This window comes from Hibiscus syriacus, unplaced genomic scaffold (genome assembly GCF_006381635.1).
Source record: "Hibiscus syriacus cultivar Baekdansim isolate YM2019G1 unplaced genomic scaffold, ASM638163v2 tig00002511_pilon, whole genome shotgun sequence".
NCBI classification, from domain to species: Eukaryota; Viridiplantae; Streptophyta; class Magnoliopsida; order Malvales; family Malvaceae; genus Hibiscus; species Hibiscus syriacus.
This window is the reverse complement of record NW_024061932.1, coordinates 4,097,322-4,169,410: the sequence shown is the minus strand read 5'-3', so window position 1 is coordinate 4,169,410 and position 72,089 is coordinate 4,097,322. Positions and strand designations below refer to the sequence as shown.

At 34.5% G+C, this 72,089-nt stretch overlaps 4 protein-coding genes and 1 pseudogene across 4 annotated transcripts; 2 read left to right on the top strand and 3 right to left on the bottom strand.

The window, feature by feature from the left end:
• Nucleotides 1–32,310: 32,310 nt before the first annotated feature.
• Nucleotides 32,311–33,620, top strand: LOC120146819 (protein RETICULATA-RELATED 3, chloroplastic-like). The gene has a single exon (XM_039160317.1). The coding sequence runs from the start codon at nt 32,454–32,456 to the stop codon at nt 33,486–33,488; it is 1,035 nt and encodes a 344-aa protein (XP_039016248.1). The 5' UTR covers nt 32,311–32,453; the 3' UTR covers nt 33,489–33,620.
• Nucleotides 33,621–34,154: 534 nt separating this feature from the next.
• Nucleotides 34,155–36,895, bottom strand: LOC120146812 (annotated as a pseudogene).
• Nucleotides 36,896–46,315: 9,420 nt separating this feature from the next.
• Nucleotides 46,316–47,214, top strand: LOC120146791 (trafficking protein particle complex subunit 3-like). Its single transcript, XM_039160288.1, has one exon. The coding sequence runs from the start codon at nt 46,427–46,429 to the stop codon at nt 46,985–46,987; it is 561 nt and encodes a 186-aa protein (XP_039016219.1). The 5' UTR covers nt 46,316–46,426; the 3' UTR covers nt 46,988–47,214.
• A 123-nt stretch (nt 47,215–47,337) lies between these two features.
• LOC120146801 (probable LRR receptor-like serine/threonine-protein kinase At1g06840) lies at nt 47,338–47,906 on the bottom strand. Its single transcript, XM_039160298.1, has one exon. The coding sequence runs from the start codon at nt 47,822–47,824 to the stop codon at nt 47,516–47,518; it is 309 nt and encodes a 102-aa protein (XP_039016229.1). The 5' UTR covers nt 47,825–47,906; the 3' UTR covers nt 47,338–47,515.
• A 1,117-nt stretch (nt 47,907–49,023) lies between these two features.
• LOC120147527 (probable LRR receptor-like serine/threonine-protein kinase At1g06840) lies at nt 49,024–53,841 on the bottom strand. Its single transcript, XM_039160878.1, is given in 14 exon segments — nt 49,024–49,480; nt 49,585–49,743; nt 50,196–50,710; nt 50,867–50,935; nt 51,083–51,169; nt 51,279–51,350; nt 51,568–51,636; nt 51,784–51,852; nt 52,154–52,260; nt 52,317–52,347; nt 52,640–52,711; nt 52,806–52,877; nt 53,244–53,394; nt 53,584–53,841. Coding segments are annotated over 14 exon segments (1,962 nt in total). The 5' UTR covers nt 53,642–53,841; the 3' UTR covers nt 49,024–49,049.
• Nucleotides 53,842–72,089: the final 18,248 nt, after the last annotated feature.

Below are 72,089 nucleotides of genomic sequence, written 5' to 3'. Positions count from 1 at the left end.
AATGAAGGCAAAAGACTTGTCAACCTACTAGAAGATATTTGGGGTCTAGAGGATTTAGTCCGGATGTACCTTTGATTGTTTTTATGTCTCTTAAAAGATAAAACATTTTTGTTTAAATAAAGATTATTTATAATAACATACACTTTTCTGGATCAATGCCTCTAAATTACATATATCATGCATTGCATTCTTTGCATTTTATATTTCATGTTTATTTTTATTTTTTCCAATTTTTTACATTCATATTAACTAACAGAACATGTCTCAGAAGGAGAAGAAAGAGCAAACACCGAGTTTACCTAAACAAGCATTAGATACACATTATCCGCACAATAATCGAGCAAAGAAGAGACAAATGGAGGCCAAAATCGAAAAATTGAAAAATCGAGGAGAACATGGTGAAATTACAAAAAGAGATTGAAGATAAAGTTGCTCAGAACAGTCAGAGTACCCTGGATTTCATCACGAGAAGCCAGTAGTCCTTAGTCGACCAAATCGTGGCTAAGTTGTCTGGTTTATAATAGGCAAGCACGCTAGGGGTAGGTGCGTCTGAGAGGGTAGCTATACCACCGACCTCACAAGTGGTTGTCTCACCTAGGATCTTACTCGGACTGCAAGGGGACTTATCTGCGATGAAAAAAAAGCCCCATCTGCTGCAAAGATGCAAGCTTCTAAAACCAATCCTGACAACCATCTGGATGACTACAATATCCCGAATTTTGATGAGGATGATAAAGAAAAAAAAAGGGAAGAAAATATTAAGATGCTGGAAGACCAGATGAAGATGGTCAAAGGAGACCATGATTACTACGGAGTGAATGCAATAGAGCTCAGCCTGGTCCCGGATCTGGTACTTCAACCAAAATTTAAAGTCCCTGAGTTCAAGAAGTTCGACGAGAATAGTTGCCCCTTAGCCCATATTACTATGTTCTGTGAAGATGACGGGATATGGGGGAAATGACCAACTCCTGATCCACTGCTTCCAAGAGAGCCTATCCGGTTCAGCTATCTGGTGGTACAACCAGTTCATTCGAACTCATATCAAGACATGGAAAGACTTATCCAAGTCTTTCTTTGAGTAGTACAAACATATTAACGATATGAGACAAGATCGGGTTATGCTACAAAGCCTGGAGAAAAGCATAACAAAAGTTTTCGATAATACGCACAACGATGGAGGGATTTGGCTGTGCAAGTTCATCAACCCTTGGATGAAAAAGAAACTAGAAAATTATTTGTACAAACCCTGAAGGCACCTTACTTCGGGCACCTGGTGGCAATCACATTAGGAAGTTTCTCAGATCTAGTTATGGCTGGTAAGATGATCGAGATGGCCATAAAACAAGGAAAAATTGAGGGAGGAGACTCTAGTAAGAAGCCTCCCATTAAGAACAAAGAGCGAGAGAAAAACAATGTCAACACCTACAAGGCTAAAAAAGGTGTTATGATCTCAAGTTCAAAAACCACTGCAGCTGTACCAGTCGGTACTTCTAACCAAACTCAGAGAGAACCAAGGAAGGAAAGGGAAAGGGAGTAGTTTGATCCCATTTCCATGACGTATAAAGAATTGTACCAACAGCTCTTCAACACTCACACGGTGTTGCCCTACCCTATGGATCTAATAAAGCCCCTTACCCAAGATGGTTTGTCGAGAACGCTCACTGTGAATATCATGGCGGTGTATAGGGGCATTCAATCAAAAATTGTCTCGTATTCAAGAGGCGTGTACAACTAATACGGAACAAGAATTAGATCCATTTCAACTTCGGAACACCAAATGTCACACAGAATCCCTTACCTAATCATCCGGAGACTGGAATTAATGCAGTAACCATAGAGAAAGGCAAGAGAGTTAAAACTTGTATTTCGGAAGTTAAAGCTCCTTTGGCTTGGGTTTGGAGCCAAATAATAAAGGCGGTGCTTCTTACACCCCAGTCGTGTGCAGCAAGGAATGAAGACGGTAACCATTGTTGTTACCACAATGAAGAAGGGCATGAAGTGCAAGATTGCCCAGAATTCAAATCACTAGTCTAGCTCATGATGGACAGGAAGGAGTTGGAGTTTTATGAAGAAATTCAGGATTCCCTGGAAGCAGACGTTTGCGCGACCGGAGAGTCGTCAAAGAAAAAATACGACAAGGGTAATCCTTTAATAATTACCCCTAAGGCAAAGATGACAGCAACAACACAAGCCAAGCTGGTGATCATAGTACCTCGACCTTTTCAATATAAGGATAATCGACAAGTGCGATGGATGTACGAATGCCAAGTAAGTACTTCAATAGAATGTGATAGAAAAGTGGGGCAGAGACCACTTGAGCCTTTCAAAGAATATGTGTTGGCTATCAATGAACCTATAAAGGAGGAAGAAGCTAAAGAATTCCTCAAATTCTTGAAGCTAAAGAATTCCTCAAATTCTTGAAGCATAGTGAGTACAATGTTGTAGAACAACTTCACAGCTTACCAATGCGTACTTCAATGTTGGCACTTTTACTAAACTCAAAGGCATATCGGGAGGAACTATTGAAAGTCCTGAATCAAACGTTCGTACTACAAAACATACCAGTTAGCAAGATGGATTGGCTGGTAAATAATATTCAAGCTGATAATCTCATCTCATTCTCATATGATGAGATTCCATCTGGAGGGAGAGGCCGAACAAAGGCATTACACATCACTACGTATTGCAAGGGGCATGCCCTACCAAGTGTGTTGATCGACAACGGTTTCGCCCTGAACGTGATGCCTTTGGTTACATTGAAGAGGCTGCCAATAGATACCTCTCATATGAGAACCTGTCAGAATGTGGTCCGAGTATTTGAAGGGACCAAGAGAGAGGTCATTGGCAAGATCGATGTGTCGTTGACCATCGGATCTGCCACCTATAATGTCAAGTTCCTAGTGATGGATGTCATACCTTCCTATAACCGTCTTTTGGGAAGGCCTTGGATTCATCAAGCAGGTGTAGTACCGTCCACACTGCATCAAAAAGTTAAATTTCTTATTGACGGGGCCTTAGTAATCATCAATACTGAGGAAGATATCGTGGCAAGTGTGACCACGGAAGGCCCATACATCGAAGTAGGTGAGGAAGCAGTAGAATGCTCATTCCGTTTCTTTGAGTTTGGGAATGCCACATTTGTGGCAGAAGGAAGAAAGATTCCTAAACCCCAGCTTTCCAAATGTACTAGAATGGAGATCATGCAGACTTTGGGAAGAGGTGCCAATACCGAAAGGGGGTTTAGGAAGCTACTACAAGAAAAGATTAATCCAGTCCTTCTTATTTTGAAACTAGATCATATTGGGCTACGTTTTCAGCCCAGTTACCAAAAAAAGAGAAAGGAAGTCTAGAAGAATCGAGAAAGAAGAATAGCCATGTTAACTGGAAGCGGCTTTCAATGGGAATCCATGGTATTCCCACCTCTTTGCCATACGTTCACGTCACGTGGTTATGTGTTCGAGACCACCTTGTCAGATTTAGAAGAAGCTTTGGAAGATCTAAGCATTAATATCGTGACCACGGGAAATGCTGAAGATATGGATAGATCTGAAGTCTACCCTCTGCCACCCGGTTTCGTGCCTAGCAACTAGTCAGTGGAAGAACTACCTGCGGTTTACAAGAGTCTTTCAGAGTAATATTCAAACTATCTCTATTTTTTTATTTTCTTTATTCCAATACTCCATTCTATTCTCTTTCGAATTTAATCTTTGATTGTTCCATGTGGGATATTTTCCTCTCACGTATACACATTTCTCTCTTCCTTTAGGTCCCCAAATAAAAAATATATAGGCACTGATGATCATGATCCGGAGGTGGATTTTGAATCGACCATTTGTCTCGGGGGAATTGATAAATACGAAAATGAAGAGGAATACAACTTACCTACCGAATTGTTGAGAATGGTAGAAAGAGAAGATAAACAAATACTGACACATGAGGAGACGATCAAAATCTTGAATCTAGGCTCTAAAGAGGATAGAAAGGAGGTTAAAATCGGCACAACTCATTCAGCTGAAGCAAGGAAAAACTTGATAGCCTTGCTTCAAGAATACAGAGATATTTTCGTCTGGTCGTACCAAGACATGTCGGGGTTAGACATAGATATGGTAGTCCACAAACTGCCAATCAAACCAGAATGTAAACCCGTGCAGTAAAAGCTAAGGAGAATGCGACCAAAAAAGCTCCGTAAGATCAAAGAAGAGGTCAAGAAGCAATTTGATGTCGGTTTTCTTCAAGTGGCCAAGTATCTGGAGTGGGTGGCCAACATAGTGCATGTCCCGAAGAAAGACGGGAAAGTATACATGTGTGTCGATTACCGGGACCATAACAAGGTAAACCCTAAAGACAACTTTCCTCTACCTCACATTGATACCTTGGTGGATAATATAGTCGGGAACGCTTTTTTTTCATTTATAGATGGATTTTCGGGATATAATCAGATCAAGATGCATACTGAAGACATGAAGAAGACCACGTTTATCACGATGTGGGGAAATATCTGCTATAAAGTGATGCCCTTCGGATTGAAGAATACTGGGGCAACATATCAGAGAGTTATGGTGACCTTGTTCCATGACATGATGCACAAAGAAATCGAGGTTTATGTCGATGACATGATTGTCAAGGCACAAACTAAGAATGAACATGTTGAGAATCTGAGAAAGCTCTTCCAGAGATTGAGAAAGTTCCAGTTGAGATTGAACCTAAGCATGTGCACCTTCGGGGTAATATCCGGGAAACTATTAGGCTTTGTGGTCAGCAAGAAAGGCATCGAGGTTGATCCTTATAAAGTTAAGGCTATCCAGAACCTACCTTCTCCACGAAAACAAAAAGAAGTCTGAGGTTTTATAGGCAGATTGAACTACATAGCACGATTCATATCTCAGTTAACTGACAAATGTGACCTGATCTTTCATTTTCTTCGAAAGAACAGCCCTGGAGCATGGGATCAGAACTGCCAAATTGCATTCGAGAAAGTAAAAGAGTGTTTGTCTCACACTCCTATCCTGATATCCCATATCCTAGGTAAACCTCTGTTCTTGTATCTATCCATATTCGAGAACTCAATGGGGTGTGTCCTGGGTCAACATGACGAATTTGGAAGGAAAAAAAGAGCCATCTATTATTGGAGCAAGAAGTTCACCAATTGCAAGGTCAGATATCCTCCTATCAAGAAGGTTTGTTGTGCTCTAGTCTGGGCCACAAAAAGACTTAGACAATACATGATGTATCACACCACTTGGTTGATCTCCAAGTTAGACCCACTAAAGTATATGATGGGTGTTCCTGCTCTATCTGGAAGGTTAGCACGATGGAATATGCTATTGACTGAATTTGACATTGAGTATGTGAACCAGAAAGCCATAAAATGAAGTGTCATATCGGATTTCTTGGCAAGAAGAATCGATGAAAATTACGAACCTTTGGACTTTGACTTTCCATATGAAGACTTGATGGCTATCACCTTAGAAGAGACAAGTACTTCTACCGACGGTTCCTGGAGAATGTATTTCGATGGTGCATAAAATGCATTAGGACATGGAATCGAGGCTATATTGATCTCCCCAAAAGGGAATAGTATCTATTCACTAGCAGACTAAACTTCGGTTGCACCAATAATATGACAGAATATAAAGCCTATGTCTTGGGAATTCGAGCTGCGTTGGGGCAAGATATAAAGACCTTGTGGGTATACGGAGATTCAATCTTAGTAATCTATCAGCTTCATGGAGAATGGGAAACAAAGGATGCAAAGCTGGTAGAATACCGGAAACTAGTACTGGACCTGCTCGAAGAGTTCGAGGAAGTCACCTTCCACTATGTGCCAAGAGAAGAAAATCAAATGGTTGATGCTTTAGCTACCTTGGCAGCCACATTCAAAGCTGGCGAGGAGTCTGAAATGATGCCAATTAACATGCAATCGTATGAGTACCCAGTTCATTGTTACCAAATTGAAGAAGTGAAAGATAATAAGCCTTGGTACTACGACATTCTACAATATATCAAGCCTCGAAGTTATCCAGAGGAAGCCATCGAAACTGATAAAATAACCATTAGAAGGATGGCAGCTAGATACTCCTTGACGGTGAGGTCTTGTACAAGAAAAGCCATGATCAAGTCTTGTTAAGGTGTATCGATGCAGAATAATCAAAAATGATAGTGGAAGAAGTAAATGACGGAGTATGTGGAACACATGCGAATGGACATATAATGGCAAGACAAATAATGAGATGTGGATACTTTAGGTCCACACTAGAAAGTGACTGCATCAACTATGCCAGAAGATATCATAAGTGTCAAATTTACGGAGACAAAATAAATGTTCCACCCCATCCTGTTGAAAACATTTTGATGTTTCGATATAACAATAATGTTATTGGATTTCAAGATTTTCTAATCAATTTTCAAACATATATTCGATCAAACTATTCGGATATCAAAATATTACTCCAAGTTTTTCAAATGTCAAATTCAATCCTTACTCAAGTGTAAAAGTGTGTTTTAATCGTTTAAACAATTTTACAAAGTATTTCAAGCCTTAATCGAGTCAAAAATATTTTCTTAAACCGAAAAACCTAATTGTCCAGAGGGTACCGATACCCCCCAAGAGGGTACCGATACCCCCACGTAAGATTTTGCTCTGAGAAATAACAGATTGCTCGGAGGGTACCGATACCCTCTATCTCATAACGATCAAAATATTTTAATTTTACACAGCAGAGTATCGATACCCCCAAACGCTCCAAACTATTTTATTAATTGTTTTCACACAATAAAAACTCTATTGAATCAACTAATGATCCTCAACGTTCAAAAGTGATCGAAGGAGTATTTAAACAAGCTTAGAAGTCATTAATCAACAACAATTATCAAGAATCAAGATAGAATCAAAGAGAAAGCATCAAACCTCAAGTTTGAGCATTTTCAAGCCTATTTCATTCAATATTCATTTTTGCTTTCAAGAACACTTATTGTGCTCAATTGTCTTATTCTTGAGTGTTCTTTCTTTGTTCTAGAATTGTGCAAACATTCTTCCTTGTGGGGATTTTCTTGTAAGTTTGCAAAATTTGTATTGTTCTTTTTGGGAGAGTGTTATCAAGAATTTGGGGTATAATTCTTGAGGGATTTGTAAGGTTACTCTTTGTCCTCAAAAGAAAGACAAATTAGTGAATTTGTGGAAAAATCCTTAGTGTGGATAGCTAAGGTAGTGGACGTAGACTTTGGTTGAGAAAGTCGAACCACTCTAAATCGTTGTGCAAATATTTTCAATTTTCTACAAAAGCTTCCACCGAAATTTTTGTTGCATATTCACCCCCTCTTGGCCTATTCCATCGATCGATTAACTCAATAATTGGTATCAGAGCCTCACTCATTTGAAGGTTTAATAGCCTCTTGATTTGATTCGATAAGAGTTACATCGATAATCAAGTCATCAATGGCCTCCACTTCAAACTCTGACTTCGGTCTTGATTAATTGCCCGTCAACAAGGCTCTTTTCTTCAATGGATCTAATTATGCTTATTGGAAGAATATGATGATGTACTTCATTCAAGCAAGTGACATGAGAGCATGAAATATCATAGAATATGGATATATCAAACCTTCCACTCATCCAAGATTGTAGAGTGAAGGAGAGACAAGAATATTGCAGCTCAACTCCAAAGCTGTCCATATTATTTTTTGTGCTCTTAGACCGGATGTATACGAGAGAGTTTCATCTTGTACAACTACCAAGTAGATATGAGATAAACTACAAGTCACTCATGAAGGAACAAACGAGGTAAAAGAATATAAAATTAGCCTTCTAGCTCATAGCTATGAAAATTTCAGGATGAAACCGGATGAAGATATTAAAGCTATGATGTATAGATTCTCCACAATTGTCAATGGTCTCAAATCATATGAAGAAATTATTCCAAATGAAAATCTTGTGAGAAAATTAGTTTACTCTCTTCCAAAAGCTTGGCAATCAAAGAAGACAGCGATTATCGAGGCTAAGAACTTAAAATCCTTAACCCTAGATGAGCTTATTGGATCTCTCCTCACACATGAATGATGCTTAAAGAAGAGAAAGACCTCGAGGAAAGAGACGAGCCAAAGAAGGAGTCAGAAAAGAAGAAGAACGTGGGAGTTGCTCTTAAATCCACAAGAGATGAGAGTGATTCGGATGAAGATGACGATGACGATGACGAGGAAATGACATTATTTGCCAAACGGTTCAGAAAATTAATGAGGCCTAACCGAAGAAGAAAAATCAAATGAAATGAAGGCTTCAAAAATGAACCAAAATAGAAGAACCCGATCATTTACTACAAATGCAAAAAGACGGGGCATATAAAATATGATTGCCCACAATTAAAAAAGAAAGGTCAACCAAAGAATAAGCACAAGGCTCATGTGGCTACATGAAGCGATGAAGAAGGTTCCGATGAAGAGGAACAAGAAGTAGCAAACTTGTGCTTAATGGCCATCGGGGAAAACTCTCAGGTAACCTCTAACTCATTTGATTTAGATGATTTATCTTATGATGGGTTATTAGAGGATTATAATGGGTTGACCTCGGATTATAAGACTTTATTTTCAAAATATAAAAATGATATTTCAAAATTGAAAAATGAAAATAGTCTTATGTCCAAAACCAACAATGATCTTGAAAGTAAGATCAAAGAATTGCAGATCATATTAGATGAATTTGAAAAGAAAAATATTGATTTGCATAACTTACTTTCAAGAGTATATGACGATCATCAAAACAAAATTGATGATCTTAAAGCTTCTTTCAATAAGGTTGATTTAAAACGTTTTGAAAAATGAGAAAGTTCAAAAATCAACTTTGTTAGAAAAAGTTTTAAAAACTACAATCATAGAGGTCCCCGAAGAACCTCTAATGGAAAAATAATTAGAAGTATATGGGTTCCTAAAGAACTCATTACTACTAAAGATAAGGATATCCTACACAAATGGATACCCAAGGGGACTAGAATTTTGGAGACTAATGAATATGGACCCAAAAGAACTTGGGTACCAAAAATCAAAAATTAATCTATGTTTGTAGGAAAAGGAGCATTGCTGCAAGGCACGGGAAACAAATTCAAACTCATGGTACCTTTATTGTGGATGCTCAAGACACATGACAGGAGACAAAAGCCGGTTCATAGAGCTTAACACCAAAAATAGAGGAGAGGTGACTTTTGATGATAACTCAAAAGGTCACATTGAAGGTATAGGCACTATAGGTAATACATATTCCATACAAATTAAGAATGTTTTATATGTTAATGAATTAAAGCATAATCTATTGCGTATTAGTCAATTGTGTGATAAGGGATTCCATTTCATGTTTGAAACTAATGGTTGTAAAGTCATTGACATTGCATCTAATCAGATTATGCTTGTTGATCATAGAATAGAAAACATATACATAGTGCATTTAGATTCTATAGATATGTCTAACTTATGTCTACTTTCTAAGGATGAGCATGATAGTTGGTTATGGCATAGGAGACTAGGACATTCTAGTATGAGTGTTTTGAAACGGTTAATTCAAGGAGATTTAGTTCGAGGGTTACCTAAACTAAAATTTGATAATGATAAAATCTGTGATGCTTGTGCTAAAGGAAAACAAAAGCGAATTTCTTTTAAATCCATTAATGACGTATCCACTAGTAGAGTGTTACAATTGATCCATTTAGATCTTTTTGGGTCATCTAGAACCACTAGCTTGGGTGGAAAACAATATGCATTTGTATTGGTAGATGACTATTCTATATATACTTGGGTTCTATTCTTAAGTTCTAAAGATGAAGCGTTAGAAAAATTCATCACGTTTTCAAAAGTAATGCAAAATTAAAAAGGTTACTCTATAACTAGTGTTAGGAGTGATCATGGAATTGAATTTGAAAATCTTGGATTTACTGAATTTTGTAATTATAATGGTATTAGCCATAATTTTTTAGCACCTAGAACCCCTCAACAAAATGGAGTTGTTGAAAGGAAAAATCGAACTTTAGAATAAATGGCTAGAACCATGCTTTGTGAAAACAATTTGCCAAAATATTTTTGGGCTGAAGCCACAAATATCATTTGTTATGTTATTAGTCGAGTAATGATTAGACCTATTTTGAAGAAAACTCCATATGAATTTTTCAAAAATAAAAAGCCTAATATTAGTTATTTTCATCCTTTTGGATGTAAATGTTTTGTTTTAAACAACGGTAAAGAAAATCTTGGCAAATTTAATGCTAAAAGTGATGAAGGAATTTTTCTGTGTTATTCCTTAAATTCTAAAGCTTATCGAGTATTTAGTAAAAGAACTTTAGTTTTAGAAGAGTTTATACATGTTGTTTTCGATGATAATCCACTTCCAATGAAGGATTCTGGTGTGAATGATGATGTAGGTCATATAAACACAAATTATGTTACACATGACATTGGAGAACCATCATCAAATGAAGAAACGAAAGATGGGGAAACTCAAGTTCCTCTCGAGAATCCAATCATTGAAGAAAGGGAAGTCTCTTATCCAAGAGAATACAACTATGTCAAGGATGGTGAAATAATAGGTGATCCATCGAAAGGGGTAACAACTCGATCTTCTCTTAGAAATATATGTAATTTTGTTGCATTTAGTTCATGCATAGAGCCTAAGAATATTAAAAAAGCATTAAAGATTATGACTATGCAAGAAGAGTTAAATCAATTTGAGAGAAGTAGAGTATGAACATTAGTTGAAAGGCCTAATAATAAATCTACTGTGTAATATAGTGAGAAACAGGGATAGACTTGTTGCTCAAGGGTATACTCAAGAATAGGGCATAGACTATGATGAAACATACGCTCCCGTAGCTAGGATGGAAGTAATTAGAATGTTATTAGCATTTCCATATTTCAATGAATTTAAATTATATCAAATGGATGTTAAAAGTGAATTTTTAAATGGTTTTATAAAAGAAGAAGTGTATCTGGAACAACCTCCTGGTTTTGAAGATTCAAAATTTCCAAATCATGTTTTTAAATTGACAAAGTGTTTTATGGTTTAAAACAAGCTCCTAGAGCTTGGTATGAAAGATTGTCAAACTTTTTAATTGAAAAATGTTTTTCAAAAGGGAATGTTAACACTATCTTGTTTTTAAAGCATAAAGGTAAATATTTATTAGTAGTTCAAATATATTTTGAAGATATAATATTTGGTTCTACTAATGATGTTCTTTGCCAAAAAGTTTCTAAGTTAATGCAAAGTGAATTCGAGATAAGCATGATGGGAGAGCTCTCATTTTTCTTGGGACTCCAAATCAAGCAAAGGAAAGATGACATCTTCAACAATCAAGTTAAGTAAGTCAAGGATATGCTCAAGAAGTTTGGACTGGAAAATAGGAAACCTCATGCCACTCCAATGAGCTCATCAACAAAGCTTGAAAAATATGAAGAAGGTAAATGTGTGGATGTTAAATTGTATAGGTCAATGATTGGCTCTTTGCTCTATCTAACCGCAAGTAGACTGGACATTATGTTTAATGTTTGCTTATATGCTATATTTCAATCATGCCCTAAGGAATCACATTTACTAGATATTAAGAGGATCTTTAGATACCTTAAGGACACTCCTAGTTTAGGACTTTGGTATCCTAGAGACTCTAGCTTTAGCTTGCATGCCTTCTCTGATGCGGATTATGGAGGATGCAAAATAGATAGGAAAACCACCTCTGGTACTTTCCAATTCCTAAGAAATATACTGATTTCTTGGTTTTCAAAGAAACAAAATTGTGTTTCATTATCTACCACTGAAGCAGAATACATTTCAGCGGGTAGTTGTTGTGCACAAGTTTTATGGATGAAACAACAACTTTTTTATTATGGAATTGAAATAGGTACCATACCTATCAAGTGTGACAATACTAGTGTTATTTGTCTCACTAAAAATCTCATCCAACACTCTAAAACTAAGCACATTGAAATTAAACATCATTTCATTAGAGATCATGTTGCTAAAGAAGATATAGTTCTAGAATATGTTGATACTTTGCACCAATTAGCAGATATCTTTACAAAACCTTTAGATAAAGAAAGATTTTGGACACTTAGGAGAGAATTAGGTTTGACCAACCTACCTTAACTTAGTGTTTAAAATAATTTTAGATTTTTAATTAGTTTTGGAAAATGCTTATAAAAATAAAACTTTTGATTGCATCATTTGCTATTAGTTAGGAGGAGTTTATGATTCTTAGTGAGAATTAATTATATGTTCAAATAATGTTTAAGGATAGATTTACATTAATTGAAAATTGTTAATTTTCATAATATGAGTTGCCAATACCACTAGAACAAAATGATTTAGCTTTGTGAGTGTTTAAACACATATTTTTCTGGGCTAGGTATCGATACCCTCCTTGCATGGGTACCGATACCCCCTTTGAGTAGGTACCGATACCCCCTTGAGGGTACTGATACCCTCCACGGGGTCTGATTTTTAAATGACCAAAATAGCACTTTCACTCAAAACCCTTTCTTATCTCTATATGTTGTGCGCCTCCTCTCTTCCTCTCTAATATCCATTTTTGCCAAAATCATCAAAAACAAGTCGGAATTACTTCATTTTTCAACTTCTAAACCTGTTAGCTTCATTAATTTCATGCAAACAACATCAAAATCTACTTAATCTTCACTTTTCAAGGTAATTTTTCTAAACCCACTATTTTATTGATTTTGAACATAGGACTAGTTTTAATTAGTTCTAGGTTGAAATAAACATTGGGCATTGCTTAGATTTTGGTTTAGAACTATAATCTACAACTAATTTCATCAAAAACACAAACTTTTTCAAGATTTTTTTTAAAATTTTCGAAATTAAAAAAAAATGGATTTGTTTTTAAATTGTAGGGTTTTATTTAATTATGTTGTTTTCATGAAAAAATATATATATATTGATTTCCAAACCTTGTTTTCAAACATATATTCGATCAAACTATTCGGATATCAAAATATTACTTCAAGTTTTTCAAATGTCAAATTCAATCCTTACTCAAGTGTAAAAGTGTGTATTAATCGTTTAAACAATTTTACAAAGTATTTCGAGCCTTAATTGAGTCAAAAATATTTTCTTAAACCGAAAAACCAGATTGTCCAGAGGGTACCAATACCCCTATGTAAGATTTGGCTCCGAGAAATAACAGATTGCTCAGAGGGTACTGATACCCCCAGGAGGTAATGATACCCTCTATCATATAACGGTCGAAATATTTGAATTTTACACAGCAGGGTACCGATACCCTATACAGGGGTATCGATACCCTATACAGGGGTACCGATACCCCCCAACGCTCTAAGTTGTTTTATTAATTGTTTTCACACAATAACGACTCTATTGACTCCACTAATGATCCCCAACGTTCAAAAGTGATCCAATGAGTATTTAGACAAGCGTAGAAGCAATTAATCAACAACAATTATCAAAAATCAAGAGAGAATCAAAGAGAAAGCATCAAACTTCAAATTTGAGCATTTTCAAGCCTATTCCATTCAATATTCATTTTTGCTTTCAAGAACACTTATTATGCTCAATTGTATTATTCTTGAGTGTTCTTTTTTTTGTTCTAGAATTGTGCAAACATTCTTCCTTGTGAGGATTTTCTTGTAAGTTTGCAAAATTTGTATTGTTCTCTTTGAGAAAGAGTGTTCTCAAGAATTTGGGCTATAATTCTTGAGGGATTTGTAAGGTTACTCTTTTTCCTCAAAAGAAAGAAAAATTAGTGAATTTGTGGAAAATCCTTAGTGTGGATAGCTAAGGTAGTGGACGTAGACTTTGGTTGAGAAAGTCGAACCACTCTAAATCCCTATGCAAATATTTTCAATTTTCTGCAAAAGCTTACACCGAAATTTTTATTGCTAATTCACCCCCTCTTGGCCTATTTCGTCGATCGATTAACTTAACACAACCACTTCATGTGATGATGTCACCATGACCTTTCTCTATGTGGGCATGGATTTCATTAGGCAAATACATCTGAAGGCTTCAAATGGTCACCGGTTCACCCTTGTAGCCATCAATTACTTCACAAAATGGGTAGAAGCTGCATCATATGCCAGTGTCACTCAGTCAACTATTTGCAAGTTTTTGAAAAAAGAGATCATATGTTGGTATGGTCTACTTGAAAGGATCATTACGATAATGCTACAAAATTGAACAACAAAATGATGAATGTTGCTTGTGAACGGTTTAACATAAAGCATCATAACTCTACTGCTTACAGACCAAAGATGAACGGAGCAGTAGAAGCAGCAAATAAAAACATCAAGAAAATATTGGAAAAAACAACTGAGACTTACAAAGACTGGCACGAGAAATTGCCCTTTGCTTTGTTCGCTACCGAACCTCGGTACGAACCTCTACCGGGGCAACTCCATTTTCACTAGCTTATAGTATGAAAGCAGTGCTACCCATTGAAGTATAGATTCCGTCACTCCAGGTCTTGGCAGAAGTCAGGCTGGATGATGCAGAATGGATGCAATCAAGAAATACTTCACTTAAAATGAAAACCCGAGAGGGCATCCTAAGTCGAAGAAAAAAAAAGAACAAAGAAGAAAAACGTTTAGGGTAAAAACCCGAAAGGGTGCCCTAAATGGAAAAAAGAGAAAAAGAACAAAAGAAATAGAGAAAAGAAAAGAAAATAAGGTGGGTTTAAGATGAAAACCCACAAAGGGCATCTTGCAACCAAGGATGGGTCCAAATTGAAAACCTGAAAGGGCGTTTTGGATATTGATTCAAGAAGTCCAGACAGTGGAAACATCTCGGCATCCAAATCTTCTACAGACTCAACGAGTCGGAGAAATGTTGCACCCTCTAGAACGTTGTCGCATTTTCGAAGATTCCTTGACAAAGGCTGCGTTCAAAGTCACCTAACGACTTTTCAGCTCAGAGGTGCCCGCATTATCGAGATCTAAGACATTCATTCATACTTCATCATGTATTCATCTTCCAAAATGTTTTTCATGTATCGCTTGTTCTTTTTTCCCTTATTAATAAAGACAATGTTTTCTCTAAATCAATTCCTTTTGAGCATCTTGAATTGAACTTAAACCTAATGATTTATTTACTTCTGCAAAAGATAATCGCATATTACTATACAAAGATTCGTTGAAAAATACAGGTACCCGGAAGCCGATCAAGGCTCATGCACACTTGAGATGGTCGAGAAATGTTTCCCAAATAAAGAAAAAATATAGTGTGCACATCAGATCTGAAAGTTGAAGAATTCAAGATCAATAATCAGAACTCCAAGATTCTATAAGCACGATTCCAGACAGGCAACCGAAGATTGAGATTTCACTCCAGAGCCCAAAATAACACATTTCATATATGCATTCTTAGGCGTACCTAAGAGGATTGCATCCATAGCATCACATATATGCATAACTTTGCAGGTTCTAGCTAGAGTCAATTTCAACTTCACAGTGAAGGACATTGGACTCGAAGCAACACAATTTACTTGAGATTGGATTTCAACTTCACAACAAAGGATATCCAACTCAAGACCAACTTTCTCAAGATTGAATTTCAACTTCACGAATGAGAATATCCAATTCAGGGCTCAATTTCACGACGAATGGGCCATCCACGATTTCAACTCCACGATGGAGGATATCGTACCCACAAATCCACGATTTTAACTCCACAACGGAGGATATCGTGCCTACACATCCACGATTTCAACTTCACGATGAAGGATATCATGCCAACTCTAGATTGGATTTCAACTTCACGACGAAGGATATCCAATTCAAAGCTCAACTTCATAGCGAATGGGCTTCCCAATTTCATTCAGAGCCAATTTTAACTTCACGGTGAAGGATATTGGACTCGAAACAATACAACACATAACATTGGATTTCAACTTCACGATGAAGGATATCCAATTCAAGGCTCAACTTCACGACGAAGGATATCTAATTCAAGGCTTAACTTCACGACGAAGGGGCCATCCACGATTTTAACTTCACGATGAAGGATAACGTGTCCACAAGAAGCATCCATCTCTAGATTGGATTTCAACTTCACAACGAAAGATATCCAACTCAAAAGATTGGCCTCAAATAGCGCAACTTACATTGGATTTCAACTTCATGACGAAGGATATCCAATTTCAAGGCTCAACTTCACAACGAAGGATATCGTATCCCAACAGATTAACCCAACTTTACGACGAAGGATTCATCTGTAACGCAACCACACCGAAGCCTTCAAGTCAAGTTTTAGCTTCAAAATGAAGTATCTTGAGCTAGAAGACGGTTCAGAGGCTATTTGCCAAGAGCTTCTGAGTTCGATTTCAACTTCACGATGAAGGATATCGTGCTCAAAAGTTTCTAAATTGTCTCAACCTCACGACGAGGGAGTCATTTCCTGACTCAATCTAAATTGACAAACTAATTATAAACATCGGATTTCAACTCTACGACAGAGGATATTCGACAGAGATGAATGGGTGGTGTTAAATTTGGATACATTCATGTTAAATGAAAAGTGTGTCTTCTAATCTTTGCCCTACACCTGTTACACGATAATAGGCAAAGAGGGGCAGCTGTCGACACATATTTTCATCCATGTGGCATTTACATTTGCATTTATGTGTTATTATTTATAATATATGGTATATGTGTATTACATAATGTATACATATCATATTGTTTATTATAATTATAACATATTTATTCATTTGGTTTACATGGTACAGGCCCAAAGGCAAGTAAAATGCTACCCAGCAGCCCATTACACCGCAAACCAGCAAGCCCACACGCAGCCCATTTGGAGTAACCCGAACTGGCCCAAGCTCCAAACTGGGTAGGTATTTCCATAAACCCTAGCTTGCCCATCTTGTGCTCCCAACTGCCAGTAATGGTGACTGTTGGATTTAGATGAGATCCAACGGTCCACAATAAAGATATATAGGGTTGTCTCAAACCCTAGCCTCGTCAGCGTTACACGCCTCCATTTTCGTAACAGTCCCACACTTTCCTTACCGATTCTTCCGGCGAACGTAACTCCATCACCAACACCACGAGAAGAACGGGCAACCAACAAACAAGAGTTTGATTAGGACTCAAAGACTAGTCTAAAAATAGGCTTTTTAGTATTGTAAATAAGCTTGTAATCTCATTCAACAAAAACGAAATACAAGAGAATCGCAAGGTCATTCGAAGCATACTTTGTAAACGATTCGAAGAGATAATAAAAGGTAAAAAAACCTACCTTTTTCGTGCTATTTTTTGCTCGCATGTCTCCGTTTTTTGTGTTTTCAATTTGAAAAATACCCAATCGGTCGATGAACTTTTAGGGGAATGTCGAGGTTTTAAAACCCAGATCTAGCCTCCCCTGCGGCCATTTTGCAAAAAAAACTCATTTTCGAAAGTAGGGGTTGAGAGCTTTCAGAAAAAGCAAACCTTTTTATATTTCGATGCCGATGACCGGCGCCGATCAAAGGCAGCCAGCGAGATGGCGCCATCGATTTTCTGGGTTTGCTACGGCGATGTTCTTCACGAATAAAGAACACCCAAGAACAAGGCGAGAGAAATTTTAAAGGGAGGAGAAGGGGGTTTTGATTCTGAAATGGGAAATGAAATATTAAGCCTTGAGTTTGGGCTTTATACTAACCCGTAAGCAGACCTACGACCCGACCCAATGCCATGTGACCCGCGTGTTTTTGAGGCAAAAAGGGAAAATCACAGTTTTGCTCCTTGTGTTCCCTATATGCCTGTTTTGACCCCGAATTCATTTTTGAACTGGTCTCTATTTTTTATTTTCTTTTAATTTGGCCACTCGATTCATTTTGTTTTTCAATTTAACCCCTGTTAAATTCAATTCGTGTTTTAATTTTAATTTTTTCTTATTTTTTTATTTATATTACGTTTTATTATTATCATATATATTTTATTATTATTATTGTGTATTAAATATATATATATATTACATGGGGCCCTCTTTTTATTTTGTCTTTGACCAAAGTCCCCCCACTTTCGGTGAAGTGATGGGGGAAGTTTTTTAATATTTATTATGTACATATATTCTATTTGTTTTATTAATATTTTATATAATATATATCATATGGAGCCCCTCTTTTTGTTTTGTCTCTAACCAAAGTCCCTCACTTTCGGTGAAGTGAGGGGTAGTTTTTTAACATTTATTATATATATATTATATTTTTTTTATTAATATTTTGATGACTATATATATATATATATATATATATATATATATATATATATATATTATTTCTTTACTATTATTTTTTTCTTATCTTATTTATTTTTATATATTTACTTTTTCTTCTCTTTATTTTATTTTATTTTCTTTATCTTCGTTTTATTTATTCATATTTATTTATTTATTTATTATTTATTTCTTTTTTTCTCTTTTTTATTCCATTTTTCTTTATCTTTTTCTCTTCATGATATTTTCTTTGTTTCCTTTGTTTTTCTCTATTTTATTTATTTTCATTTTGTATCCAACACGTTTCTCGACTTTGTAAGGGTACACTTTTAAAACTATCAGAGGTAAGTAATTCGGATCGTTATTTTTAACTTTTAATTTAAACTTTCAATTTTATTAATTAAATATAACTGGAAATTATGTAGTACCGAAAGGGCAGTTCAAGGGTGCTAAGCCTTCCTTGACTGTAATCGACTCCCGAATCCAACATATCTTTGGTATGACGCAGATCATGTAAGAAATAAAGTATCCAATCATCCTAAAATTTGTTTTTAAAATGATCGGTGGAGACTCCAATTCATTTAATCCAAGTCGAAGCCCAATTTCGGGCCCACCCGAAAGACGGTTTCGGCAATACATATAATAGTATATGTAAGAATGCATTCACCTGGTATACTTAGCTTGCACACTTTATTTAACGATATAAGCCTCACTTTTGCACTTTTTCCTTAGCTTTTATCTTGCTTTGTTCTTGATTTCAATCAAAATCTATACAAATACCATTTACAAAACATATACATTTCAAAGTGCATGCTAATATCTTACTAACATAGGTGCACATTAGGAAATGAATTCCTAAAAATTCTTTAGATACTAATTCCATTTCATAAAATCAATGCTAACCTCAACACTTCAAAATACAAATTTAGTTCTCCTAATTTCCAATGCAAATAATATATCGCATAACCATATTTAATCTCACAATTTAACCACTAAAATAAATTCTTTTAGAATTCATCCCAATATTTCCAATTTATTCAAAATAGTCCCTTAACATTTCACTTAAAATTCAAGCTTCTAACAACATATTCAAGCAATCTAACATTTCATTCAAGAATTGTATATCAAATTTTAAACAATATCTACTTCAATTCCATTATTTCCATAACATGGGATTTGGTCCCCAAACCTTTACAAGTTTCCAAATTGATCCAATCAACATTTTAAAGCATGTAGAATCATTGATATTTCATTTCCATCTTTAGGGAAAATTTTTCATATTTTCCCTATTTTTTCCCTTCAATGGCCGAATGCTTCTAAGTATCTTATACATGATTTCCAACTTGATTCAAGCTTGAATTCAACCTCTAAACATCATTTCCATGCATTTAAAATTAATCCCATATCAAATTCAATCCAATTTCATTCTTCTACATAAAACCCTAACATGGCTTAACCTTATACAACCAATTTCAAGTGTTTTTAATCATCACACAAGCATATAAATGAATCAACAACATTAAGTACATCATAATCCAACCCTAAAACATCAAAACTCAACCTTCCCTTCATCCACTCAATTCAAGAATTTAAGGTTTCAAGATTGGAAAACATGACCAAGTGGTATTAAATGATAGAAAATTTCATGTAGGTTAATTTCCTATTTCATGCTTTCATCTAAAAACCTAATAAATTAGCTTGAAAATGAGAAAGAAAAGTTTTATCCCTTACCTTATGGGTTTGCGACAAAGCTTGATAATGGAGAGAAATTATCATGAAAATTCTAAAGAAATATCCTAGTCAATTTGTCATTTAGTTAATTAAAATAAATTAAAAAAATCATTTTAATCCAAATGACTATTTTACCCTTATAATCCCATATAAATTATGAAGCCATGTGTCAAAAATAATCATTATATGATAAAAAAAAATAAACCAACACATTAATAACTTCCAACTTTTTTGCCCTTGTACTTTTTTAAAATTACAATCTCACCCTTTTTCATCAAACGATCCCGATTTAACATGAAAATTCAATTGAAATCCAATGGTCAATGTCAAATCCTTCCATATTAAAAAATGGAAATGAAATTATTAACCTTCCTCTATCATCCTTCAAAATATCTCAAAAATCAGATTCGATCCGATTATCTGAATTTTTCCCAAACTTCATCGCTTTATAGCTTTTAATATAAATTATGGAACAAAACTTTGAAACCCACGAAAATATAATTCTTGAGGGTAAATTATTCATTTACAGGTCCAAAATACATAACTTTTAAAAATTACATTTTAGTCCCTAAACTTTTCCAAACAACTTAGATTTCAAAAATGTATATTTTGGTCACTAACCAAAATTTTGGGATATTAAACTATGTAACACTCCTTTCTCATATTCGTTACCAAACTCGAGTCAATATGTCACATGAAACTTTTAAAACATTTCTTACCCAATTTCAAAAAAAAAATCGTTTCTTTAAAACTTTCAGACTATCTAGTTCCTGTTTCAAACATCACACAAAAGCTAATGATTTTTATAATTATAGTTAGGGATCGGCATGTGACCCAAATTCTACAGGTTCTAACATGACCCGACTCAATCGGGTTGGGTCGAGTTGCTTTTAAAAAATTTACATCGGGTTGGGTTGGGTTCGGGTTTAGGGTGAAATATACCCAACCCAACCTGACCCGAAAAAGATACAATTTTACCTTTTACATGTAGGGATAATTACAATAATACCCCTCTATATATGTTTTTTCAATTAAATCCCTATTTTTATTGAATAAAAATGATATTTTATTATTATTATTTTAGGTTGGGTCGGGTGGGGGTGTAAAATTTTTGGGTCAGGTCGGGTTGGCCAAAATTCGACTCAAACCTGACCCATTCCTATCCCTAATTATAACAAAGCTAACACATCACAAAATCAACTAGCAAAACATATACATGCCAACTATAAAATCAAAATACATCAAGGAAGATGTAGCCTGTGAATTTTCCTCGGACAAAAAATGATGCGCAACTCCTTCTTACTTCCGGTAACTAAGATCAATCTACATGTAAACTGATTAAACACTTAATACACACTTAATGAGGCATTAATAAATATACAAGATAATACATGGTGATAATACAAAACATATCATATCATGATAGAGCGAAAGATACCATATAATAATATATGATAATATAAATTTGACTTATATCAAATTCATTTCATATCAAGTATCACATGAAAATCCTCAATTCAAATATAAACCATTTCATGTCAAATCTATTATAGTCAACGAAAGATTTACTTTCAAATTCATATGTCAATTATGTACTTTCTAAATTCTTTTTAAATCATAGCTAAAAAAATCAAAATACATGTTAGAATTGAATTCTAACCGTGCGCACTAGTCAAATAAAAGTCACTAAAAATAAAATAAATGTAAATTAAAAGTATAAAAACTTCATATTCTTCAAATTAGTCTCGAATATAAAAATTCCACTAAAACTTTATTTTTCTTCTTTTAATAATTCAACTCCAACTTTCACGTTATAACTATATAAAATGAAGTTTGAATAATAAAAAATTATCTCAACACTTCAAATATAATTTTTTCTACAATATCCCCTTAATTTTCCTTAATAGTTGAACTATTCCTTCAATCTTAACCTTAGGATTCAAGCTTCAAACAATCCATTTTTGAAAGTAACATCATTTCCTAATCATTTCCATCATTAAACAACATTTAATCATAGTATATCTTCGAATTTTTACTTCAAACAACACTTTAAAGCTTGCTAAACACTTAATCCTTCATAACAACCTCAAAATAAAATTTCATCTCAAACTCTAAACTTTCTCATAATCAAATAGGTCAATATAGCTTTAACAATTAATATTCAACTTCAATCAAGTATAGAAATGATTAAAACCATGAACTGATGATATCAAAGTGTAGATAATTTAATGGAGAACATAATTAAATTCCGTGTCTAAACTTTAAATTCAACTCCAAAATCTTAAAAACTAAATTTAGAACTCACCTAATTCTTTTTAGGATTCACAGAAGTAGAATCAAAAATCAAGAAATATCTCAAACTTTCTTTTCTTTTAATTTCATCATTTTTTTACTATTAATACTTAAAATGAATTTAAAATTTATTTTAATACAAAATGACCTTTTTGACCTTATAATCTAATGTTCCTAATCATGACACTTTGTAAATTTTCTGATCTAAAGGATGAAATTATACCAGTGAGTTAGTAGTTTACAACTTTGCCCTTATAAGTTTCCAAAATGTCAATATTGTCAGTTCTAATCTAATTGTTAAATTTAATATGGAAATCAACTTAAATACTATATTCCATATTAAATATTATCCTTTTAAACATATGAAATGAATTATTTTTCTCTACTATCTAGAAAAAATTCCTAAATCTTTTATTTGATCCGATTATCCGAATTTTTCTCGAGTTTTAACACTTTATAAGCTTTTAACACAATTTCCTTGAGAAAAAAATCCATGTAACATTGAAACCTCATTATTGAGGGTAAACTATTCATTTATGGAATAAAAATTATTTTTAAGAAAATTACTATTTTAGCCCTTAACTTTTTGCAATTTTACACTTTAGCCACCAAACTTTCATTTTATTCATTTTGGTCACTAATCATATTTTTTTGAATTCAAATTCTCCCCCAAAGAAAAATTCATCATTAAATTTTTGTACATACCTGATTCAAGTAGATGAGGATACTGCTCTTTCATTGCTTTGTCAGTTTCCTACGTAGCTTCCCCCACTTTATGATTACTCAGAAGTAATTTAACAAGTGGAATTGCCTTGTGTCGTAATTCTTTAACTCCATAAGCTAGAATATTTATTGGTTCTTCCTTCTAGGTCAAATCTGGATGAATTTTAATTTCCTCTAGTGCGATAACATGAAGAAGATCATAACGATACCTTCTAAGCATTGACACATGAAAAACATTGTGAATCTTATCCATCTCCGGAGGTAAAGCTAGTTGGTATGCCACTAGACCAAATCTTTTCACAATCTCATAAGGACCAATAAATATTGGGCTTAGTTTTTCTTTTTGTTCAAAGTGTAACACCTTCTTTCAAGGTCATACTTTAAGAAATACTATTTCACCTACTTAATACTCAATATCTTTCCTCTTTATATCAGAGTAAGTTTTTTTCGATCAACATCAATCTTAAGATTATCTTGAATAACCTTAACTTTATCTTCAACTTCTTTGATCAAATCAGGTCTGATAATATCACGATCATTAAGGTCATACCAATTTAAAGAAGTTCAACACTTTCTTCTGTAAAGTACTTCATAAGGAGCCATTTTGATACTTATTAGATAAATATTGTTATAAGCAAACTCAGATAAAACAAATATTTCTCCCAACCTTTTAACTCAATCACACATGCTTTAAACATATTTTCTAAAATTTGAATGGTTTGTTTAAATCGTTCATTTATTTGAGGATGAAAAGTAGTACTGAAATTAACTTGAGTTCCCAAAGCTTTATGAACTTTGCTAAGTTCTTAAAGGAAGCTCATCTAGTTTTTAAAGACGGAGAATGAGAAAGAAAGGTAGATAACATTACTAACTTTAATATTGTTGAAGCTTAGAAAAACTATAACATTCTACACCGAAACTATATCCTTAATAGTTTACATGATTCACTATATTTGGTGTATAATATTTATGAAATGACTAAAAAATTATGGGAGACATTAGACCAAGAGTATAAATTCGAAGATGTTAGAGATAAAAAGTTTTGAATGACCAAGTTCTTGAATTATACTATGATTGATTCTAAACAAATAGTAAGTCAAGTAGAGGAATTTTAATTGATTGATCATGAAATTCTTGCTGAAAGAATAGTCATAAGTGAATCCTTCCAGACAACAACTATCATTGAAAATCTACCTTCCAGATGAAATGACTTCAAAAATTACTTGAAGAAAAAAAGGAAGAAATTAATAGTGGATGAACTAATTGTTAGACTTTGAATGGAAGAGGACAATAGATGTAATGCCCAAAAGCTCAATAAAAAATCTTTAAAAAGGATAAGAAAAGCATGATATAAGTCAAAGACTTCAAGAAGGGAAAACAACCTAAAAATAGGTCGTAGATATAACCTAAAGATGTAATTTCCAAGAAAGAGAAATTCCAAGGAAAATGCTACAATTATGGAAATGTGGGGCGCAAGTCCTCTAAATGGAGACATTCGGAGAAAACCAAAGCTTACGAGACCAATTTTATGGAAGAAATTACTAAGGGCATGGAGGACTTGGATCTATATATGTGATGTAATCACTAAAGTCAACTTGTTGACTCTAACCTAAGAGAATGGTGGCTCAACACTAAGCCACACGTCATATTTGTAGCGATAAGTACTCTTTTCTGAGTTGATACCCTGTGACAGTGAGGAAAAGCCTACATGGGTAATTTGTGACTTCCAAGATCAAGGGGATGGGTATTGTGGTCTTGAATATGACTTCTGATAAAGAACTCAAACTGCATAATGTAACGTATGTGTCAAACATATGGAAAAACCTTGTTTTTGGGACACTCTTAAGTGTTCACAGCTTTAAAATAGTATTTGAATCCCAAAAGCTACTTTTTCTAAGAGAATAATATTTATGGGTGGAGGATATATATTTAATGATATGTGGAATATTTATGAAAATTTTTTTGAAAAATTTCATGTGGCTTAGAAATGATATTAGAAAGGTTCTACAAGCCTTAGAAAAACTTTTGGGCCAATCTATAACTTTGTGAAAGTTGGGGACCAAATCGATAATTATGAAAAAATTGTGGAGTTTTGTATAGTTGTTTAATAATTGTTATACTATGCTAGAAATTACTATATGGGGGCTGAAATTGAAGTTAGAATGTGAAATTTAGCCATTTTGGAAAGTTGACAAAGTTTGAGTGCTAAATGGTAAACATTGAGAAAGTTAATGGATTAAATAGTAAATATGACATTGTTGAGGTATTTGGGCTGAGAGTTAAATGCTGGAAATTATCGGCCTTATTTGGGCCTTGAATTGAATAATTAACTACAAGAGCCCAATATGAATAAAAAAAAGTTAAGATGAATTTTAGAAGAATTCGAAAATAATAGTACTTTTGGAGTATTATTATTAAGTATGGAATGTTAGTAAGAATACTAACATGAATTTTATACTTGTATATGATTCGTATGGATGCTCGTGTAGATCGTGATTGAACTCATGATACGAGCAAAGTGAAAGGCAATGAAAAAGTTCAAGAATAATCAGATTTTGATAGTAAGGCATAATAGTGAGGCATATCATGTGAGTGCATTTATTATGTACTTATATGATTTGAGGACAACTTGCGATAAGTCAACCTCGAATGTTTTTATAAAAGCATATTTTACCGTATTTTGAAATATTTTTAAATGTTTATGAAAATGGTTTATGGTGATTTTAGGGTATAAATTGCCCTAAAATAGATGGATGGACTTTTATATTATTTTAACAGTTATCGATGTTTCAAAATAAATGTTTAATCTACGAATTTGATTTAAAGGTCTATTGTATGTGCATTGAGAGTCATAGGTGTATTTTAACATACTTGGAGTATGATGGTTATCGATCGATTTTGTTTAATACATATGTTGCATTTTCATATCAGTACCTTTGTGTACTTTCGACACTATGTGTACGTGCATGGTTTCATAATGAGTTTGTGAATTACCATTTCGATATATTAGTATAGTGTCATTGTTACTACAGTACCTTTACTTTCGTTTAGCACTTATGTGCAACTCATGTGCCTTGCATTCTCATTTGACATACATTGGGCTATGAATGAATACTTTTGAATATATTGATTGATAGGTATGTTAGGCATATTAAACATTGTTTCACAAGTTATTTGACGGAAACTTAGCTTATCAAGTCAGTTTTTATGTGTTTATGTATTTTATACGATAAATCATATTTTGATTTTATAATGGTTTACTCATGTTATTAAAATGCCTTATTTGTTTTATTATGCCTCATTAAATGAATACTTAGCGTGTGATGATTTTCATGCTTAGGTTTAGTGTACGAAACGGAGTGAGGAATGCAGTTGATATCATCTGTCAAGGGTTGTCTCATCAGTAACAGTATGACATCTCTAGATGTTTATTTTGATATTAGTAGTTGGCATGTACTTAGATATGTTGTGATGCTCTAGTTGGCATGTACTTAGATATGTTGTGATGCTCTTATAAGATACTTGGTATTTGGTTGTAGTATTATATTACGTTTGAACTTAAACTATTGTTTAATAGATTTTTAAACATTATTTTATATATTAGTAGTTGAAGAACGTTTTATTAACTATATTATTAAATCATTTATTTAAAGAGACAAAATTTTATTGGTTTTCAAGTATGAAAATGTTTTATAAGTCATGTGACATTTGTGACTCGTGTACGGGAACATATACGGGAAATGAGTGTTACACATAACTTATGTGGAGATAGAAATCTTGTGATACTTGGCTTTCGGAAGGTGATCAAAACACTAAGTATTTTCACAGTCGGGCCCTAATTCGAAGGAAGTCAATTGCATATAATCCCTCCGGTTGAACAATAGGAACTGGTGCATGAAGATGATTCTCTACAGGATGAAGCTACCATCTTTTTCTCTAATCTTTATCGGGATGATGGCCATCGTACTGGATCCTTTCCGATTAGGAAGGTCGTCCCTTTTCTTTTGGATTCTGACACCCAATTTTTAAATGCTCCTGTGACCATTCATGAAATTCGCATTTCCATGTTTGAAATGGGGCCTTTGAAGTCTACTGTGGCAGATGGTATGAACGTCATTCTGTATCAAAGCCAGTGGCACACTGTCGGTCCGTCAATTTGAATGTGGGTCAAGGACATCTTCAAAGGTAAACCGTTTGAGTCGGATGTTTATAAAGCCATGATTGTCCTCATTCCCAAAAGGATGAATCCAGAGTCCTTCACTGTTTTTCGTTGGATTAGCCTTTGCATTGTCCTGTATAAGCTAGTCATGGAGGTCATTACCAATACACTCAAACTCATATTTCCGAAGATCATTGCGCAAAATCAAGTGAGCTTTATTGCGGGCCAAAGCATAAATGAAATCCTTATAGTGGCTCAAGAAGTCATTCATTCGATGAGGAAAAAGAAAGGGAAAACTCACTAGATGACGATCAAAGTGGACTAAGAGAGAGTGTATGATCGGGTAGCTTAGGATTTTTTTCTCTGACTCCCTCGAGGATATAGGATTCCCACTTCGGCTGCATCGCCTCATAATGCATGCCATTACTACTTCCAGCTTTCAGATCCTCTGGAATGGCTTTCTTTCTCCGAGTTTAAACCCATGAGATGCATTAGACAGGGGTGTCCGCTTTCCCCCTATCTTTTCGTTCTTTTCACGGAACGCCTGCCAAAGTATTCAATATGCCCTTAACTTGGACCTTCGGGAACCCATGTTTCTGTCTAAAGGTGGCCCTAAGTTGTCTCACTCATTCTTTGCTGTCGATTTCCTCTTGTTCTGTAAGGGGGCTAGCAATCAAACAACCACTACCCGTGCTATTCTTAACCAATTTAGCAGATTTTTGGGTCATAAAGTCAACTCTAGTAAGACTAAAGTTTTCTTTTCCAATAATACTCTGAATGTTCTTGCTAATAATATCTGCTCTTTGTTGGGATTCCAACGTTCCTTTAATTTAGGGAATTATCTGGGTATGCCTCTCTTTCACAGTCGCATGTATGTTCCAAATCATTGTGGATAAAGTTCATGCTAAGTTGAATAATTTGATGGCCTGTAAGTTTTCATTGCTGGGGTGTATTACCCTGGCCAAGTCCATTCTGATGACTATCCCGAATTATTTTTTGCAAACGGTGCCCATCCCCAAATGAATTTGTGAGAAAATTGAGAAGATTAGTCGTCACTTTATTTGGGGCGGAACTGAGGATCATCTGAAGTTATCGCTTGTCAGATGGAAGACCTGTAGACAACCCATGCAGGTTTGGGGTTAAGTCCTCTTCAAACCCAGAATTTCTGATAAAGCTTGGTTGTAATCTTCTGACCCATCCCGAAGCCCTTTGGGTCAAGGTTTGCCGCTCCAAATACAAAATCAATTCTCAGTTTCTGACCCATCTCAACTCGAGAAGCTGCTCCTTTATGTGGTGATCCTTCTCCAAAGTGTGGTGTTTTGTTCACAATAATGTTTGTTGATCTTCAGGTAACAGAAAAAATACCAATTTTTGGATTGGCATCTCATTATTGATCCAGGCACTAAAGTAAGTGAGTATGTCAACATGGAAGGTCACCAGAATTTAGATCAATTGATTCCTACCCTTGATGAGGGCATTATCCGGGAGATCATTGTTATCAGGGTTTTAAATAGCAGAACGAAAGCGCTATTGCAGTCATTATTTCGCGGTAGCGCCGTCTTCTGAAACCGATATTATTCAAAAAATGATGTGACGTTGGATTCACACCAATAACGGCTGATAGCGGCCGCAACTTAAGATAACGACCTGTTATTCCCGTTATTTTTCATTACATCAAGTCAACATCAAACTCAAAATAAAAATTCAAATTTTCTCTCAAATTTCATAGTCCAAACTCAATAAAACAAATTCAGGAAAAAGTCTCCCTTTGAGGATAAGTACCTGGTTATTTTATCTTTCTTCTTACTTTTCTTTTGGTGTAACATACAGCAGCAAAATAAGGTTTTTTGGGTATTTTTGGTAAGAATCAAGCTAGCAAGCAAAGAAAATTTAACAACATGAAAAATAAAGAAGAAAAGGGACGAATTTTAACCAAAATAACCCTCTATTTTTCACAATATTTGCTCTGTGTTTCTGCCTCTCCTCTCACTCATGCACGATACTGAAGACGAAGAAGAGATTTAATAATTTATTAGTTATATTTTATGTTTTAAATAATTATTTTTTTACTTTTAATATCTTAGGTATGGACCAAAACAAACCCAACAATAAGTTAATTAATTTTTTACTTTTTAATGTTTTGGATTTGAACCAAAACAGACCTAATAAATTAATTAATTTTGTAATTTGATACTTTTTTTTACTTATGTTATACGTTTTTTTAAAATAAATAATGGGTTATTTTTAATTTTATAAGTTTTTAGTTATAATATGTTGATTTTGGTAAGTAAATAATAACAAGTAATTTATTTTTATCTATTTTATTTTTTAGAGTTTTTCCTATGTTGATAGTCTTATTTCTTTTAAATAATAATGTATTCACAATGTTATTATTAATTAATTATCTTATTCTATCACTGAGTTTAATATTTGATTAAACTATATTATATATATATATTATTTTTGTTTAGAAAACATTCTAAAAATCGTTGAAAATGACTCTTTAAAATTATAATTATAATTATTATTGTTTAGGATAAGTCATGCGAATTTTAAAAAAATTTACGATCGCGACACCCGCGGTGACCGTAATGACATCCGTTATATTCGCAACCGCGATAAAAGCGACACAACCGAAAACGCTGTTGCGAACGCTATTTAAATCCCTTATTGTTATCCCTCTCCCATCAGTGGTACAGAAACTGATCAACATGTCTGACTCTGGAAGACCTCCGGAATTTGCTCAGTTAAGAAGACCTATCACGTGCTTCATGGCGAAGAGTGGGACTAGCATGATAACCAGGGTCAGCCCTGGGCCGGGGCAGGAGGGGCGCCCGCCCAGGGCCCATAATATTTTCCATAGTGACTATTAATTTAAAACTATATTTTGTAGTAGCAATATTCTGTTAAACAATTGATTCAGACAAACAGCACTTACTTGACGCTAAATAAAAAAATAAATAAAGATTCATTTCTTTTATTTCGTCCCGGGCCAAAAAATAAAGAACATAAATAGGGGCCAAAAACTACCCAGGACCGGTTCTGATGATAATGTGTGGCAGTTGGCCTGGAATATCAGTGGGCCATAAAGGATTAGGACTTTTATTTGGCTCGTCTTGAGGAACAAGTTCATAACCAACTTAGAGAGAACCAGGTGGGGCATCTCGTCGGATCCTAGCTGCCTGGCTTGTGGTGGCAGTGAAGAGAGAGTCCTTCATATCCTTAGGGACTGCATTACCGTTAAAACCATTTGGACGCATCTGCTATCGAATCAAAGAACCGGAAGTTTCTTTTCCCTTTCCATTTGTGATTGGTTGATTTATAACTTGAACAATGATGCAGGAATTGACGGTGGGACTTACAAATGGAAACATATGTTTGGTAGTATAATCTGGAAAATCTGAAAGCAATGTTGCGAACTTACCCTCAATGGCGTGAGTGGATCTTCGGAAGCAGTGATCCATGGTGCTCATGCCTGGGCAGAGTCCATTGTTTCCAGATCGAGGAGTAGCCTTCATACTTAAAGTGGGAGAATTAAAAACCAAGTGTGGAAACCGTCGGATGCAGAAACGCTTAAATTGAATACTGATGGCTCGTTGAAACAAAACTCCATGGAGGGGGTGAGTGGTAGTCTCATCCAAAACCATAATGGAGATTGGATTGTGGGATATAGTTGAACTTTAAGGACTGTTGGACGACCTCCAGTTAGCTTGGAATTATGGCGCTCGACGCGTTGTGGTGGAGATGGACAATGCTGATGCAATCAAACTGGTTACCATACCTAGTCAAAGTAACAAACCGACAATCATAAGGAGGATCCTGAAGTTCCTGGATCAAAGCTGGTTGGTCGAGTTCGCTCTCATTTCCCAGGAAGCTAATGGCACAGTTGATGCTCTAGCTCACTATGGCCACGCAACGAGAGTAAGGCTCTCAGAATGCACAACCTTCTGATTATATTCTAAAATCTTTTCAAGTGGACAAAAGGCTTGTAGAAGGATCACCGATAACTGCTAAGTTTTTCCTACCTTTGTCACACAAAAGAATAACACTTTTTGAACACCTATATGTTCAATTGGTACCATTTTTATCTTTCTCACGTATACTTAATACAATATTTTTTATTTTCGCCCATGTAGTAGATGAGTCATCCTTAAGTCATTCCAATACATTGATTAAGCTGGAAATAATTTCATGGACTCTAACTTTCGTATTGCTTTATTTAATATATTGATTAAGTTGAAAATAACAAAATTTTAAAAAAAGGATATTTTGGACCAAGTATATTTGATTGGTTAGTTGTTATCTTTGTTTCCTTTTTTTTCATGCCTAAAATAATAAATTCCTTAATCACTAATGTCGTTAGTTTCATGCCTAAAATAAATATGGGTAAACTTTATGATTGATCACTTTTGTTTTAATTTTATATATTTTTCCTCATTAAATTTAAAAAATATAATATTTGAATCACTTTTTTTATTTAATTAAGATATTGTCACTTTGATTTAATTTCCTCACTTTTTCTCACTAATAGTAATCAAAGTTTCAGTGATTAAACATTTAAAATTTAATAAGGCTAGTAATTACGTCTTAATTAAATATAAATGAACATGACCACATTTTAATAAAATAAAAACAAAAGTGATTAGATATTATTTTTTTAATTCAATGAGAAAAGTATACAAAATTTAAACTAAAATGATCATACCCAATAAATAATTAGAATAATGATAAATCGTTATAATTAAAGGAGGTAAAAAAGGAACATTAAGGATGGCAATGGGATGGGTTGGATTGGATTTTTGGTCAACCTAATTCGAAAAATATATGTCCTCCAATCGATTTCGACATATACCAAATTTTTAGATTATAAATTCAATCTAATACGATCTGACACGCTATACAAAATGACTTAATTTAAAAAAATAATAGATAGAATGATATTATAACAATTACCTTTAAATTTATTTAAAGAAATTACACTATTATTCAAGGTTGGGTCGAAACAAAAAAATTTCCCCTTCCATTCAAACTTGACCCAACTCGATAACACCCCTTTAAAAAAATTTGATCTGATCGATCCAAAGTCATTTTAAATAAATAAAGAACCCTAAGGAACATAGTTATGGTTGTCCCCATAGGAAAACAAAAACAGATTAGACTCTTTAGGGTTTCATTCGTTGTTTTGTTTGTTTATAGGCTTAAGAGGTCTATGCCCACACTCTACGTCTCTCTCTGTATAAATTCTCATTTCATCACTTTCCTCCAAACCTTTCCCTTTTCGCAGCTGATCTGCAAATATTTGTCATATTACCTTCCTTGGACTCCAGTTTGATCAGATTATTGGATTCATCCATGCATCAGATGGCTGCCCTATCTCCGCATCGTTTCTCCGTGCTCACCGCCCCATCATCTCCTAACCACACCTGCCGTCTCAATCCACCTTCACCCAACGTTCTTTCATTCCCTTTAAATCAACCCATTCCTTCTAACCACACCAAGCTTTCTTTCTCCAAACTCCACGTTTTATGCGCCATCGGAGGAGGCGATGGGAACGACGGTTTTGGTCGCACCGGAGGCGGTGGAGGTGGTAGAGGAGATGGCGATGATTCCGATTCCAAGGATCGATCGTCGGATGTTTTTGGCTTTCTGGGTCTTTTACTAACTGGATGGAGAGACAGGGTCGCGGCGGATCCGCAGTTCCCGTTCAAGGTGTTAATGGAAGAGTTGGTGGGCGTCACCGCTTGTGTCGTCGGCGACATGGCTTCACGGCCTAATTTCGGTCTCAACGAGCTCGACTTCGTTTTCTCGACGCTCGTCGTGGGTTCCATCATGAATTTCACCATCATGTATCTCTTAGCGCCCAAAGCCTCTGCTTCATCATCGAGTCTTCCTTCCATCTTCGCAAATTGTCCGCAGAGTCACATGTTCGAACCCGGCGGTTATACCTTGATGAGCCGTTTAGGGACGGCGGTGTTCAAAGGGGCGGTGTTTGCTGCCGTTGGATTCGGTGCAGGCCTCGTCGGGACCGCCATCTCAAACGGGCTGATCAAGCTGAGGAAGAAAATAGATCCCACTTTTGAAACGCCCAACAAACCTCCGCCGACGTTGTTGAACGCCGTTACCTGGGCGGCTCACATGGGCACCAGCAGCAATTTGAGGTATCAAACCTTGAATGGGATCGAGTTTCTATTGGAAAAGGGAGTTCCGCCCGTGGTGTTCAAGTCTTCCGTGGTGGTTTTGAGATGCTTGAATAACGTGATCGGAGGGATGTCGTTTGTGATATTGGCGAGGATGACGGGGTCGCAGAGTGTGGCGGAGAAGCCGGCGATGGCGGAGATCGGATCTGTTGCCTCCGAGAAGGAGAAGTTGGGTGGGGGTTGGTGGTGACAATTTGGAGAAATGTAATCAGTCGACTTCAAAGTGATTTTTTATGTTTGGGTTTTTATTGTTGTTGTCTTGTAATAAGATCGCCTGGAATGTAAATCAACTTGTTTTCGATCAAAAGTTGTTTTTACCTCACGCAAGTTAGGTTAATCAATTAGGGTAGGAGCTCAGTTTGAGTATTCTTGAGTTTTGAAATGTTTAAAATTGAGTTTGATTAATTTACGAGTTTAAAATCGTTAAATTTAATTTAAATTTAAATAAAAATTTAAATTCGAATCAAATTTTAAAAAAAATCTTAAATTTGAATTCTTCTTAAATTTAATTCAATTGAAAACTTGGTTTAAATTTGTACTCTGAATTTGATCCTAGATTTAAGTGCATAAATTTTTTACATTATAATTTAAATATATATATATATATTGATATTTTTAATAATTTAATTTTAAAAAATAAATTATTAATATATTATTTTTTGAATTTTTTGTGAATTTTTTGAAGTCAAATATCAAATAGTTAATTTAAATTCATTTACAATTTAAATTGAATCTATTTAAATCAAATATTAATTAAACTTTAATCAAATTAAACTCAAATAATTTACAATTTATACATGTTACTTAGGCCAGAAATTGCAAAGTGCAAATAATCATGCAAGTTGGTGCCTGTGCCTAAAAGCATACAAGTTTATATAGCCTGCCGTTACAAAACAAAAGCAGCGCTCACATTCCTCTTATGTAGCGGTTATGAGCTTGTTCTGTTCCAAAGGTTGCCTTTATTTGTAACGTTGTAGTCTATTCCCGCCAATATCGATCCTATTGCAGAAATCGGGCCTACAAACCCTATAAGAGGAGCCGCTACAAGAGAGCCATGCCAACTGTCCGTAGCTCCGAATACGCAGCTGGCTACTGGCACACCACTAGGAACCCCGTGAAGGGAGACCGGAAGAACCATGTGCCGGCCTAGTCCATAAGCTTTCGGTGCTGCAACTCCTAGCGCAAGCCCCTCAGCCAGTGCATGGAAAGCCACTGCTCCACATGCTAAAAATGCAGATCCTGCCACTGCTGGTAGGTTATTTGAAGTTCTTTTGGTACACAGAATCTTCAAAATACTAGAGCTTGAGAAATGGACAACTACAACGCCTAGGGTGAGCAGTAACGTAAGCGGGAAGAATCCCATCTTCAACGAGACAAGTAGTTGTAGTGGTCGCCAAGCACCGAGGATAAAGGCAACGCCGGATGCATCTCCCATGAGAAGGGCATGCTTAAGTCGGAAAGCAAGAGCAAATGAAACCAGAGCAAGGCCACCAAGTAAAGGTCCGACACCGAAAAGTAATGAAACAAAGAAGCCAGAAGCATCCTCGGAACTGGACATTTGAAATAAACAAAAAGGTTATATAACTACATCAACATTAGGATAAAGAATAGTCGTACATTCTTCTCGAAAAACCATGGTTCGGTTAACTCACCTGTAATCACGACTAAAGTTCTGAAACAAAACGCTTAGTGCTTCCATGAATGCTACCGAAAGTGTAGCTGCCGATGCCACATGAGTTGGCGAAGCTTCCTATCGAAAGGGGAGAGGGAAGATATCATGTCTCTAGAACAGAGAAGAAATCTCAAAAGAATAAAATAACATAAACAATGGTGATGGTCAATCAAGATTTATCTCTTCCAATTTTCATTTTGATGTTCGAATAAAAGTTTTTATCTAGCATTTTATGATTTGCACGAAAGAGCAGCCGAAGCAGATGGAAGGAGTAGTTAGCATAGCTTGGTAAGTTCTTTAAATTATGAACCACTCTAGACATCATAAATTTGAATCAAGATGTTCTTGTAGAATACTGCAATTGGAAAATCATTATTCTTGAAGCTTCGAAAAGTATTTTAACTGCAATAAGCACACACCTTAATTGCATCAGTGAAAACCTCGGCAACCACCATCCAGATCATACATCCGGCAGCGAAACCAGTACAAAAGGGCAGGACTTTATTAAATGCGTCAACACATATGAAAGAAGGAGCTGCTACAATGGGCTGCCAAGAAATTTAAAAAAATATGTTAAGGGAATAAACAAGCAATTAATAAGAATGGGATTGCATATAAATTACTTGAATAAGAACAGAAGTTTGTGATTGATTTCAGGACCAATAATCTGAACCTTATTAATATATGATTTTCACTTCTTTTGTCAATTTCAACAGATGACACCAAGATACAGTCATATACTATTTTACTTTTCTAGCTTAGAATTCTTTCCTTTGATACAGACAGATATGCTCAAAGCCAGACAAACAGCATTACACGATAGACACCTGCAGTAAGGATGGAATTACTCTCCATAGCATAGCATTCTGCGGAGAAACACCCCTCAATGCAAGCACCATGCTCACGGCCAATCCCTCTGGTATATTATGTACCGCTATGGCCATAGTCACCAAAAGGCCTTGAGTATATAACATTTTGAGCCGGCAAAGGAAACTCTGACACCAGAGCCGTCCCCAAATGAATGGAGGGTCATAATTCCAATGACAAGAACAGCTGTAGTTGCATCTGCTCCTTTTATGTCGAGATGCTTACTTCCCCATAGTGTTCAAGAAACTGAAACACAAAAACATGCGAAAAAATATAGACGCTAAAATTCCGTACGAGAGCAAAGACGCCAGAAGATTACAAGTTAAAAGTGAGCATTTTGTACAGCAGGCAACATCAAAAGGCTTAAACTCTCGGCAGAGCCAACAACGGCTCTTTATGAGAGCCCAGGTAATATCCTAATTCTATAATGACTGTCGATCATACATAAAAACTGATACGAGTCAAAACATCACCTCCTTACACAGCAAAATAAAAAAGCCACCTGCCAAAATCCCAACCACAACCCAGGATCCAGCACTATGTTCTTGCCCTTCCCTTATAAGATCAAAACTTGCAGCCAACATGACACCGGCAGCCATTCCGTTGCATATGCCAGCCCACTCAGGATCGAGCTCCACAAAGAAAAACGGAAGTGCACCTAAACCACTTGCTGCAGCCATTGCTAATGTAAACAATACAATCGTGGACACGGAAACCCTATCGTAAACCCTCTTCCAGTCACTCATTTCATTGTCAATGTCCTCAAAACTTATGACCCTCTGTACTAGTGCCACCTACAACATAGTTCCCTGGAATTCTGTGTGGAACTCTTACCGTTTGCAAAATTTCACTTAGATCATCTCTATAATGCATTCCAGGAACACCACAACGAATAACAAAAAGAGGAACATGTGTTTGAAATCGAATTGCATTGCTTTCATTTCCTCAGAAATTTATCAGCATTGATGAAAAACTTATTAATTAAACAAAATTCCCCCTGCCAGGAATCCAGAAAAACCGGCCCTCGAAGCCGGCCCTGCAGTATGTTAGGAAACACACCTGAGCCATATAAGGTTCAAATTAGGAGCAATGTCAAAACATGACATGATAAGAGTCATTTGAGGCTTTGGTAATGAAAACAATCAGAAATAAACTACCAAAAAGAACAATATCTTTCCAATAATTTAGAGGCTAAAAATGAAGATTTTATGATCATAAAGAAACATTACATCCTCGTATGAAACAATCAACCTGATGATCATTTCAACATGTCATCAAATTCCCAATGCAAAAAATCCCAACAACAAAAACAATTACTAATTGATAATGTGAACAGGGATTTAAATGGCGGTATGCTATCGGAATGGCGGCCTTTATAAATCCGCAATGACCACAATTGCACCCGATATTGCTGCAATTGCGATATAGGCATCCGAAAACATGACCACACCCTTAATTTAAATCCCTAAATGTGAAGAATAGAAGACCCAGACATGAAACAAGATCCTTAAGAATACCAAGTTCCCCAGATATAAAAATGGTGGAAATAGAAACCCACAATTTTGCAAAAATAAAGAAAAATGCAGAATCGATAGATGAATTAATAATAAAATAAAGAAAGAAACTTGCCTAACTGCAGCTGGGGGAGGGGGTCCAAAAGATGTTGAAAAACAAAGAAAGGAAGGATATTTTCAAGTAAAGGAATTGAATTTGTTAGAGCCCCTATCCCTGTGAATAAGGGGCAGGCAGGAAGAGTCAAGAGACGATGAGAGTCTCTGTACTTATCATGCAAGGGAAAGGAATGCATTGGTAGGAATATAATTGCCATTAATAACTCCATTAAATTAAGTAAATACAAATTTAAGCATTAGATGCTCAAATCAAACGAATGGAAACAACAATGAAGAATGTGTGCACGTTATGTTTCTATGGTTGATTTGGCAGTGGCTGATGGCTGATGCATTCCCAAAATCGGCAGTGTTTACTTGGTGGAAAGCAATCTTCAAAATATATGGTTTTGTTGGTACTTCAATTTATCACTCTTGTCATTGAAAATTACTAAAAAAAACATAAGAAGTCCTTATACTTTTGAAAAAATTAATATGGTCCTCATATTATTTTTTTTCTCAAATGTAGTACTCCAACTCATAAAACAAACCAATATGCCCTTTGATCAATATTTTTTCATCGTTGACCATTACGGTGTTGATATGATGGTCTACGATACTGACATGGCAGTTCATCTGTCACATTTGAGTTACCAATTTAACTCATCTGTCATGTCATACATCATGTTATCAACCACCGTGGATTGCTATATCAGTATGTTTACATCAAATTCGAACAATCAATTTTAATAAAAAAATAGTTTAGAACATATGAATAATCATATGATAATTTTCTAAGTTTTAATAGTCGGGAGTAGGAATGGCAACGGGTCGGGTTCGGGGTGGGTTTTGCTCGCCCCATCCCCGAACCCAAAATGAATCCCCGACCCGATCCCCGACGGGTTTTTTATCGGAGCGTCCCGTCGGGGATTTTTTTGCCCCGTCCCCGAACCCGACCCGAAATATTATACCCGAACCCGAACCCGAACCCGAAAATATTTTATATATAATTAATATAAAAAATATAAAATATTATATATATATATATATATATATATATAATTAATATAAAATATATAAAATATTATATATATATATAATCGGGATGGGTCGGGGCGGGGATACCTTGCCCCGAACCCGACCCGAACAAATCCCCGAAAAATATCCTCGAACCCGAACCCGACCCGATATCATTCAACCCGACCCGAACTTGATCGAGTTTCGGATTTCCCCATCGGGTTCGAGTCATATTATCATCCCTAGTCGAGAGACTCAACAAAACAATGACTTATAATCGAGGAACTATTTCAAAACTTTTAACCGTCAGTGATTTAATAAAGTAGTTTTCTATAGTCTGAAGAACAATTATATACTTTACCCTTCTTTTAAAGTGTTGGTGTGTTTTAATTTTAAAAGTATATAATTGATTTCTGAATTTGAATATAATTTTAATAAAGAAGTGATTTTAATTATGTCATATTTCTTCAAATTTTTAATACATTCAAATAATTACAAGACAACTTTAAAAATTATATTTAATATTAAAAAATAATTTAATATTACAATCAGTTTTTCCTATTTTTCCAAATATTTTATTCAATTTCTTTATTCTTTTTTATACTCTTTCTTTAAACGTTCTAGAACCATTTGAGTTTGTGTTCATATAGTATGTTCATACAGTGAGAGTGGGAGACAACTTAGAGAGAAAATATTTTTGTGGATGAAGTGAAGGAGAAAAATGAGATAGTAAAAATAAATAAAAAATATTTGTCTAATAGTATAATATCTTTATCTAATTTATTTTTTGTTTAATATTTTCATTGATATTAAAATAAATCTAATATTTTTTACGATTTAAATTTTAAGATTTTTTATTTAGTTTAATTTTTATTTAATTGAAGTTGTTGTCTTTTTATTTCATAAAATAAATAAAATTTACTTGTTTGATTAAAGATAATTCATTTATTAAAATTTAAATTGATTATAAAAATAAATTAAAATTTTTATTAAATATTAAAAAATTGAAAACATCACATGTCATGTAAGTAAAATTAAAATCATTCACTTAAAACTATAAATAAAATATAAATTAATAAATAATATCATCAATGATACTCGATTAAATTATAAATTTCAAAAGTAAATAGATGGATTAATGCCCAAATAAGTACCCAAACTATACTTTTTGTGCCAAATAAGTTCCTACATTTTTTGAGCCATCCGGATGTCTAAGCTATAACGTTACATTAGCATTTTAGGTATTCAGATCATCAACGCCGTTAGTTTTCTTTGTTAAGTGACATGTGTCACAACCTGATAATTTTTAAAATTTTACAAAAAATTTTAAAAAATAAATAAAATTATATATTTTTAAAAAATAAAACACATAAATTTTGAAATAACCCCTAAACTTTGAAAATCTTCATTTCAACTCCTAAACCCTGGCCGACCGTAGCCTTTTGCCATCGAAGAAGCTCCACCCGACCTCCCCTCCCCCCGGCGACCAAAACCCCTATGAAATCAGGATCGGTTGATGATCGATCGATGAGAAATCGACGTTTAAAATCCCGCAAGCCCTAGGATGAAAATTGCGATTCCGACGATAAATCGACAACAACATATAACTAGGATGATGGCAAGGACTACGTCGACGACGGCAGTCGTGGTCGAATAGGGTGACGACGATGAATTAAGGTTAGGATTTGGGATTTTGAGGCTATTTTGTAATATAAGAAAAAGTTATGGTTTTTTTATAAATATAATAATATTTTTAAATAAAATAATTTTTAAAATTATTAGATTGTGATACGTGTCACTTAACGAGGAAAACTAACACTGTTGACGACCCGGGCACCTAAAATACAAATGTTTGTGCAAGGACTATGTCGGCGACGACGACGGATTAAGGTTAGGATTTGGGATTTTGAGGATATTTTGTAATATAAGAAAAAGTTAGGGTTTTTTTTTTTCATAAATATAATAATATTTTTAATAATTTTAAGCAAAATAATTTTTAAAATTATCAGGTTGTAAAATGTGTCACTTAACGGGAAAAACTAACACTGTTGACGACCCGGGCACCTAAAATACAAACGTTTATAACTTTAGGCATCCGAATGACCCAAAAAAATGTATGCACTTATTTGACACAAAAAATATAATTTGGGCACTTACTTAGAAATTAAGCCTAAATAGATTAACGGAGTTGATGTTCTATGGTATTATTAGTAGATGGTCTTTTAGTAGATCTTAATTGTTTGGGAAAAGAAGTGATCTCAGTGTTGGAATGATAGTTATCTCTTAGGGGGTGTTTGGTTCAAGGATTGTGGGATTCCTATTCTATGGGAATTCCACATTCTCATGTTTGGTTGGTCGGGAATCTCATTCCCGGTAATGTTTTATTACCAATAGTAGATTTTTTTGGGTATATTACCTGGAATGTCATTACCTCCCTTCCCTTAAGTATTGTAACATTACCGGCGTTTTGGACTAAAATGCCCTTAAATTTTTATTTTTTTCTTTCAAAAATATCGTTCTTCTGTCATTGAATAATAAAAATTCTAAGAATGTTAAATTATAAATTTATCCTTAAATTATTTTAGATTTACAAAAAAAAAATCTATAATTAAAATTTTATATGAAGTTCAGGGGTTAAATTTTTTTTACCCTTTCATTAAACCTTTTTTATATTTTTAATTTTGTAAAATGTTTTTTTTTCAAAATCATACCTAACGTTTAGTTTTTGTTTCATTTTAGTACTCACCGTTAAGCTTTTAACAACAATGTATTTTTTATGAGTAAATTACATTATTCATCACTCAGCTATCTTGTCACTCCTATTTTGGTACCAAAGTTTAAAAAATTTCAATTTAACTACTCAACTTTCAAATTATTCCCATTTTAATCACTCTAATTTATTTTATTAATATTTTTTACATGACAGTTTTTATTATTATTTTATTAATATATAATTAAAAATAAAATATATATTTGAAAGTTAGAGTGATTAAATTAGAAGTAATTTGAAAGTTAACTAATTAAACTGAAAAAATAAACTTTAGTGACCAAAATATGAGTGAGAAGATAGTTGAGTGATGAATGATGTAATTTACCCATAAAAAAGGTGTCACATGCAAATATCTCATTAATTTTTTTACGACGAGGTATTAAAACGAAACAAAAACTAAACGTTAAATATGACTTTGAAAAAACTGAAAGTTTAAGTACTAAAACATACCAAAATTGATAGTTTATATACTAAATGCATAATTTACCCTTCTTTTTAACAAATTGAATTCTCAATATTAAATTGAAAATATTTAAACAAAACTTCATAAAAAATATATTTTTCTATTGTTTCTAATATATATATATATTTGTAAAAGTTTTAATGATAAATGAATAAAATAAAATGAGAAATATATTAAATATAATTTTCGAAGTTTGTAATTCTACCTATATTAATATTTAGTTGACTGGAGTCACTCTCGGTGAGTTCGACGATGACAGAGAAACGACATCATTGTCAATAATGATAGAGACAAACCCTAGCAATGCTCCGACCACCATTGTATCTCCACCGTCATCATTTTTTCTTCTTTTTTTTTGCGTTTCTCTCCCATCTCATTGCCACACATCGGCCACCATTGTCTTATCGTCAAAGTCCACTCATCAATCTGATTCCATTTCTGATCACCCCTTTGTCGTCGGCAAAATAGGAAATTAGGGGTTTAAGATTTGAGAATTAGGATTTTTATGAACTGTGAAGTATTTTGTTTAAAATATAAAAGTTTAAGATTTTTTAAGATATAATAGTATTTTAAAGTTTTTTTAAATAAACATTTTAAAATTATCAAAATGTGACATATGTTATTTAACAAGTATTTTTAATGACCGTTACGGTCGAAAAATCTAAAGTGATAACATTTATAATATTAGACATTTAGATAGACAAAAAAAATTTAGGCCCACTTAAAGAAATTTTGGACACTTTTTTATATTAAGCATAAAAATAATCTAATTTATATTAGAGAGCAACACATCCAAATAATGACAATCCATAATAAAAAAAATCCAAAAATGATTTTATATCATTAAGATCTTTAATCTACCAATTGCCCATAAATCTAAATCAATCTTATATTACAAATAAGAAAACGAAGCTCAAGTTAGGATAAGAAAAAAATAAAATAAAACAGTTTGAAAAAAACAAAATTAGTGAAAATTTTAAAATTATACACTTTTCTTTTACATTTGAGAAAATAAAATGAAAATTTCATGCAATTCGTTTGGTCTTCCTTCATAATTGTTTATTGTCCCATTATTCTAGCTTAACTATAATAAATTGTTTTACCAACTAAATATAAAAAAAAATCCTTCATTTTCAATTCCTTTTAAAATCATTCACGCCCCTGTAGCTTAGATTTTTTAGAGTTACAATTTGTTAGAAGAAAAAAAATCTCTTTGCCTTTTCATTTTGGCATCCATGGAGTTATATACAGGGATGGGTATGGACATGACGAGTTATAATTTGATCTGATTTAATCGGGTTGAATTTTTTAAGAAAATTTTGAGTTTGGGTCTATAATAAAAAATATTCGATTCAACTCAAAAAATAATATAAATTTACCTCATATATTTAAGAATAATTACAACAAGAATCTTCTATATATTATTCGTTTGATTAGATCCATATTTTTATTAAATAAAAATAATATTTTTTTTATAATTATATTTATCTCATGTCAAGTTAAATCAAATTGATTTAGTTTGGATTTTATTTGAAAGATTGAGTGGGATTCGGGTTAGGTGAAGTCACCTCTAATCCTAGATCGAGTTAGATTTTGGATGAAAATATATATTTTCGGATCGAGTCGAGTAGACAAAAAATCTGATCCATGTTCCTCTCTAGTTATATTAAAACATTTTTTTCCGAAAAAGAACCTAAAATTTTAAATGGTGAAAAAACGAATCAAAAAGATTTTTCACAAATATAAAATAAGAAAATATAAAAATAAAATTTTATTAATATAAATAAAAGAAGAAAAGAGGAGAAAGCTTATGGAGAGAGAATAGAGAAAAACTTAAATGTCTCATTACCCCTTAAATGATATCATTTATTTCGAGTTATCCCTTAAAATATTTTTCATTACGTTTTATCCTTTAACTATAAATTATTATCTCATTTTTTCCCAAATTATTAATACCGTTCAAAAAAAAATCTCGGACCAATCAAAACATACCATGTCATCTCTTAATTTTTATTTTCTTTATCTAAATAAAATCAAAATTAATTAATAAAATAAAACATATAAACTACCAAAATTACCCCTCAACCCCACCGTTAACACCACCCTCCTTTCCCTACCCCAACACCTCTGTAAATTAACGATCGTCAAATTCATCTAAAACTTGAATCAAAATTTTCGACCTTGGTCACTCCAATATGCACATTGCAACAATGAAGTGTTGGTAAACCTGCAATATATATATATATATATATATATAAACAAAACAATGGGTTCTTTTCAAACCTTAAAAAAATGGTAATTTTCTTGTTATTTACCTCTTTTTCTTTACACATAGGGATCTGAACGAGTACCATTGGGAAGAATCCATTTTCAAGAGCTGCAACAACGCCTTCTTTGGGAATTGGCTTGATCTTTTTGAAACAGATCCAAAGACAACATAAACAGAGGATTAACCTATCTGAACTTTGGGTTAAGAAAAGGACAATGCAGACATTTTCCAGGAGTTGAAGCGATGGAGCAATCAACCCGACCCGAATCAAAACCCAACGAGATTATAACCATTCGAAGACATCTTTAACACCGAATGGCTCCGTGAATATGTTCTATAAATGAAGCTCCGAAATGATCTCAGCCGTTATAATACGTGGTGATCTCGAAAATGAGTAACAATAAAGATAACCAAAGGAACATTTTGATGCACGTATGGAACCCGTTCTGTTTTCGCAGGAGGAACTGTTCTCGGTGTCGATTCGACCGGAGTTGATTCGGCGGCGGATGGCTGGACCGAGAAGCTAGCAATTTCGGGGAAGAAGCTAGCAATGCAAAAGAAAGAAACCCAGAGAGGGGCAATTTCGGGGAAGAAGGTCATAGAACCATTTTGTGTTAGGGAAAAGACAGACGGGCAATTTCGGTAGTTTACCTATTTTATTTTATTATTTGATATTTATTTATTTAGACAAAGAAAATAAAATTAAGAGATGAAGTGACGTGTTCTAATTGTTCCATAAATTTTATTTTTAACGGTGTTAACAGTTAGAGCAAACAGAACAATGATTTATAATTGAAGTGATAAATTATCTCGAAAAATAATTTAAAGGACAATTCCGTAAAATTATTTTACCAAATAATATATAAAAAAGTTCTTCATTTTCAATTCCTTTGAAATCATTCACACCCCCTGTAGCTTAGAATTTTCAGAGTTGCAATTTGTTAGAAAAATATCTCTTTGCCTTTTCACTTTGGCATCCATGGAGTTATATGTAGGGTTGGGTATGGACCGAGTTATGATAAGATTCAATTTAATCAGGTCGAATTTTTTAAAAAAAATTTGAGTTTAAGTTAAGTTTAGGTTTAAGGTGAAAAATAATATGAATTTACTTCATATATTTAGGAATAATTACAATAAAAATCTTCTATATATTATTATTTTTAATTAGATATATATTTTTATTAATAAAAATAATATTTTTCTATTATCATATTTATCTCTGATCAAGTCAATCAGATCAGTTTGGATCGGATTTTATTCAAAAAATTGGGTGGGATTCGGGTTGGGTGAAGTCACCCTTAATATTGGGTCGAATCATATTTCGGATGAGAGTATATATTTTCGGGTCGAGTAGGGTAGACCGAAAACCCGACCCATACTTATCCCTAATTATATAAAAACATTTTTCCCCTAAAAAGAACCTAAAAATTAAATGGTGGAAAAAGAATCAAAAAGATTTTTCACATAAATAAAAACAGAAAATATAAAAAATAAGATTTTATTAATCGAAATAAAAAAAAAAAAGAGAAGAGAGAATTTATCAAAAGAGAATCGAAAGGAACTAATTTTTCTTTCAAACGAAATCCGAATCAACAGTTGAAGGAGAAAGAAAAATAACTAAAGTAGGGATTTAGCATTAAGTTTAAGGAACAAAAGAAATGATACGTCTTTATTTCAAAGATATTTTTGTTTAAACCGACGAAAATCGTTAAATACCGAATAAATACAAGAAAATGATATTCTGAGAAAGCATCCAAAAAAAAAATCTACTGTTGGGAGTATTCTATTATTCAGTGGAGGAAATGTTTTCGTCAAATATGAAATGAGAATATTATTTCTGAAAAACTTGTTTTTTTAGTAATAATATTTTTCGTAAATCAAACGTTCTCTTAAGTTACATTTAGTACATAAACTTTTGTTTCATTTTAATATCTAAATTTTTTTCTTTCAAATCATACTTAACATTTTGTTTAGATTTCATTTTGAAAGTTGTCTAAAAGAACTTAACAGTGATATTGACATGTTATCATAAAATAATGACATGTCAATGTTAAAAATATATATAAAAAATATACATCAATAGTTTTATTAAATTTTTTAATGGTAATGTATTAAATTAAAACATAAACTAAATGTTAGATATTATTTTTAAAAATAATAAAATCTAGATATTAAAATAAAACAAAAATAATATCTTAAGTGCTAAATGTGTAGTTTACCCTAAAATAATAGTTTGGTGTAATTTGGGCAACGCATCTTATTTAATAAAAAACTTTTAATTAAGGAACAAATTAGTAAAACAGATAAAAATTAGGGCTAAAAATGTATTAAACCTTATTTTTATGCCTTATCTTTTCTCCTTTCTCTTCCCATTAAGCAGATTCAAAACTGAAAAAGTGGTTTCTTCTTTCACTTATTTTGGCCACCGCAACTGCGTTTGAGCATTTCAAGATCTCTACAAAAATGACTGCTGCGGCTCCCCGATCCGGTGAAGCGATCTTCTCCAGCTTCGAACGTGTGAACGCTGAACTATTCACCTTGACTTACGGAGCAATCGTGCGTCAATTGCTTACAGATCTGGAGGAAGTAGAGGAGGTCAACAAACAGCTGGATCAAATGGGCTACAACATAGGAATTAGACTAATCGACGAGTTTCTAGCAAAATCAAAAGCGTCGAGATGCGTGGATTTCAAGGAGACGTCGGAGATGATCGCGAAGATCGGTTTCAAAATGTTCCTTGGGGTGAGCGCATCTGTGGTGAACTGGGATGCGGATGGGAGCTGTTGCAGTATCATTTTGGAGGATAATCCGCTCGTGGACTTTGTAGAGCTTCCGGATACTTGCCAAGGCCTCTACTACTGCAACGTTTTGAGCGGAGTCATAAGAGGAGCACTGGAGATGGTGGCCATGAAGACGGAAGTCACCTGGATCCGCGATGTGCTTAGAGGAGACGATGCTTATGAGTTGCAGGTCAAGCTTTTGAAACAAATTCCAGAAGAGTACCCATACAAGAACGATGAGTAACTTTGGTTTTTTACTACCACCCTCATTTAGGGTTTATATTGTATTATCCAGTTTTCTTGATGTTTTTGGATCAATTTGGTTAAAATGAATTTCAATTCAGTTATTTCTTTCTGATTTGGGTTGAATTATTCTCCTCTCTTCTCTTCTCTTCAATCAAGAAATAATTTGGAAAAGCTTTGGAATGCTGAAGCTAATGTTATGATCAGAGATTTAAGTAGCGTAAAAGGTTTATTATGATCATTGTGAGTATTGTGGTTATGAAATAATCAGACCGTACTTTTACATTACGGTTGTGGTTGCTATTTGGTCCGTTATTTCGATATCGATCACAATTTAAATCTCTGGTTATGAACATGGTTTTGATACTTTACACTCGATAATTACACAACAATTTTCATTCATGCCCTCTAATCTCACACGCTCGCTCGTACCAAAATCAAACAGTAGGCAAGAATATGAATACTGCTATATGATGATCACGGTATCTATATATGTATGTGTATGTCTGTCTTGCCCGCCTGTCGCCAGTCAGCGAGGTGTGATAGATGGAACAACGCCACTGCTAAGATCACTACCCAAAACATTAGATGACGAAACAGAAGAAGCTGAAGATGACTGTAACAACTTGCCTGAATTAGAAGACGATGAAGTGGAATCTGATGAAACTGATTCAGTCTCTGGCATCATTTTCAGTATGAATTCTAGTTCCCTCACCACATCCGACATCGACGGACGATTATCAGTCTTGTCTTGGCAACAACGCAGAGCTAGCCCTGCAAATCTCTCAATGCATTCGGATGGATAACAACCCATTCTACTGTCTATTATCAAGAACATCGTGCCAGACTGATGCGCACTATTCACCTTAACACGAGATATTCAGAATAACTTTAATAAGTAGAGCTTTTTGATCCAGAACAACATTAGCATTCACCTAAGTTGAAAAAAGTAGCAGCAAAAATGTACTTGCAGCTTTCATTAAGGAGTTTGCTAGGAACATAGAGTACCTCACGGTCGCTTTCCGGTCAACATCTCCAGGAAAACAACTCCAAGGCTATAAACATCACTTTTGTCTGTCAATTTATGGGTCAAAAAGTATTCAGGATCGGTACCCCTGCACCCAACAAGAGAGCAATAAATAATATGCTATGTAGTGACTAACATCTACAAAGTTTATGTCTAAAAGGGGATCAAATGCTCAATCAATACGGCAACTGAAATGCTAAAAGTTCTCCCAGAAGAAAAATAAATTACGCTTATACATATATCAAACCATATATTCGAATGACTTTCTCATACCTGATTAGTCTGACAGATTTTAGTCAAGTTTCATTCTACACAACGAGTCCAAGACTCCAAATATAAAGTAAAGCATAAATAACGATAGGATGCCTTCTAGTCATGGCTCGCTCTTATAATGGATTCAAACCACTGGTGTTCCCCTCACAACAGTGGAAACATGATCTGGCACAGTTCCCTCGTCTTCGAGGGCTGGAGCTAACCTTGAGAGACCGAAATCGGCAACTTTTGCATTGAGCTTGGAGTCGAGAAGAATGTTGCTAGCTTTGATATCTCGGTGAATACGGAAGGATTTGCTTCAGTATGGAGCTAAAGAATTCCTTTGGCCGAACCCAGTGCAATAAGTAATCTCATTTCAAAATTTAGGCTTTCTTTGGATTTAGCTGCATATCATGTTTTAGATTAATTTTATGAGCTGAGAAGACATTTTAAAAACATATCGAGTATCAACATCAACATATATAGTATTACAAGCCAAGTAGCCAATTAGTGGCTTCAAATGGTGACAGTACACGATTAATGCTGAACTTATAGCCCATCTAAACACTTTAGGATTTAAAGGATGATGATACGATTTGTTACATAATAAAACTTTAAAGACAATGAATACTGAAAAATTACGTACCGGAAAGCCAGTACCTCAAGGTTCCATTGGGCATGAACTCATATACCAACATCTGCAAATGGACTAACAACAAAAGGATATGAATTTTACATTTAATTGAGATTTGTGTCACACCTTCCAGCGGAACAAGATCGCGTATCACCTTATGCAGCTAAAACTAATTAATATACTTCTTAGAGGTTTAAAATCCACACCATAAGGACACAGAGAAATGCACATGCACAGCCCAACCCACTCATGTAATTGACTTAATACAGGTACATAATGATAATGACCACAAAAATGTACCTGTTCCCCTTCTTCACAATATCCAACCAATGAAACTAGGTTTCGGTGATGCAGCCTTGACAAAAGCTTTATCCCTGTAAGAAATTCTCTTTGTCCCTGCAAAGATCCTTCTTCTGCACGTTTTATGGCTACAACCGTTTTGTCAGGTAAAGTGCCTTTGTACACTTTTCCATATCCTCCTTGTCCAACTTGACTTGAGCTGTTAAAGTTGTCAGTAGCCAGTGCCATTTGTTTAAATGTGAAGTCTTTCACCCCATCAAATTTCATAGAAACCGCTGAAGCTGCAAATCACAATAAGATACTTAGACTAGACTCCTCTTCTGGTGGTAGTTGGAGATCATGCTACTGGGAAAAAGAAATCAAGTAGTTATATTAAGGAGCTTACACAAACGTTTTCTTGACATTGCTCGACGTTGTCCAGCTTTTCTTCTTGTTATTAAAATTGCCACGATAGCAGACACTGCAACTGCACAGGCAGCACCCGCAACCACAACGGCTACTAAAATACCCTTTCTAATACCCTTAGTGTTCTCCTCAAACTTAACTGAGCAAACAACAAAACAATTAATGCATTATTAATAATAAAATGAAGAATAAAGAAATATTATGCAGATAATTAAACTATCAAATGGCTTGCTATTTTATTCTTAGAATAAAACGATATGCAACCACCTTACATTGTAACTCACTGTAGAAAAAGCAGTCTTGATTTTCTCAAATGTTTACCATCTACATGCCAAGCAGCATGATTTGGCCCAGATTGGTTTTCTTGCTTTATAAAGATGGAGATTCTACCAATATTTATGCTAATTTAATTTCTATATAGCTAGAAAGTTTTGTCCTAAAAGTTCAAGAATAAGACCATATAAATTTAGGCGGTATTTATTTACTAATCTCATGTTAGTAATGAAAATCAACTTCCAAATTACTATTTCAGCCATGTCAATATAAATAAGAAAACATTATTCCATAAGAATTGCAAGAGGAAGTACGTACTATCTGCATAAGGTCCAAGTAGAGTGAAACTGAGCAACTATTAGGGTCCAAACAAGTTGCTACCGGGAAAAGTCCATGACATATATCTCCATCTGATTCTCTGAACTTCGCTAACATTAAAAGTACTGGACTGGTTATTATTGATGCTAGGAAAAATCTTCAAGTACATCCTTAGGCGTCCATTCTCCCACAAATATGTATCAATTGACAGTTGATATTGGCTTAAGTTCAAAGAACGAGTCGAGTACACCTCAAAAGGCTGGATGTAAGGAGGAAAATAAGAAAAACTAGGGCTCTTCGGACGATATCCAATACTGAGAGGTGCTGCACAGAAACAAGGCAGAGGAGATGCTGGGACATATTCATAGTAATTGTCTCTTGGGCATGCTTGAATTGGGCAATTCGCTGTTGTGTTATTTAAGTTTGTAAGCATCTCATTCTCTCCAGATTCAGATCCACAGAACAGGCTTACATTCAACAAGTTTGCATTTTTGCAGACAGGATTGCCTGCAAGCCTAAAGAAAAGCTGCTAAAATTGTAAGGATTTTGATAATAAAACTAAAAGAAGAAAAAAATGCATGACGAAAAATGAGTTGGAGGTATCCAAATGGGAACATTAAACCACATGTTGAACAAGTCTAATGAATGAAACAAAAAAATAAAAAGTTTACCTCAAGGTAACATTCACCGGAGGATTTAGATGTCCTTGAATACTTGAGAATGAATTGTTTCTAAGATCTCTGCATTTTAGACGTGCAGACAAAGGGAAACTATTACGAATGCATTATATTTCATAAGAGCAGTGCTTCGCAATGTGCACGAAAACAAAGCTCGTAAAAGACACATTATGTTTTATAAAATGTGAGTTCACTACTTTCAGAACTTACAGCTTAAGTCTAGCACTAGTACTGAAGGCCATGTTCTGCCAAATGCCGGTAAGAACGGGACCTGTCAGAAAATTATTCTCGAGACATCTGCAATAAACCATCATTTAGATTCTAGACTCTGCAAAATGTAAATATATTGAGCATCATTTGACAACAGGAAATATAGAACAGTTCTATATTGCATATAGGTTCTCACAGAGTCTGAAGTGAAGGAAGGTCAGAGAAATTTGCAGGGATTGTTCCGTTTAGCTGGTTATCTGAAAGATCACTGCAATAAAGAAGAAGTCATCTCTTACTGTGAATTTTTCTAGATTTCACTTTATTAAATAATCAAAAGAAGGTAATAGTACATATTTCAAAAGGTTAACTTATCATTTAGTTAAATATTTAGGCAATTGGGATATTCAGATTGGCAGCTAAAAATACGAGTTTATTTAGTTACTTAAACAAGACACTAGATGAGTTTAAATTAGCACTCCAATTACATGGTTGTCATGTGATCTGAAAGTTTATTTGTTGGTAGGGGTCCAGTAAGATGATTCTGGCTAAGATCCCTGCCACATGAATGCATATACAAGAATATATGTTAAGATTGGTGGCTGAAATAAGATAGAAATTTGCAGTATTGCATAAAATAAATGCATCCCAAGAAGGTAAATATTAAATATCACACAATAATTAAAAGAGTAACCCAGACATACAGATAGGTAGGGTTTTGTATCCTGCTAAGATCAGGAACATCACCCTGCAAGCTGCAACTCCCGAGGCTTCTGAAAGACACCAAGTGAAACAAATAGCATCAGTAGTCTTCCGCAGATTTGTGCAAAAACATATTGCGTGTACAGTTTAGTTCATGATATTAAATACAAATTCCAGAGTTAAACGTTGAAGAGAAAATTAGGTATATGTTATAATTGAAATGATGTATTCTATCTCAAGGGCAAGTCAATGTTCTTTATGATTCTTTTAATTCATTAGTGATACAACATACACTACCTTTGTAAGCTTAAACATTTTCTTTAACTCACTAAATAAACTCTAAGACTAAATAAATGTTTTACTAACACTCACAATTTCACTAATCTCGAAAAGTTTCCATATGAAGCTGGAATAACAGATCCACTGAAGTCATTGTTATCAAGCTGACTGCAGAAATGTAGAAAACAGTTAATCCCAAAATAATTAATAGATAAATAAGAAAAATGACATTTAGGCCTTATTAAAAGTTGGTTACGTAAGATTTTAGATTGTTGCCATTCAAGAGTCTGCATACAGAATGCCACACAAAAAGTTAAAAACTAACAAAATATCCCGTTTTTCTTCTAACTTTTGGATAACAACCATGTTACCACCAATCTCAAATAGCTTCTCATGTAGATATTTTAATCTCCACACCATAAATTTAAGCACAAGCTCAGATTGATACAAGTAATATGATTAAGAAAAAGATGAACTTTTTCTGTAAAGTATCCCCTCTGATCCGCCTTCAATAAAGAAACTTATTGTTTCGTCCAATTTCTTTATGAAAGAAGAAAGAATAAAAAAGATCCAACTTACAGGAGTCTTAAGGGAGAGATATGTCCTATCTCCTTTGGTATAGTGCCAGTCAATTCATTCCACATGAAATCTCTTCCACAAACAAAAGAGAAAAGATGTTAGCTCCACTGGAAATTATATGTCGGGAATGTTTATAATGTATTTTCAAATTCATATCCCAACTCACAGTATTCTCAGACGAGAAAGTTGGCCAAGTTCAGGCGCTAAAGTTCCCGAGAGATTCATATTCAGTAGCTGACTGCAACAATTACAGAAAGCAGTTAGCATCAAGAATGAGCACCAACTTTTTTTTTATAATCAACAAAATGAAAGAAAAACGATCAAAAAGTCAAGAAGCAACTCAACCATAACTAGATGTGGATAGGGGTGTAAATGATCATTAAATGAACTTGTTCACGAACTATAAACAAACATGTTCGTGAATGTTAAATGAACGAACAATAAAACCTTATAAAATAAATATACGAACAAGAACATGATACTGAAAATTTAAACTATCACGAACTACTCATTCAAAAATAAATAAACGAACATGAACATCTTTATTCATTCAAGCTCGGTTCATTTACACCCCTAGGCGTGGGGAATGCAAGAGAAAACGTACAGTTCCTGAACATGAAAATACCCATCATCCCCAAGATCATTAGAACATAGAATTCCAGTCCAGTTGGCTGTGCAAGGATCCCCTTTGCTCCAATTTCTGAGATTGTTCATTGGATCAACCAATTGCTTCTTCACTGCTCGTAATGCACTAACTGCAATTGGGAAATCTTAATAAATAGTTAACAACGAAATTCCAGGCAGCGCCAACGGTTTAAAGATTAGCAAAAGTCAAAAGCGAAATCATGAGTCATTTCTATCGTTATTGCTGTTTGGACTCAAATTGTAACCTCATGACTTAGATTTATCAGTGTTAATCAGAAGTGCAAGTGAGCAGGACAAACCTTCAGAAGGACGGTAATAGGAGAAGCAGCCGCCGCAAGGCAGAGGGCCAATATGCATCCGCCGAATCTCACTCTGCAAATCATTTCCGAGTTGACAAAAACAAAACGAAACTCAAATGAAAATGTTAGGTTTTAGCAGGTAAGTTGGAAGATGAGGGGAAAAGGAAGTGAGAGAGAAGGGAAAATGGAGAAAGAGATGGCTGCGGTTGACTTTTTACCAACCAAGAAGCCATTGTCAAGCTCCTGATGAATCAGCTAGCTGTTATGTAATGGGTTGTTCTGAAAATATATCAAATGTTTGGGATATTTATTTATTTATTTTAACTAAATTATATCATTAGCCAATAAACTATTTTTTTATTTTCATCATTCAATTATTTTTAAAACAATATTATAATATTTTTCTTTTGATCATCATTGTTAAACATTAATCATGTGAATATTTTTAAATTTTAAATGAATTAAAAGTAAATTATATCATTAGTCATTAACTTATTATTTGTTTTTATATTATATTTTTTAATTGATCACTGATTATCAAAAACTTAACAATAATATAGACATTATATTTTAATTTTTCATGTCACTTTTTATCTCCTCGTTTACAATTAATCGGGAAGCATGAGACATATTTCATTTGGAACTTATGGGTGCAGCGGACCAAGCAAATCTTTGATCCGAAAAATGTCGAAAGAGCAATGATACTTGAGCGTAGCTGAAGATTGGTTGTTGAAACATGCAACAGCAGAGGAACTTCGAACTAATGTACAACAACAGCAGAAGTCTGAAGCTCGATGTGTACCTCCACCATTAGGATGACCTAAACTGGATACGGCTGACACCAGCCAAGAGAATCACATCCAGTGGAGAGCTGATAAAAGATGAGAGAGGGCAGTAAAAACTAGATTTTCACAAGTGCTGCATGTTCGGTTCTACAGGCTGACTTGTGGGGATGCTTCAAGGGCTATAAGGCTCATAACAAATTTTATTACGGTGATTATGGGTATCGTGGTCATACATCAACAGTCGTGGAAGGCACCACAACCTCTATATAACAGGCGCTATCATGATCGTGAATCATTATTTAAATTTCTGTCTCGTTTGAGCTAGAATCAACTTTCCGGCAACACATAGGCAAGCTGCTGCAAAGGAATTGAGAGGTAATGATTGACCATGTGCATTGCAAAAGAAACCGAGTAGCGGATGATGTGGTTAAGTTGGCACGAGTGGGAGGTGGACGATGCTACATAATTTCAACACCTCCAGTAGGCCTATATGATATACTGCTCAAGAAGACTGCAACTTGAGTTACATACTTTAGGATATCATTTATTTCTTTAGTTATAAAAAAAAAAAAAAAAAAAAGAGAGAGAGGCTTTCGGTGATATGTAGATTACAGATATCGTAATTAAGGATCCGTAGAAATTGATAAAGCAATCAAAGAGTTGAAAAGTAGTATTTTCGGGTAAACCACGTATTTAATAATTTATTTATTCTCTCACTTTCGTTTTGGACACTCATATATATATTTTTTAAATCATGTTTCAGTTCTGTTTTGATCATCCGTCTTTAAAAAATTGATTGAGATGATGAGTGTCACTACAAGATAATACTAAGTCATCATTGTCGTAACCGGTTTTCGTCCGGGCACGAAATATTAAATTTTGGTGGGGAAATTAATGTTAATAAATAATTTTGAAAATAATTTGTGAGTCGCCATCGACCTTTTGGATCAGGTAGGTCGAATACCTAAAAATTATTTTTTAAAAGAGTTTTAAGAAAACATCAATTAAAAAAATGAACTGATCTGCGTTTTATAACCAAAAATTTGTTCTTTTTAATAATAAAAAGGGGTTCGTGGTCGGTTACGTTTAGGGAAGGATTAGCACCCCTACAACGCCCAAAATTGGTACTTTTTAATTATAAATTGTCTCTAGTATTTAAAAATTTAAAAATTCAAAAATATATTTAATTTATAATTCTATTATTTCAAAATTATATAAAAAATATTTTTTATTTAAAAATATCCGAAAAGAACTTCTAGGTACCTTAAGACAGCTCTTTTTCTTTGATATTGATAAATATTAATTTAAATAATATTGTTTAATTTTAAAATATCAGAATAGGACATCCAGTTGTATTAAGACTGTCCTTTTCTTTGATATTAAAAATAAATATTTTAAAAGTTAATATTTATTATATATATTTATGAATATATAAAATATTTAACAATATAATAAAAGAATAATTCTATTAAAACAATATATTTAAAAACAATAAAATAAATTAAAACATATAAAATAAATGACTAAATTGCAGTAAAAATAAAATTAAAAAATCTAATTCATAATTAATCAAAACTATAGGGATTAAATATGTTATTTTTTTATTTTTATTTATTTAGTGACTAAAATAAAATCATCTAAAATTCGGATATTAGATTCAAATAAATAAAAAATATAAGCTAGGGATTAAAATATTATTTATTAAAATTAAAGGATTAAATACGTATTTATCCTAAATATTTATTTAATAGAAATGACTAAAATAAAAAATCCACAATTAAAGAACCAAATTATAAGATCTAAAATTAGGTTCAGTGACTAAAATATAAAGTTTAAAATTCAGAGGACTGCGGAAAGGATTTAACCTTTCTATAATTACGCACAGGTCCTCCCTTAAACGACGCCGTTTAAGAGAGGGTATAAATACCCTAGGTTGGCTGGCCCTTCGGGCCAACATCTCATTTCTCCTTTCTTTCTTCTCTCTCTCAAACTGAGAGAGAGATTTCTCTCTCGCCTCTCTAGGTTCCCTCACCGGAGGGAACCGGCAGCCATAGGCCACCGTACTCCGCCGCCGGCCACCGCCGCCGGCCACCGTAACGGTGGTGGAATTCACCAAAAACACCCCCAAATTGTAGATCTAAATACCCTAAGACCGATTCCGTCTTGTTTTCTCTAAAAGACTCCTATCGGAGTAAATCTAAACAAAACCGAAGGGTTCTACCTTCTTAAACGGCGGTTTGGCAACGTTTGGCTTCCGAGGGCCACAAAGGCTTCAAGGGTAAGTCTTCTTCTCTTTTCCTTTGTTTACTGCTGTGGTTGTAGACGGGATCGTTGGTATAGCTTATTTTTTTTTTTCTTTCTTTTTTTTTTTTTTGGTTTCTGTCTCTCCTGCGGTCTCTGTTTCTGTCTTTTTTTTTTCTTTCGCAGGTGGGTGGTGGCTTTTATAGCCACCACCGGTGTTCGTCTCGGACCGGTCCGAAGAGCGGGCCTCGGTGAGTCACCGGACTACCAGTGGTGACTCCCCCGTAGCCTTGCATGGACGGTGGCGTTGATTTCTGGAAGCATCATTCGGGACGTGGCAGCGGCGGAGGCGGTGAGGGCTTCTGGAAGCAGCAGCGGCGGCGGTGGACGTGTCCTTAGGGTATAGATACCCTAGGGTTTCCTCTGGCAAATGATGGACCGTTGGATCAAACCAGATCCACGGTTGAGATTGAAGATGGCGGCTGGCGGCTGGCTAGATTAGGGTTAGGGAACCCTAACTGGAAACCCAATATTTAGGGTTTCCGGTTGGATTTGGACCGGTTTCAGTTGTTTGTAACTGAGCCGGTTTAATTGTAACTGGTTTGTATTTAATATTTATAATAAAATAATAATATATTAATAATATTAATAATGATAATAATAATAATAATAATAATAATAATAATAATAATAATAATATAATAATAATAATAATAATAATAATATGGATAAAAATTAGTATCTTCAGCTGCCCCTCTTTGCTCATTCTTGTGTTAACAAGAATAGGCAAAGATAAAAGATAAAAAATTTTTATCCATTTGACTTTACTTGATCATGATGGAGATATTGAATAATTCTTTTTTCTCCAAATAAGTTCTTCTTATTAGAACTCTCTGCTGGGGTGATGATGACCTCCTTTCTGTGATAGAGTCATTCAAAGGTGAATAAACTCTGATGAGTTCTTCTCATTATGAACTTTCTCTTCTTTCTTCAGATGATATCAAACAAAGGTTGAACAAGCTCTTCTCATTATGAACTTCTTCTTCCTTCTTCAGATGAGTTCTTCTCATTCATGAACTTTCTTTGGCCATGTTGATCCATCAAATGATGAATTTAAACAAAGTGAACAAGTTCTTCTCATTATGACTTCTTCTTCTTCTTCAGATGAGTTCTTCTCATTATGAACTTCTCTGGAAAAGATGATCCACCAATATGGATTCAGGCAAAGGTTGAAAAATTCTTCTCATTATGAACTTCTTCTTCCTTCTTCAATGATTCTTCTCATTATGAACTTTCTCTGGAAATGTTGATCCATCAAGTGATGAATTCAAGCAAAAGGTTGAACAAGTTCTTCTCATTATGAACTTCTTCTTCCTTCTTCAGATGACGAGTTCTTCTCATTATGAACTTTCTCTGGAAATGTTGATCCATCAATGATGATTTAAACAAAAAGTTGAACAAGTTCTTCTCATTATGACTTCTTCTTCCTTCTCAGATGAGTTCTTCTCATTATGACTTTCTGGAAAAGATGATCCACCAAATGAATTCAGCAAAAGGTTGAACAAGTTCTCTCATTATGAACTTCTTCTTCCTTCTTCAGACGAGTTCTTCTTATGAACTTCTCTGGAAATGTTGATCCATCAAATGATGAATTTAAACAAAAGTTGAACAAGTTCTTCATTATGAACTTCTTCTTCCTTCTTCAGATGAGTTCTTCTCATTATGAACTTTCTCTGGAAAAGATGATCCACAATGATGAATTCAAGCAAAAGGTGAACAGTTCTTCTCATTATGAATTCTCTTCCTTCTTCAGATGACGAGTTCTTCTCATTATGAACTTTCTCTGGAAATGTTGATCCATCAAATGATGAATTTAAACAAAAAGTTGAACAAGTTCTTCTCATTATGAACTTCTTCTTCCTTCTTCAGATGAGTTCTTCTCATTATGAACTTTCTCTGGAAAATGATCCCCAAATGAAATTCAAGCAAAAGGTTGAACAAGTTCTTCTCATTATGAAATTCTTTCCTTCTTCAATGACGAGTTCTTCTCATTATGAACTTTCTCTGGAATGTGATCCATCAAATGATGAATTTAAACAAAAAGTTGAACAGTTCTTCTCATTATGAACTTCTTATCCTTCTTCAGATGAGTTCTTCTCATTATGAACTTTCTCTGGAAAGATGATCCACCAAATGATGATTCAAGCAAAAGGTTGAACAAGTTCTTCTCATTATGAAATTCTTCTTCCTTCTTCAGATGACGAGTTCTTCTCATTATGAACTTTCTCTGGAAATGTTGATCCATCAAATGATGAATTTAAACAAAAAGTTGAACAAGTTCTTCTCATTATGAACTTCTTCTTCCTTCTTCAGATGAGTCTTCTCATTATAACTTCTCTGGAAAAGATGATCCACCAAATGATGGATTCAGGCAAAGGTTGAACAAGTTCTTCTCATTATGAACTCTTCTTCCTTCTTCAGATGAGTTCTTCTCATTATGAACTTTCTAAATCTTTGAAATTCCTGTTAAAAATTCAACAGATAAAATGAATGAAAATGCACCTATTTTTGTAACACCTAAAATATGATGCATGAATGTTAAGTTATTTGATTTCAAATTGGTGAACTGAGTATTTCTTCAATTGTAGAAACCCAATAAATCTTTCTTCTTCAAATCATAAAATCTATCCTTTTTGACAAATGTAGAGGTAGATATAATGTCACCAAAAATTTCTTGATAATAAAACTCAATTGTATAGGCTCTTGAAAAGCTTGCATTCAGGCAACATGTTGATTCTGATAACAGCTCATCGGATCAAATGACTAAGGCTGCTGATGCACTTTTTCGGATCAAATAACTCAAAGAACACTTTCAGAAGATGCTATTGGCAAATTCATCTTCCAAATTAAATGCTTGATTCTGTCCAATCAGATCAGATAACTCAAAGAACACTTCCAGAAGATGCTATGTTCTTCTAAACCAGATCAGATAACTCAAAGAACACTTCCAGAAGATGCTATGTTCTTCTAACCAGATCAGATAACTCAAAGAACACTTCCAGAAGATGCTATATTCTTCTAACCAGATCAGATAACTCAAAGAACACTTCCAGAAGATGCTATATTCTTCTAACCAGATCAGATAACTCAAAGAACACTTCCAGAAGATGCTATGTTCTTCTAACCAGATCAGATAACTCAAAGAACACTTCCAGAAGATGCTATGTTCTTCTAACCAGATCAGATAACTCAAAGAACACTTCCAGAAGATGCTATGTTCTGTCTAACCAGATCAGATAACTCAAAGAACACTTCCAGAAGATGCTATGTTCTGTCTAACCAGATCAGATAACTCAAAGAACACTTCCAGAAGATGCTATTGAGCACATATAAAAGGTTGAATTGTTTATAAACATATTCAGGAAGTGCCGAATTGACAGAAAGGATCTGTAAGGCTTTTGAAGCCTATGACAATGAGCCACCTTCGAGTGTCCAGAAGTATGTTCTTGATGAGTGCTGAAAATGGAATCTAGTATGGGTTGGAAGGAATAAAGTTACTCCACTTGAACCTGCTGAGGTGGAAATGCTTCTAAGTTTCCTAAAAAACCATATACAAGGATCTGTATAGAAACATGTTTCCCAGTGATATCAATGTCTTGTTTCTTTTTGTTGGAATCAATGCTTCAAAGGTTGACTTTTATTGTCTTAGTATATTTTTTCAAACAGATGTGCAAGAACTGAATGGTGATCGGTTGGAACAATTGATGAGTAGATTTGGCGGATTCGACCTTGTTGTCGGTATCACCACTTGTAACAATCTTGATGTTCATGACTTTAAGCTAGTGATGATTTGCCTATTTTGTATTCCATGTTTAAAGTATTAACAAAGTGATATCAGAAATCTTTAATTTATTTCAAAATTATGTTAATTCAATAGAAAAGAATAAATTGAATTTCCAAAAATAAATTAAATCTCAAATAATTTGAACTTGAAATAGATAAAATTGTATTCAAAGTTCTGGCAAACATAATAATAATAAAAATTCAAATGTCTCAACAAATTATGAGCATAAGTATTTCTAAATTAATCCAGTTGATACAACTTAGAGTAATGATGTAAGCCTTTGTCTGGAAGATCTCAATCGTTGTCAAAATGCTTGTAGATGTGAAGCTTCTTCCAAACCATCAAAATCTTAAGAGAGTTCAATTGCCAGATGCCTAATATCACCTACATTTGAGCCGCCTTTTCAGGTTTTCAACTCAAATCCTTCCTTTGGTTACAAGATGCCCTTTGCGGGTTTTCACCTTGACCCCTTTTTTTTCTTTTTCTTTTTCTTCTTTTCCTTTCTTTTTTCTTTTCTTTTCTTTCTCTTCTTTTTTTTTTTTTTTTTCTTCTTTCTTTTTTTTTTTCAAGCATAATATTTCTTGACAGAATCTGAATTTATTGGATTTTTTCAGAATTTTCCATCCATTTCTGCCAAGATCAATGCTCCTCCGGAAAAGGCTTTTTCACAATGTATGGCCCTTCCCAATTAGGCATCCATTTCCCACGGAAATCTTATGTATAGGCAAGATCTTTTTTAGTACTAGATCATTCTCTTGGAATTCTCTTGGATGTACTTTTTTGTCATGAGACTTTATCATCCGTTTCTGATACATCTGTCCATGGCACATAGCTTTCAATCTTTTCTCCTCAATAAGGTTCAATTGATCAAATCTAGCTTGGATCCATTCAGATTCATCCAATTTTATTTCTCTCAATATTCGAAGCGATGGAATCTCAACTTCAATTGGTAAGACTGCTTCCATTCCGTAGACTAAAGAAAACGGTGTTGCCCCAGTAGATGTTCGAACAGTAGTTCGGTATGCATATAGAGCAAAAGGTAACTTCTCGTGCCAATCTTTGTAGGTTTCAGTAGTCTTTGTAATGATTCTCTTGATGTTTTATTTGCTGCTTCAACTGCCCCATTCATCTTTGGACGATATGCTACTGAATTTGCATGTTTGATCTTAAACTGTGCACAAAGTTCGGTCATCATTTTGTTGTTCAGGTTCAGAGCATTATCTGTAATGATCCTTTCTGGTAGACCATACCGGCAAACTATCTCTTTCTTTATGAACTTGCAGACTGTGGATCTCTTAATATTGGTATGAAGCAGCTTCAACCCATTTAGTAAATAATCAATTGCCACAAGGATGAAACAATGTCCATTCGATGCTTTTGGTGTGATTGCCCCAATGACATCTATTCCCACATAGAAAATGGCCAGGGTGCTGTCATTACATGTAAAGGATGGGGGTACATGAATCTTGTCTGCATATATCTGGCATTATGACATTTCCTTGCATAATCAATGCAATCTGTGTACATGGTAGCCCAATAGTATCCATATCTCATTATTTTTCTGGCCATGGAAAGACCATTTGCATGTGTTCCACATATTCCACTGTGTACTTCTTCAATGACGTTTCGAGCTTCGCTGGTATTTAAACATCTCAATAGCATTTGATCACTGCTTCTTCTATACATAATCTCTCCATCAAGAAAATATCCAGCAGCCATTCTTCTCAAGGTTCTTTTATCAATTTCTGATGCATTTGGTGGATAACTTTGATTTTTGATATATTGCAGAATATCATGATACCATGGTTTACCATCTACCTCTTCTTCCACACTATAACAATGTGCAGGAATTTCATATACTTGCATCTTGATTGGCATCATATCAACTTTCTTAGTTGCTTGAAACATTGCAGCTAATGTAGCCAAAGCGTCTGCCATTTGATTTTCTTCCCGAGGGAGATAATTGAATGTAACTTTCTCAAATTCTTTCACTAATTCGAGGGTAAAATTTCGGTATTCTAACAATTTAGGATCTTTTGTTTCCCATTCTCCTCGCAATTGATACACCACTAACGATGAATCTCCATATATCTTGAGAAATTTGATTTTTCTTTCTATAGCTGCTTTTAATCCCATGACACAAGCTTCATATTCCGCCATGTTATTGGTGCAAAAGAACTCCAGTCTACTTGTAAATGGATAATAAACATTATCAGGAGAAATTAACACTGCCCCGATTCCTCGTCCCAAAGCATTAGATGCTCCATCAAAATAAAGCTTCCAAGTTGCAAATTCATCATTTGTTCTGACTTCTTCATTCATGGATATGCACAACAAATCTTCATCTGGAAAATTGAAGTTCAAAGGCTGATAATCATTTGATACACGACTAGCCAGAAAATCAGCTATGACACTTCCTTTTATCGCTTTTTGGTTGATAGATAATGTCAAACTCAGATAATAACATCTGCCATCTAGCCATTCTGCCTGTCAAAGCTGGTGATTCCATTAAGAACTTTAAAGGATCAAGTTTGGATATCAACCAAGTAGTATGGTAAACATATATTGTCTGAGTTCGAGTAGCCCACACCAAGGCACAACATAATTTTTGTATTGGTGGATACCGAACTTCACAATCAGTAAATTTCTTGCTCAGATAATAAATAGCTTTTTCTTTCCTTCCTGATTCATCATGCTGCCCTAGTACAATCCCATCGAATTTTCGAAGACCGTCAAATAGAATTAATGGTCTATCAGGCATTGGTGATACTAAAATTGGGGCATTGATAAATATTTCTTAATAATATCCAAAGTTTCCTGACATTCTTCATTCCAGCTTCAGGGTTGTTCTTTCGAAGTAATTTGAACACTGGATCACATTTGTCAGTCAATTGAGAAATGAAACGAGATATATAATTTAATCCCCAAAAAGCCTCGAACTTTTTTTGTGTTGGGTGGTGGAAGATCTTGAATTGCTTTGACTTTATCTGGATAATCTCGATTCCTTTTTGCTGACCACAAATCCCAAAAGTTTTCCGGAAGTTACCCCAAAAGTGCATTTTGCGGGGTTAAGCTTTAATTGATATTTCTTCAATCTCTGAAAAAGCTTCCTCAGATTTTGAATATTCTTCTTCCGTTCTGGATTTGGCAATCATGTCATCTACATATACTTCAATCTCTTTGTGCATCATGTCATGAAACAAAGTTACCATGGCTCTTTGATATGTTGCCCCTGCATTTTTCAATCCAAATGGCATCACTTATAACAGAATGTGCCCCACATGGTTATAAATGTTGTTTTCCATGTCTTCAGGATTCATTTTTATCTGATTATATCCTGAAAAACCATCCATAAATGAAAACCATGCGTGTCCTGCAGTATGTCCACCAATGTATCTATGTGGGGTAATGGAAAACTATCTTTCGGACTAGCTTTGTTGAGATCTCTGTAATCCCACACACATTCGAACCTTCCCATTCTTCTTTGGGTACGGGAACAATGTTGGCTACCCATTCTGGGTATTTAGATGCCTGTAGGAAACCTGCATTGATTTGTTTCATCACTTCTTCTTTGATTTGCAACAACATTTCTGGCCTCATTCTTCTGAGCTTTTGTTGGACCGGTTTATATTCTGGATTGATTGGAAGCTTGTGTATCACTATATCTGTGCTCAACCAGGCATATCTTGATAGGACCAGGCAAATATATCTTTGAACTCTTGAAGGAGATTTATCAATTCTTGTTTATATGGACTGTCAGAGTGGTACCAATTTTCACCTCTTTTCTGTCTTCATCTGTTCCAAATTCACAGTCTCAACCTTTTCTTTGTGGGGTAGAATTGTTTGTCTTCTTCTCTACCAATCTTAATAGTTCAGTAGGAATATCACATTCCAGTTCATCTTCACAACCATTGATTTCTTCCAGACATAGGCTGCTCTAAATTTATCACTGGATTAAATTTAGGAATACACATGCTATTAACACTGTGACACCTGCAAATTTAATCGGAACATTTCCGAAAGAATATAGTAAATTTATGAAATGTAAAAATGTAATAAAATGTAAAGAATGATTGCCATCTGAAAATTTTAAAGAAAATTTCTTATATTTAACATAATTTCTTTACAAGATAACAAAAAGTTTTCATATTTTTGAGCTAAACATAAAGATTAGTTCTGAATATTACTCTGCATTAATATTAAAAACTATAGGAAGATCTTCAGTGGTCCATTGGCGAGTGTTTCTTCAGGAAGGCATGGTCGAATCATATCCAAATACTTGCCAGTCTTGTTGTTATTCGCGATCATGTTGATAAATATCCATTCATATTCTTCAACTATGTCTTGGTCTTTCATCAACTTTTCTTCTTTAAAGGCTTCAACAAGTTGCTGTTCCACATTAATTGTTCCCCTGATCTGAATGTTGTCCTTAACTGTGGGAAAGACATGTGTTTCCAAAGGATTTTCCTCCTTTCAATTTTGCCTTTCTGTCTTCACATCTTCTTTTCATCTCTTTGTTCTTTTGCTGAAGATTGGGCTTAAACCCCAGCCCAAAACGGTCTTTTTTCATCTTTATACTGATGGGAAATGAAATCCCTTGAAGATTCTTTCCTAGACCTCTCCCAGCTTTAGCTCCGATGCCTAAAGTTGTTGTACCGTCATCTTGGTGCAATTGGACAATTTGGGATATGGAATTTTGCTTCCTTCTGCAATAAAGGTTGCATTTACAAATTCAAGAGCTCGAAAAGAGCATTCAAGAGCCTCATCATTGGTGTCGATATATGGAACATCGCTTGTTACAGACACATGATTTCTTCTTCAGCACTGACGCATATGAGTTGTCCATCAACAACAAATTTCAATTTCTGATGTAATGAAGAAGGAACGGCTCCTGCTGAATGAATCCATGGCCTCCCTAATAGACAATTATATGTAGGGTGTATGTCCATCACCACAAAGTCAATACTGTACACGACTGGTCCAATTAACAACGGTATTTCCATTTTCCCAAGCACTTCTTTTTGGGTACCATCAAAGGCTCGTACCACATTCTGATAACTCTTCATGTGTGATTGATCCAGAGGCATTCTTTGAAGTGTAACTAGAGGCATCAAATTGAGGGCAGACCCATTGTCAATCAATACTCCTGGCAACACATGACCATGACAATGTGTCGTGATGTTTAAAGCTTTACTGACCCCATTCCGCCTTCTGGTATTTCATCATCTGTGAAGGTTATGTAATTGTCGGCGGCTATATGTCCCACAATTCTGTCAAGTTATTGAGGGATATATTCGGGGATAAATGTCTGATTGAGGATTTTCATCAAAGCATTCCTATGCGCTTCTGAATTCATCAAAAGATCAAGAATAGAAATTCTCGCCTGTTGTTTGTGTAGTTGTTCAACCACACTATACTCACTATGTTTCAAGAACTTCAAAAATTCTTGAGCTTGCTTTTCTGTCACAGGCTCATTGAATGCTGGAAGGGATTCATCTTCAAATACTTTCTGAGGTATTGCCACAGCTTTTCCTTTTGCTTTCACTTGTTCTGAAGCATTGGATGTTTCGGGAGAGTAACATCTCCCACTTCTTGTAAAGAAACCGACCTCGCTCACTGCTTCAGATGTCGATGTTGTACTCAGACTTTGTGTTTTCTCTTCTGTTTTATTTAGAGAATCAGATCCTCCTACCATTGAAACATTGGTAGTATAATTCCAAGGTACCCTACGGGTATCTTTATATGGAAATGGTAGAGGAGTGGTAATAACTACTTTTGGCCTTATTGGTGCCGGAATCAACGTGGATGATTTCACATTAATGATCACAGGATCATTTATTCTTTGATTTGGTTTAGAATCCTCTGATGAGCAAACATCATTTTCTTTTTTCCCGGGTTTCTTCTTCAAGAATTCTATTTCTCTATTGTTCATCATTTTTGCACCAAGTTTCTAAACTCAGGACATAGTTGGATTTTATGTCCTTTCCTGATGATATTCACAATAATTCTTGCCTTCTTCTGCTCTGGCCTGAATTGTTGGAATTATACCGGCTAAAGAAAGCTGTTGGAATATCCAAACAAATGGAGATTTAATTTCAGAAATGTCAGTCTTTGCTTTCTTTTTGTTCTCTTCCTGAATTGCATTCACGTTTTTATCTCCATGATTTGGCAATGGATGACTTGATGCAGATGGTGTATTGAATTCCAACTTCCCAGTGTTGATCAAATTTTGAACCACCCTTTTAAATGCTAGACGTTTTCAATAGAATGTCCTGTAATTCCTTCATGATAAACACAGTGTGCTTTTGTATCATACCAAGGAGGGAATGGTGGTTGCATGGGAACCAAGGGATAAGGTCGTATGACATCTGCTTTTAACAGCGAATCATAGATCTCTGCATACGGTACTGGTAAAGGTGTAAAAGACAACCTTTCATTTTCTTTTCGAGATCCTCTAGACTCTGCTCGATTAGTGTTTATTTCCTCTTTCTTAACCCTTGGCTGGGTTATTGTAACACTTTTCGATGAATTTGCTGTAAGAATTGGCATTGTTGACCTCATTCTCCTTTTTCCGGTAGTAGGTCTTTTGGAACTAGATCCATCATTCGATTCAATCTTGCCACTTTTCAAGACATTTTCAATTAATTCTCCAGAAATGACCAAATCTGCAATTTCTGGTTGCATTCCCCATTAGATGGTTTAAATAAGGAGCCTTCAATGTATGACAACATCACTGTGGCCTCTTTTTCTGACAAAGGTGGTTGAACTTGGGCCGCAGTGTCACGCCATCTCTGGGCATACTGTCTGAATGTTTCATTATTCTTTTTCTCCAAATTCTGTAGAGTCCATCTATCAGGGACCATGTCTGTTACATGGCGGTACTGCTCTAAAAATGCTTTAGCCAAATCTTTCCAGGATCTAATGTTGGCTTTGGTCAATTGAGTATACCATTTTAAAGCCGGTCCTGTCAAACTACCTGGAAGCAGTGAATTAACAATTTCTCGTCTTTCACATATCCTGCCATTCTTCGACAAACATAGTAATGTGGGATGAAGGGCATGTAGTACCGTTATATTATCAAATTCGGGAGCTTTAAACTTGATAGGGAGGATTAAGTCTGGAACCAAACTCAGCTCACTAGCATCAAATCCATAGAATGATTCAGTTATTTCTACGGATTTCATTCGTTCTTCTAAGCTCTTGATCTGTCTAGTCAGCTCTTCATTTACTTTTTGTTTCTCATTCAGCTCATTTAATCTGGGATCAACTGATCAGTATTAAGATCCCCTATTTTCACATCTGATAAGTGGATTTTTGCTTGAAGATGCAGGATCCACTTGTTGATCTTCATGTGATTTGACTTCTTGTAATGCAGATGTACGAGCATTGATTTGTATAGGGTAGTACCAGAGTGATAAATTGATTCTGTGGAAAACCTAGAGGGTATATGGGTTCTTGGTCAAAAGATACAGGATTTTCCTGCATTTTTCCACTGATAGCCTGCCTTTTAAACATGTCCTCTATCTTCTTCATCATACTGTCTTGTGAATTTGCAATGCTGGCTTCAATTTTTTCCAACTTCATTCTCATTTCTTCTTGTTCTTTATGATGCTGTTCCTCAATACGCTGTATTTTATCCTCCAATTCTCTTAATGGCTTGTCTAGTACCGTATGATGTAGTATTTCTCTTTTGGCCAGAGTAACTGCGATTGAAAAATCTTTTAATATTATTTTTTCAAATTTTTAATTAATAAATTTTAACTTAATAATAAAATAATAATTCATAGCGGAAATTATGAATGAATGATGAATGTATGCAAATGCATGTATGAAAAAACATTGATCCCAAAAGTTAACTGTCATAGAACACTTTCATCGGCATACAAAAGTTCTTATAATAGTTCAGAACTACAAATAAGGCATAGCTTTCCTATTAAGCTCTATAATTCTTTCATTAACCATGACACCTTCTTTCCGCACTTAGAAACTGGATCAACTTGATGCTCAATTATTTCGGCTTCAACAGCTAGTTCCCCAACATATCTGGCAACCTCGCTCATTTGTACCATGGCCTCGAACACCATATTGCTTCTTTCTTCACTTCTTTCGACATAGAACTCAGTTGACTTTTGCCATCGTTCAGTTGTTCCTTCAAGAGTTTGCTCTAACTCAGTGATTCTGACTTGACAATTGTGCAGAATTTTTTCAAGATCTCTAATGCGTCTTCGCAGTGAAGCATTTTCCTCATTACTTTCTTTGAGATCATTAGGTCCTAGACGAACCTTTTCTTGAAACAATGATTCTTCCAGTTGCAAATGTAAGCATTAAACTCTGAGTTTTTGTTTCTAGACTGATCCAAATCCTCTTCAAGTTTGTTCGAGCTTCTTGCGTTCTTTGATTAAGCTTCTGGATTTGAACATCTTTGTTTCTGCATCTTTGCATCCAATTGCTAGCCATCTCCTGTTCTACCTCAAGTCTGGTATTGAAATTTTTCCTTTCTAGCTCCCATTTTTCTTTTTCAACATTGGATTCTTCCATCTTTTGGCTTCTGATTTCAAGTTCAGCAATCAACTGGTTCATCTCAGATTCAAATCCCTTGAACATGCTTTTTCTCGCCTTCAAATTTAACAAAGATGTCATTCTTCATCTCTTCTAAATCTTTGGCTCGATCTCTTTCTCTTTGCATTTCATTCATGATCTCACGGTGTTCAGCCTTGTGTTTTATAATTCGCTCTCTCCTGTCAACCTCGAAATCTTCCATTTTTTGCTTTCCTTTTTCCAGGTTTTTGAGTAGACAACTATTCTTTCCTTTCAACTCTTCAACTCGTCTTTTTTCAATATTCAATTCTCTGGTCATCTGTACCGTCGATTGACTGGGTCCTGATGCTTTTCGGGATTTATATAACTCCTGGTAATCTTTCTGTAAGGCTCTGTACATCCTCACCTTTTTCTTTATCTTTTCTCAACATTGCACATTGTGACGAATGAAAGTCAATGTCAACCCCCACATAGCTTTATCTTGCTCATTTGTTCTAATTCTTTCGTCCAGCCATCTCTTTCTGCTTCAAACTCAGCTCTCAGGATTTCAATCTCTGATGGAACCACCTTGATGCGATCATCCATAGAAATATCCTCATTTTGATCTGGTAGAGGAATATTTTCATTTTTCCTGACAGATCTCCATTCTTCATAATCAGGAGTTAGCATTTCTTTTGCTGCTTTAGCTCGGATACAAAAGTTGTTTTCCAAGCTGTAACGGCTTCCATGATGTTTCTTTTATAATTTTGCTGTGGAATGCAAACTCAGATGACTGTAGTCCAGCAGTGACAGGTATAAATTGACGACCTTCATATTGTCTTATAACCAAAATGGAGCATATCCATTCCTCCCCATAATCCGAGCAACATTATCCAGTTGTAATCACCACATCTGTAAATGAATTCCCTTTGTTTGCCACGGGCCGCCAAACAACGTCATTGCTTTGCAAATTTCGAAAGGCATTAATCCATATCTTCTTTTTTTATTTCTTTCGGCCATTCCTGCTCCAGAAATTCCTTTAATGGTGAATAATCCGATTAAAGCGTCGGTATGAAACCTTTTCTGTTCTCCAGAAATGGACTACGGATCCAAACATATAACAACTGAGTACACCCTGAGAATCGTCCACCTCCTAACCTTCTGCAAGCATTTAAGATCGAAGGTCTCTGCTAGGATTGCAGAAACAGGATTAATCTTCTTTGGTAATTGTTCAAACAAGTCTACCACTGCAGCTTCAATATATCCCAATACTTTTGGGAAGATGACCATACCATATATACCCAGAGCAAATAGATCGAATCGTACTTTAATATCTGGATGGCTCTGAATAAGTTCTCTAATGTTGGTCCAAGCAATGCCTTCGCTTTCGCCTTTTTGTTTTGTACGGGCCGCTACCCATTCTTCTCGTACCCCGGCAATCTTTGCTAATTTAACTCGGAAGGGTTGAGTTTTAATTGACTTTGAATAGATTCGATTCTCCAAAGCCCCTTCGATATGTAACAAAGTTGTGTATTCTTCAATAGTAGGGACCAATCCTCCTTATTGAAAGTGAAGCAATTGTACCCTGGATTCCAGAATTGAACTAGGCTCGGAGTAATTCATCATCACTTCTACATAGAGCAGATATGGGATATCTCCGTAAGTCTGATAAAACTGCAATTTTTTGTTTGAATCCCAACTTTCCCAAATACCTCGCAATCTTGCAGATCATTTCTTTTTAGTGAAACTGAAGCATAACTGGCCAAGTCAGATACATCATCTGGCAGACTATCTCCTTCTTGTCTTTGTAATCTTCAGCCCACTGTCTTACTTCTGAGTTTAGATACTTGACTTGAACCCTTTTTATCCATGGATGAAGGTTTTTCCAATGAGACTATTAACACAAGGATCAATGTCTTTTATCATGATGCAATGCAAACAGAAAATAATGAACACAAAAAAATAAGTTAGTTTAAAGGATAATAACAGTTTATATTTAATTTAAACATGCTTTCTAATAATTTAAATAAACATGTAAAATAATTAACAGGAAAGACATAATTCATTTCTCCTGTGTGTACACCTATTTGGACAAAATTTCGGCATGACTTCTGATTGGAAGAGTTTCTAAGGTTTTTTATATGCAGGGTTTCAGAACTAGGAGTAAAGGTACCCGAATTGTCCTTGTTAGTGCCCCCTTGGTTGCTAACCCTCAATCCTAGTCCATTACAGACTAAAGTGAATCGAGTTCAATTCGAGGGGATACATTTCTCTATGCCTGACACGGAGAATAAATTCTCACGAAGACATAGAGCATATGAACCCCGAAAGTTACTTGCTAGGTCTGACACGGAGATAAATTCTCACGAAGACGTCGCTTTCACTTCCACTTAAAAGGGACAACTCAATTATAGAGCTTTATGTAATGCAATGCAAGTGTTGTGTGAGGAGAAATGTTCAAACCTTTGACATAAAATAAATACTGAAATAAAATACTTGCAAATAAATAAAACATATATAAAAATATAAATAAAAAAAAAATTTAAAAAGAAAGAATTAAAATTAATGATTTTTAATTTTTATTAATAGAGACAAATTATAATCGATTTTTAAAAGTTTGACCAGGGTCCCCAGCAGTCGCCAAGCTGTCGTAACGTTTTTTCGTCCGGGCACGAAATATTAATTTTTGTGGGGAAATTATGTTAATAAATAATTTGAAAATAATTTGTGAGTCGCCATCGACCTTTTGGATCAGGTAGGTCGAATACCTAAAAATTATTTTTAAAAGAGTTTTAAAAAAACATCAATTAAAAAAATGAACTGATCTGCGTTTTATAACCAAAAATTTGTTCTTTTTAATAATAAAAAGGGGTTCGTGGTCGGTTACGTTTAGGATTAGCACCCCTACAACGCCCAAAATTGGTACTTTTTAATTATAAATTGTCTCTAGTATTTAAAAATTTAAAAATTCAAAAATATATTTAATTTATATTCTATTATTTCAAAATTATATAAAATATTTTTTATTTAAAAATATCCGAAAAGAACTTCTAGTACCTTAAGACAGCTCTTTTCTTATATTGATAAATAATTTTTAAATAATATTGTTTAATTTTAAA

Bases quoted from the DNA above. Each gene is read 5' to 3' on its own strand.
- LOC120146819 (XM_039160317.1), top strand. From the start codon at position 32,454: ATGCATCAGATGGCTGCCCTATCTCCGCATCGTTTCTCCGTGCTCACC.
- LOC120146791 (XM_039160288.1), top strand. From the start codon at position 46,427: ATGACTGCTGCGGCTCCCCGATCCGGTGAAGCGATCTTCTCCAGCTTC.
- LOC120146801 (XM_039160298.1), bottom strand. From the start codon at position 47,824: ATGTTCTTGATAATAGACAGTAGAATGGGTTGTTATCCATCCGAATGC.